General features: G+C 38.1%; 1 long non-coding RNA gene across 1 annotated transcript; it reads right to left on the bottom strand.

Moving 5' to 3' along the window:
• Positions 1-38,648: 38,648 nt before the first annotated feature.
• LOC149800545 (uncharacterized) lies at positions 38,649-67,615 on the bottom strand. Its single transcript, XR_016420409.1, has 2 exons — positions 66,104-67,615; positions 38,649-38,931 (listed from the first exon to the last, which is right to left on the bottom strand). It is a non-coding gene; the product is annotated as an uncharacterized LOC149800545 (long non-coding RNA).
• Positions 67,616-72,089: the final 4,474 nt, after the last annotated feature.

Genomic DNA, 72,089 nt, shown 5'->3' with positions numbered 1-72,089 from the left:
ACATAGAGTACTTTATTTTTCAGCTACCTTTTCAAACTAGGGTTTTATTGATGGGGTTGGTTTCAACAAAAAATAAAAACCTCCCAGGAAACGTTTATTTGTGAAAATCTGGACCTTTCTACGAGATTTTATTTTTTTTTTTGTTTTATTTGTTTGTCGGAATTCAATGGTCTGTTCGCCCTCTCTGCTGCTCATGTATCACAATGTTCGCAATTTGGCATAAGCGATGTAAAGTTTTAGAAAGCTAAAGGGAACATTATAATAAAAGTATTTACACCGACAGCTAGCTGTTCAAGGTGTCTTTTTTCTTCATACTGATCCGACTTATGGATGCATAACGTTTACGAAAAAGCGAACCCTTGTCTTGGTGCGCATTTTCGTTATGAATTTTAGTCTTCACATGTGAGAGGTAAAGAGATATGTACGTCGGTTAATAACGTAGATCTGTAATACAGCAAATAAAAGTTCAGTGAACGACACTCTGTATTGAAAAAAACTAACAAATAATTGAATAATCTAATACTTGAAGCACATTATTTTGTCATCATGCAGTTAATCAATGGATCACATTTATGTCGCAGAAACTTTCAGTCCTATCAGGTTGGACAATGATAACTGAAGTGTGCCTAAAATCGCAAAGTGCCATCTATTCCCGAAATGCCATCTATTCCCGAAATGCCATCTATTCCCGAAATGCCATATTTTCGCGACAGAGTGGGAGATGACCCAGGTTTGGCTGAGATATGGACAGATTTGTGATTTGTCAACCGGTTATTTTACATCTTAGACATTAATCATAAACAGGTATATGTCTTCAGCTTTACGCCGCAAACTGCTTTTGTTGCTTTGCTTATTTTTGTTGTTTAAAAGCGGAGGTAGGGGTGGTTGAGTAGTTGAGTTTCAACTTTCATCTTGACTCTATAAAAATAAAATTGTATTGCTTGTTTTATAGGGATGGGAAATTGACAGAAAAATATACCTTCGTGTTTCATAAATATATTTAAAAAATCATTGGTTGAACCCGTTGGAGGAAAAAAACACGAAGAAAGTTTATCAAATTGCAAATATATCCCATTTTATAAAACGCTAAATTGGGCGTTTATATAGGGCTAAGCAATCTACGAACGAAATTTTTAAAAAATTCCAGGTGTAACATGGCATTTGTTAAAACAGGATATGATTATGGTCTTTTTTGATGCATTATGTTAAGTACATATATTTGTTTGATAATATGTAACTACAACATTTTCTTCGTTTTATCGAGAAATATCAGAATAAAACGTTTTCATTTACTCAACTAAAAGGAAATAATAAATATTCAGAATGTCGCTCGACTTAGTCCTATATATGTCATCAACTAATATATGGACACGTTTACGCTATGCGCATTGATTTACAACCTATGTAAGTGAATTCTTTGTGAGATGTACTCAAGATCTCGGATATGTATTTAAATAATCCACATAAATCAGTTCTGTCAGATACCGTGTAAATTGATCTTTTCATTTAACGCAGAATGCATAGAATTATCTTCACACGTTTAACGGGTTTTGTCTGATTACTTAATCGTACAACATACCTACATACAAACAAGTCATCGTTTTTGACAAAGGCTTGGGTATCCTGAATTTCTTGTAGTACTGGCACTGAATGTTCTCAATGAAGACATCTTAAACAGCATCTATGTAAAAATATGCGATATCAGCAACAACAACAACGATTCATTGCACCAATATTGTATAAATAACCAAGATAAGTATTGATGCCTTGTCCAATATTGTTACAGTTACCAGTAAATTTATATCTTTGTCATGACAGCGGTTCTAGGTCGTTGATGGGAGTAGCAATATGCTCCTACAGGGGGTCATGTGGGGTATTTATGGGCGGCCGTAGGTTAACATGCCAACTGGGTGGTCATATGGGGTCTTTATAGGCGACCGTTGGTTAGCATGCCAACTGCGCGTCGTATGAGATCTATAAAAGCGTCCGTAGCTGAATATGCAACCGTCACGTATGGATCAGTGTTAATAGTGTCAAGGGAAAATGTATTTGTAGCTTTGTAATTGTTATAGGCCGTTTCCATGTTGAAACATTTATAGCATCTATTGGGAATAATAGCGTTATTTTTGTTATCTACAATCCAGCACGTCACACATACAATCCAGCACCAACATTTTTTTATTACTGTCCAAACATAACCACCACACAATCCAAAGTACGCATCCCTACGATCCAAACGAAAAGGATTGTGGTGTTCATACTTTCACACAAACATACTATCACACAAGAGCCGGGTAGGATGTACGAGAAGTGGAATGAAATAGACTATCACACAAAAGGGAGTTGGAGTGTTGATACACATACTTTCACACAAAGATTCAATCATATCACACACACGGGTAGGTAGTTTTGATAAAAACACTACTATACCCTTAGGTGTAAAGCAGACTATCACAAGGACGATTGAAGCGATAACGGGGGTTTTAAGTTTGTTAACAACATACACATATACAAACCCATTAAAAAATAAAACACAGATTGCGTTTGGCAATAAAGATTAAATATCTCTATTTTAGAGATCTCGGTGGCTCCGAAATGGGCCTTTGGGTTTTTGTCACCAGATTTAGTGATCGGTGCATGTCCCATGTCGGGCATAACATATCGGGTATCTTTTCTCCCATTATGATTTGATGGAGACTTCGAGCCTAAAACTGGGCTCGTTGATCTCCTTCCCCAGCCTTCATTCTTCTCCTCTTCCTCTGTTACGTGTTTAGGCTCGAATAAACAGTAACACAAGAAAGACTGAAAACAACAGGCTTTGAAAAATATAATGATTTATTTCCCTGGAAAAATACTAAAAATGAAGAAAAGTAATATGAACTTAAGGTTTTAAGACTTCAACCCAAAACTAATCCAAGAATAATGCACGAATAAAATTTCTGAAGTCCTTATAAAAAAATGTTCTAATCATTTCAAGTTCGAGTCCCGACGAAGAATCCAAGATGGAAGACGATGAGATATGCTGTAACATGTAGTGTGGTGTAGTCTACAGTTTCTTGTAGAAACAAGAAATATCACTCCAGTTATGGAAATCCGAATAAAGTTTTATAAGAGATGTCTTTTTTTTCAAGAATTTCGTATGAGCACACGTATATGTCCAGGGAGACAATTAATCCTTTGAATCCAAGTAATTTGAGATAACTCCAAACGACACAACATTTTCCAGTGTAAAAGCCCAACTGAGAATATTTCTCCAAAACAAAGATTATATCGTATTCTAAAACGCTTTTTCGAAAATCCCAAAGTTGCGAAATCGAAAGGGGGTCTCACGTATTCGTGTTTATATCACGCACGCCAAACATGACCCTGACGAAAACCAATTATTTTACTCTAAGAAATAAAAGTTTTTTAAAAATGTTTACATCTTAAACCACGTAGTCCCATCAAGACCTCGACAACAACCAATCATTTTAAAATAAAAATAGAACTTATTTACGTGGCTGCTACTAATTTGGAATAAAGGTCATGATCTATGTCAACATTTGCTGTTTATTAAAATGAAAGGTCAAGGTCAAACTATTTTCTGGAAAGAGTAGGAGTTCCTCGCAAACATTATTTTGACATATAATGAAATTTTAAAAAAATAATTAAAACTTGCAATCAATTAAATCAGATATAATTAAATCAAATATACATAATACCTCCTCTGTTATCCAGTCAGGATGACCCAATCTTCAGAATTTCCATTGGATTTCACTGTCGTCTGTGTTTATGATATACGCTTGAACGTCTTTAGGTATGAGATGAGGAAGTTCAATATATCTCACACCACATAATTCCGAGACGCTGTTTGAACTGTGCGCAAAAGGTAATGAAGTTCCCAGCTATACATTTTTTTTTACACAGGTAATAGTAACCCATTAAATCAAAAATTACTTTTTTCCTTTAAAAGTTCCCTCAAGTAAGTCTATGAACAACGGATCGCTTCTGTACTCTGCTGCAAGACAGTTTCGATACGTTTGGTCTCCAGAGAAATCAATGGAGGTATGTAAGGAACAGCACGCAAGTCTTTATGCCACTTTCGCAATATCGTCCATGTCTCTTCTAGATACTCTTCAAGGTTTTGTTCCTCAGTCATGATCTTACTTGTGTGGTGTTGTGTCTGACTAGGATGATCGACTGAACATCCATAGCAATGTCCTATGTTAGACCTGTAATTCATTTATCCGATTCCTGAGCAAAGCAGGAGACTAAATGCTGCTCTTGTTCTGGCCATCTTGAAATCATGATTGTATTTTTGTCTTTTACTTCATCTCGTTCTTGATTTTAAAAAAATCCTCATCGCCTATCTCCGTAGGTTCTTCGTGTTCCTTCTTTTCTTGTCTAATAGTCTAGGATCTTTTTTCTCAAACTGTTGATTTCCAAATGTGTGACAACTTCTGTATACAAGATGACATTCACCATGTTGACCAGAGCTATTGCAAACTGACCCGATTGTATAGGATGGAAATATCCCTCGTCATTTCATTGAAATTATATTCTCGCTTAGCATATCCTCTTGCATAATCGTCGTACCAAATAGTGTTGGTACATAACCGTCCTGTGAGTTCAAACAATGTAAAGTAAGAGCTCAAGTAATATTTCTGGGCAACGTTAGGCTCAAAGGGTCTGGACACAATGTTTGGACACTGTGAGTGACTTTAATCTTGAACACATCGAATTGTTGGATTTAGAAGTTATTTTGATCGATGACACCGTTGAGGGCTGCATTGCTGATGATGCTAATGAGAAAACGTTTGGATAGCTGTCCTTGGAAAGCATGATCTTCATTCTAGGATCATAGTCCAGAAGTAGTGGTGACATTTTTTATTTCAATTCATCGAAACGGATACGTTGTCGTCGTTCTGCTCAAAGTACGGTAAAACTTCCACACAATGCACCTAACATCGGATTTCTGCGATAATGATTTTGTACTCGTTAGCATTGGCCATAAAATGGCACACAGTGCTACTTCGATTTAGTCGCAGGCATACACCCACGCCATTCAACAAATACTTATCTTCTATTATGTCCAAATGCAAACGACCAATCAGTTCTAAACCTTGTTTTGATTTTCATGAAATCCAACATTTGTGATTTGTGCACCTTCCTTGTAAGCATCGATAAAAGACTCTTTGAAATGGTTGACTCTCAGAGCGGATCGGTTGTGTTTTGCACTAGTTCATACTCAACCACATCGGAGTAAACAAGCAATAAATTGAGTCCTTTGCTCAATTAGTCATGGTAACTAAACTAATTATAGAATCTTCCATTGGCACCAAAGCAGTGTATCCACACAAAATAGAAAAAGAAAAGAAATCGGGACAAAAATTAACGGACATTATTCTGCCGCCAGAAAAATTCATTTTAGGACGATGAACAATTTTATGGTACTCGATCAGTATTTTTTTCCGAGCTTTCTTCATAGCTTTGTCAGAGTAATCGTTACACATATCAGCAGTCGTTTTGTTCAAATGTTAAGCATCAAACTAATGCACAACATGAATTCTCATGGTATCGGTAGTCAAATGAGGACTTGCTTGTGATGCTGTTTTTTATTCGTACATGAGAGGGTCAATTTTGTCTAATTGTTCACCAGCGCTTTCGTTCAGGATATGGCGGATAAAAGTGTTTTGACCTTTGTTGATATTCAGAGCAAAATACACCACAAAGACTTTTGCAGTAAAAGACGCTCTGAGTTTTAGGCATGATGTTTACTTCATCTTTATATAGCCTATGAATTGTGAAGCGGCAACCTAAGAATCAAAACTAGGTGGATATCCTTTCCAAAGCACTTTCACTTCTTCGAGTCGACGTTTATCCATTTTACATGTTCTTAGGTCGAGAATGCGTTACGATATTGTACACGTTGTCGTATCGTTTGGACTCTCTTTGTACCTCAGACAAGTAAAATGTTCCTTTTAACACTTCTCCGTTCATGTCTACCAAATTATGGACAGAAGGATCACATCCACGTACATGTCCAGTGACCCGAAACTGTTCAGTTGTTGGGTTTTGGAAAATAACCTTTCTCGCATGTTCCTTTAGCTTTTCAAATGCAAATCCAGTCTCCTGTCTTTGCCGTCTCTTGTTTATTTGGGATGGTAAGAAACAATCAACCAAACACCATCACTTCGTCTTCGGATGTCACTTTTTCGGGTGCACATCAGATGTTACGATGGTACGACTAATTGGCAGTTTTGACCAGACTTGGTAACACGTCGATGTACTTCAAAGTGTGTTGATGTGTACAATATTTCCACATACTTAATTTACAAGTTCTTTTCATGACATTGGCTTTCATTTCAGAATATTTTGTGGTTAAAAAAATGTACCTTTGGTTTCAATTATTTTTGAAAAGCTTGTTTCAGAATTACGGTGCCATTGTCTGTTTTTGAGGATGACGACCTCCTTGTTTTAAAACCAGCTTTAAATCTTGTACTAAGCGTGAACTTATTTCAGAAGTCAAATGGACGATCCAAGCTAATTTTTAAAACACCTCGATGTCACAAAACAAATATTTGTAACCAACATTGTACGCTGCCAAATGAGAGACATATGCTAAATCTGCTTTCTATTGATAATGGGTACTAGGTTTGACTTTGGAAAGTTTCATCCAATGGGTTTGTGTAACGTGTACGTCGATTATTCGTGTAACCATTGCCGCATATCTGGTAAACGTAACTTTTGAGTTTGGTTTTAGCAGCATGATACAATTTTTGAACTCCTTCGTAACCAGCAGCATGTGCACGATTGTAGTAAATTCTAGCTAAAGGTGTCTCCATACTTGGGTTGTCTTCATTTGCTCCTCAATAAGTCACCCATTGGTCGATACTGCTCTTAGATGTGTGTGGTGTTGTTTTGGAGTAGGTTTTGACATGTCCAACGAACAGTAGGAGTAGTAGCCGATTGTTGTGAAGTGGTGATTTTTTTCTTGATGTCTTATTCACTTTTGTCTTTCATTCTTCTTTTTTTCTGCTGAAGACAATGTCGACATCATCATTGTGACCAAAGCCTTCGTTTCTTCTTCTCTGGGAAGAGTAGCTGCTAACAAGGGAGATGACTATGCGTTGGTGCATTCAGAATTTGAAACTCTTTTCGTGTGTCTTATCCTTCTTCTGTCCTTGTGGCTGTGTCTGTCATGGTGACTTTGAGTTCGCTTTTCTTGATCGTCTTGAAATATTTCGTAGTAAATTTAGCTGTTCCATCTTACGGCTTCTAGTGAAAGAGTTGAAGACGTTGCAGTACTTGACAGTAACGTTGAGATTCTTCTATTTCTGACAAATCGGTTCGATCCATCAACGATTGTAACTCTTGTTGTAACTGTGACTTCTCAGTAAAATTAGGGTTTGGGGTAAATGAGGTATCCGTTGTTTGTACCAACGATGGAGTTCCATTCGTCGTTTTTATGAAACTTACGTGAGTTTTCATATTTTCATAAGATCCAAAGGTAAAAGTGTAATGTCTTTCCAGAAAAGGGTGTCATTTTATCTTCTTTTTCTTCGTCTTTATCTAATTACTCCTCCTAAAATGGTCCAGCAATCCATCCTAACAAAAGAGCAGACACACTCAAAAACGACCCTATTAGCATGTATGAAAATCCCCCTTGCTGAATTTGTTCTGTTGACATTTTCGGTATTTTCGTTTTTACCATTTGACGATGAACGTATTCCAAATCATTGTTTCTGTATCTTGGTGAAAGGTACCTTTCCTTTCAAAATATTCAAACAACATTTACACACGGTATCAATGATTTTTCTGGGAGCATTTTGAATTATTTGTTTTCGCATTGGTTTATTTAACTAAACGAAGAGGGAATCCATACCTTTTCCCTTCTTTGGAGGAAGAATATGTCTTGAGACCACGTGGAGGGTGGTGTGCATTTATTCTTGCTGACATCTCTTGTTACAGAGCGAAATCACTGAAGTGAAGCGTATCACTCGTTTCTCGATATTGGATTTCGTCTCCACTGATTGTGGGTATGTCATATAAACTTCATTATGGGTAGCGATCTACGATGAGGTGCGTTCAATGAATTAATGTTAACAATTCTTGTCTGGATAACTCCAATATTTATTTGCCATACTCATGTCTTTTCTTGTGCTTTTCTTTTAGATGATGCCATTTCTTTTTCTTCATCAGCAGTGTCCAAAGTCAAAGTCGTCGCTGCCGCAGATTATTTAGAAATTCCTTTAGAAGTGGGTTACCATTTCTTTCTTTTTTTTAATCAAATTAGAAAACACGAGAGTAAGATAATGTTTGGCAGGCATCATCGTGAAAAGCGAAGTAGACGTGACAGAAGAGAGAAATGAACGACATAGTTTTCTGGAGTAGGCATGCGTCCTAGAAGTACATATCCTCTCTTTCTCGCAGGGGATATCCTTTTCTTGGGACATTTCTTCTTGCGACATTCCTTCTTCTTGTGTGAAATAGCGGTACTACCATTACCTCACTTCTATTGGGTCTGCTGCCGTCTTTTGGGGTTTTGACTTTTTGCTTTGTTTTAGCATCGATATTAGGATCCCATTTTAAAAGAGAACAAATAATGACACCTCCTAAAAAGCCACTTCCACCAAGATTCAGATTTTTTTTGGGGGGGGGGGCTGAGTATCAATTCTTGGATCTGCCAAATCTGACAACGTACTTTATGGTTTTCTAAAAGGCGTTTAGTTTGATAAGGTATGTGAGGAATCACTTGGAGTAATTGAAGTGCTTTGAGACTGACGTCTAACAAATCTTTTAGATTGTGCATTTTTTGCGACTGATGCCATACAATGCATAACTCGGTTTGGAAGGAGAATGAGATTGGAAGGAGGACAGGCTGAATACCTTATGAGAAAACGAAGTGCATTATTGCTTTTATGAATTATTTTTTTTAATTAAATTACCTACTTCTTGACACCAATGGCGAAACAAATTGATACGAAACATAAAATAACTGGGAGTGTAGGGTTGTACGGAATACATTTTATACATTTGATACACGTTTAATGTTTGTTCAAGCGGTGTAAGCACAACAAAACATATTTACATTTCAGTATTCAATAATTAAAACAGGAAAACACGTAAGACATAAATTACTACATATATCAGTAATGCATGATTTATAATTTCCAATGCACCATATAGACATGTTAGTGTACGAGCTATGTGTGTCCCATGACAATATATGAACTCACTCTGGTGTACGAGCTATGTGTGTCCCGTGACAATATATGAGCTCACTCTGGTGTACGAGTTATGTGTGTCCCCTGACAATATATGAGCTCACTCTAGTGTACGAGCTATGTGTGTCCCATGACAATATATGAACTCACTCTAGTGTTCTTCTAGTCCCTACGAAATGCAGTGTCTCGAGTTATTTGGTGAATGTCATTATTCCCTTTCATTTCTATTTCTACAATGTTAATCTCGTTGACTTTTAATATTTCTTCCCTTGTTTCGGGTTATTTTGTCACTGTTTGTAGTATTGTCTATCATTTTATGTTCACTCCGTTTCTTGGATCAGTGACGACAAACACTGTCTTTGGCATAGTCAGCCACTTCTTGTATCCATGTGTCGAAGCCAAGACTTTTCCTGTCACGTACATCTTTCCAGTCGTATAATTGTTGGTGTAACCAACAAGATATACATATTTCTTGGTAAGTATCAATCGTGAATAATGTTCGACAAATACCCTCTTCACTCGGAGATACATAACTTGTTTTCATCACTATTCTCAACACGTCTGATGCAATTTGTATGCAATTTGTCTTCGTGCAAAGATAAAGTTTCGGTGGTTATGTATTTGAATGTTGTTTTAAATAGTCCACAACGAATCTGCTGTTATACAAGATCCGAGAAAAGTAGTCACTAACACGTACACTACATTGTTAAAAAATTCAATGGAATTGAAGTAGATAGAATAGTTTGGTAATCTTCTAAGCCCTAAACAGTGGACTTGACTTCTTTCTACGGAATTTGTTACAACATTGAGGACAAATGTCGTGGCATCGTAAGTTTTATATCCGCGTAGCGTTTTGAGTCAGAGAGAGTTTTTCCAAGGAATGAGTCTTCGTACACTGTGGACATGTCAATAGGTTAAAGATCGAGAAACTATTCTGAATTTGCCTTTCACGAGTATCTTGACACACTCACTGTAAAAACGTTCAAGAAGCTCCAAATACAGATTCTGAATGTGATCTTCCAAACGTATCACTCACAGGAATGGTATATTTTGAGTAAATATTCATCATTCTACAATAGGAATCTACTGGAATGGTGTGGAATATTCATCATTCTATATTGGATATCTACAGGAATAGTGTGGAATATTCATCGTTCTACACTGGGTATCTACTGGTATAGTGTGGAATATTCATCATTCTACACTGGGCATCTACTGGTATAGTGTGGAGTATTCATCCTTCTACACTGGGCATCTACTGGTTTAGTGTGGAATATTCATCCTTTTACACTGGGTATCTACTGGCACAGTGTGGAATATTCATCCTTCTACACTGGGTATCTACTGGTACAGTGTGGAATATTCATCCTTCTACACTGTGTATCTACTGGTATAGTGTGGAATATTCATCCTTCTACACTGGGTATCTACTGGTATAGTGTGGAATATTCATCCTTCTACACTGGGTATCTACTGGTACAGTGTGGAATATTCATCCTTCTACACTGTGTATCTACTGGTATAGTATGGAATATTCATCGTTCTACGCTGGGTATCTACTGGTACAGTGTGGAATATTCATCATTCTACACTGGGTATCTAATGGTACAGTTTGGAATATTCATCCTTCTACACTGGGTATCTATTGGTATAGTGTGGAATATTCATCATTCTACACTGGGTATCTACTGGTATAGTGTGGAATATTCATCATTCTACACTGGGTATCTACTGGTACAGTTGTAGGATATTCATCCTTCTACACTGGGTATCTACTGATATAGTGTGGAATATTCATCCTTCTACACTGGGTATCTACTGGTATAGTGTGGAATATTCATCATTCTACACTGGGTATCTACTGCTACAGTTGTAGGATATTCATCCTTCTACACTGAGTATCTACTGGTATAGTATGGAACATTCATCCTTCTACACTGGGTATCTACTGGTATAGTGTGGAATATTCATCCTTCTACACTGGATATCTACTGCTACGGTTGTAGGATATTCATCCTTCTACACTGAGTATCTACTGGTATAGTATGGAACATTCATCCTTCTACACTGGGTATCTACTGGTATAGTGTGGAATATTCATCCTTCTACACTGGATATCTACTGGCACAGTGTGGACTATTGATCATTCTACACTGGGTATCTACTGGTATAGTTGTAGGATATTCATCCTTCTACACTGAGTATCTACTGGTATAGTGTGGAATATTCATCCTTCTACACTGGGTATCTACTGGTACAGTGCGGAATATTCATCCTTCTACACTGGGTTTCTATTGGTACAGTTGTAAGATATTCATCCTTCTACACTGGGTATCTACTGGTACAGTGTGGAATATTCATCCTTCTGCACTGGGTATCTACTTGTATAGTGTGGAATATTCATCATTCTACACTGGGTATCTACTGGTATAGTGTGGAACACTGGGTATCTACTGGTATAGTGTGGAATATTCATCCTTCTACACTGGATATCTACAGGCACAGTTTGGAATATTCAACCTTCTACACTGGGTATCTACTGGTACAGTGTTGAACATTCATCCTTCTACACTGGGTATCTACTGGTATAGTGTGGAATAATCATCATTCTACACTGGGTATCTACTGGTACAGTTGTAGGATATTCATCATTCTACACTGGGTATCTACTGGTATAGTTGTAGGATATTCATCCTTCTACACTGGGTATTTACTGGTACAGTTGTAGGATATTCATCCTTCTACACTGGGTATCAACTGGTACAGTGTGGAATATTCATCCTTCTACACTGGGTATCTACTGGTATAGTGTAAAATAATAAAATAAACTTGAGACAAACAGTCATACATATAATTATAATGTTACATAGGATATACAATATATCAATTTAAATTATACAATTTTATATAGTACATTAGCATTAAGTCCATTAGGATACAGAGTATCTAACTTATGAATCCAGTAAGTTTCTTTTATGAGTCTATTCATGTCACCATGCACAATATCTATTGGCATGAAAGAAAAATCAAGTAGAGAGTGATTATTGGTGTTAAAATGTGTTGAAACATTAGAGGAAAACTGAGGATCTCTATAATTTTTTATATGAAAGCGATGATTATTCATTCTCTTAGAAACTTCTTGTAGTGTTTGTCCAACATATTGCATGCTACATTTTTTACAGGTTATTAAATAAATCACATCAGTTGATATGCAGTTAGTGTTATCGCGTAGAGAAAATACCTCTTTTGTATTAGCACTACTGAAAGAAGTACTTTCTCTTATGTTTGCACATTGAGAACAACGGTGTCTGTTGCATTTAGATGACGAAAAGTGTATTTTTTTTATTTTCTGTCTGTTTAGTTCTGATTAAAAAATCTTGCAAATTCTTGGGTCTTCTATAAGCGAGAACTGGTTTAATTTTGAAAAGTGATTTTTTTTAAGTTTTATTGGATAAATTTAGGAGACTATAATATTTATTAATTAAACGACCTATATTAGGTAATGAAGGATTATATTGTATTGTGAAAAGAATTACATCTCTCTCTATTTTACATTCTGCTGTGTTTAAAGCCTCATGGTGAGTAAGATTAAAGGCTTTGTTCAGTGCAGAATCAATTATGTATGCAGGATAATTTCTATTTTGGAAATAAGTTTGTAATTTATTCAAAGAATTTTGTAATTGACAATCATCTGAAATAATGCGTCGGTATCTTTTGGCCTGGCTATATGGTATACCGTTTTTACATGACATGGGATGACATGAAGAATATTCTACATATTGGTGGATATTAGTTTATTTGATATGAATATTTGTAGAGATAGTGTTATCAATATTTTTTATTACATTTACATCTAAAAATGAAACATGCGTACTTGATGCAGTATAAGTAAATTTAATTGTCGGATGAAAATGATTTAGGCGATCAATAAATTTTTTCAGTTCTTCATTTGAATGGTTCCAGATCATAAATATGTCATCTAAAAATCTAAACCAAACAGATGGATTAAACTTTTCGTTTTGAAGAAAATCTTTTTTTAATTTACCCATGAAAAGGGAAGCGTATGAAGGAGCCATTGGACTACCCATTGCTGTACCCATTATTTGTATGTAATTCGTATTATTGAATTGAAAATAATTGTTTTCCAAGATAAGTTTTATTATTTTACAAATATCTTCATTAGATAGTGTGCTATTATTAAGATTGTTATCAATAAAATATTTATATGCTTCAATACCATCTGCATGCGGAATGTTGGTATATAGTGATGTTACATCTAATGATACAAGGATTGAGTTATCAGATAGCTGTGGAATAGACTTCAACTTTTTAATGAAATCAGTGGTATCTTTAATGTATGAAGGAAGTGATTTCATTAAAGGTTGTAAAACACTATCAATAAATTTGGATAGGTTTTCAGTATATGAATTATAACCTGATATAATTGGTCGTCCTGGATAATTTAAAGGTAAATTATGGTCAGGATTTTTATGCGTTTTGGGTAATATGTAGAATTGAGGTGTACGTATGTTAAGAGGGAACGTATCAAATTCCTCAATAACGGAATTATTATTTTTAGCAATCTCATTAATGCATATTGAAATATTTGATTTAATTTCTACTGACGGGTTTTTGTCAATATGTTTGTAGTATTTTTCATCATTTAATTGACGTTCAACTTCTTTAACATAATCATCTTGATTCATAATAATGATAGTGTTTGATTTATCAGCCTTTTTAATAACTATACTGTCATCATTCATTAGATTATATAAAGACTTAATTTCGTCCTTAGAAATATTACTATGATATTGCTTTTTATGATTATCAGTTAATACCTCTTTTGTGATCGCGTCAATATAAAAATCTAAATATGAATCACGTCCACTAGCTGGTGTAAAAGATGATTTAATTGTGTTGAAATAACCCATTTTTTTAGAATGAAAAGAAATCGATTTACTCTCTGAATTCTTGTATGCTTTATCATAAAATTTTTAATTTCTCTGGACGCTTAAAATTAAAAGAATTTTTTTATGATAAAGCATACAAGAATTTCGTAGTTACAACAACCGGGCAAAATCAGAGGAAATGTGTATGCACATAAAACTGTCGGTGTCTTTAAAAAAAAGTGCTTATCTCCAAAAAATTCGAAGACAGAATACAATTTTTAATCGGGCATTTGGCTGTCACATACGCTGCAATGATGTTATTTCCAAACTCTGTCGCTTCTTCGTAGTTTATGAAGATGAAATGTTCACGAACGATCAACGTGTGTTTCATGAGTTTTCCCATCTCTCCACCTGCAAAAATAAACACACACACACACAAACAAGTAAGTGCACTCTCCGATTTCACATAGTCTCCAGAAAAATCAACATATATACCATGTGCACCGTTCTCGAATCTTCTTGTAACAGGATGATCCGGATTGGGGTCAGATTAGGGTGAGGATACAGAGAGCGATCACGTGAGTATTACGTTTATTTATATTGTGATTGGAAATTCTGACACCAAACTCGTGCGCATAAATTCCAACAATGGAATTAACACAATGAGGCGCAGCGAGTTAAATACCTGATAATACCTGATAAAAAGAAAATGATATTGTTCCTAACGAATAAAAATAATAATTTAAAACCAACAACCGACAAGAATTAATGACTATACATCAAAGAATATGATTGATTGATGAATCTATCAACATGGATGACTTATGATTGGAAAGTAAACAAAAACAATGAATAATCACTCAATGGTCATGGCGACTTTCACCATAAAAATGATAATGACGATTTTCAAATAATGATAATGATGATTTTCAAATAAAAATGATAATGGTGATTTTCAACGAATAATGACGATGATTGGATTCATATATATATAAAATGATGATGACCCTCACTCGGTGACAGTGACGGTTTTCGCTTAAATAGCGATATAATGATATTCGTTCAAATAGCGATTATGATGGTTTTTCTGCTCGAATTGCGATAATGATAAGTAGCTCAATAGGTGGAAGATAATTTGTAGCGTCCAGTTGACAACTACAAGGTATCTTCACTTTCACCGCTGTCAGATGGTCAAAATGCCACCACGACCGGTCCTCCCATCTAAGCATGCCTAAGGACCTCTAGGACCCCTTTCCTTCTCGCAGGCCCCATTGGTCCTGGAGGTCTGGTTCCTCAAGACGAGATAACCACTATCTTCCTCTGAGCCAGCGTCACCAACGACAGCAGCACATCAGGTACGTAACAAGCCACGTAGAACCACTACTCAGCATCCAAACCAGCACTATGGTTAACACCATAACTCCAACACAGATAGCTCTACAGCTGATAACAGTCAGAACCTACAGTGCCCTAACACAAACATATCCAACACATGCAGTCAAACAATAGCTTCCACAACAGCTCCATCACATTACAGATACTACAGCTCAAACACGTCATGGCAACAAGACGTATAACACCAACAGCTCTACAGCTACCACACCACACAACACAGGCAGCCCAAGCAGACTGGGTAGACTCCGACATAAACCAACAGCTCTAACGCTACCACACCGCCCAACACAGAAATCCAAGCAGACTGGGTAGACTCCGACATACACATACCGTCTCTGCTCTTAGTAAAACAAAAATGGTTGCCCCACAGCTACGCGAGTCTGGAGTTGCGTTAGAAATCCATTACTAACACTTTGTCTCAACTGCAACATTCTTCACAGAATAGAAACAGTTGCTGAAATCCGTCTACAACATTAATTTTCTTGAAAATTACAACCACACATAATCTGTCTTTCATTACCATTTAACTTTGTGACCAAACTGAAGACTAGAAAGAAACAAAAACAGTATACTTGAACCCGTTGCTTAAACCGTTGCTGTTATAAATGATAATTTGTTTTCAAGACATCCAAGTTGCATTGATTTTTCTCTATTTTAAAATCGAAACACCTGTATGCTTTTCAATGCACAAACTGCTTTTCAATGAGAACTCCACCTCCTCCATCCCTTTTTCTTTGCTCCCTAAATCTATAAATTATCATCATTAGTACTGGTGTAATCTCACTACCAAACCATCAGGTGTATTTCAAAAGAAAACTTAGATGCAGCAACCACCTCCAGACATTCAAAATAAATAGAACAAACATCTTAAATGTCAGCTATGGATGGATAGCAAAATTTGATAATTTGTATATTTTTTATATCTTATAAAAGCAACAGATATTTGCATATTCGGTTAGGCATGGAAATATCCCAAATATAAAAGTTAAAATGTGTTGGAAAAAATTTGTATCACTATAATACTGAAAAGATAAAATAAATTTAGTGATCTTTTCATTGTAACAGTTTGGAAAGACAAACATCTATAACAAGCCTCATTTTCTAAGCATGACGACAACGTGCAACCTTATCCAGGTTCATGACTTTTAAGCTTGTTTCTCCCTCTCCAACTTCGTATCCTCTACTTCTTTTATCATTTCTATCCTTTTCCTCCTCTGCCTGCTTCTCTAATTCTCTCCCAATACCTTAAATGCTATGTTTCTTTCCTCAACTTGCCTTTCTAACTCTATTTCACCCATTTCTATATCTCTCTCCTTTAAATTATATTCCCTTTCCCAAGCATGCTCTTCCTGTATGAATTTCCTTAGGGGCTCTCAGTCATACCCAAACTGCTTACCCATTTCTACAATATCTTTTAGTGTTGTTATGTTTTATACAGTTAATAGAATGACCAATTTTAACTGCACTCTTATATACAATTACGGAATTTCACAAAACCAGCCATATCTTCCTTCTCAGAAGGCCACAACAATATATGTAATATGTATATCAGAAAACTAAACTTACCATCAAAGATAAATTAGATAATTAATCAACCTACCAGAGTGTTGTCGGAAAGGCCACAGCCTGAAACACACAAGTTAAACATGATGGTTGATTGATTGATTGATTTTTAACGGCGCATCAGCACTTTTAGGCTATTTAGCGCCAAACAAAGTGTTACTTGTATAATCTTTTAAAACTTATAAAAGGTTCTATATCGACCAGCGATATAAAAGAACAAATGGTTGAAATTAAAAACGGTAAGATGGTAACGGTGCAAAATAAAGCTTCCCGATCAACGGGAGATGTAAAAAAGATGAATAGGAATTAAATTGGGACGGTATATATATTGCATAAAACTGCACAAGGTGATAGCATAAAAGTCAGAGTTTAGAGTAAATATTTACGGCTTTCAAGAACTCGATAATACGAGTGATGTTTATATTATCAAAAAGTTCTTTCATGTCATGCACAACGTAATAACGATCGCGCGTAGGTTGTAGGTCAAAGCACTCTATCATAAAGTGCTTGACAGTGAATGGTTCATTGCAAGAAACGCACTCTGGTGGGTCTTCACCTTTTAGTATGTGGGTGTGGGTGATATAAGTATGACCAATTCGGATTCTTGCAATGACTACCTCCTCCCTACGAATGGTTCTGTAGGAAGGAGTCCATTCTCCTAGAGTTGGTTTGATTGCATGAAGTTTGTTATTTACAGCATCATTCCATGATGCCTGCCACTTCTGACGTAAGAACTTTCTGATACAAGGTTTAAAATCAGTATATGGTATTTTAAAATCAGATGGTTCTTGAGAAAGGGCCATTTTAGCAGCGCGATCTGCTTTTTCGTTACCTTTAATACCAATGTGGCTAGGTAACCAACAGTATATTATATTGTGGGAGACACTCAGCTCCGTATTTTTTACGAGTATGCTTTTCAATAATGGGTTCTCCAGTTTTCTATTGTGTAGTGACTGGAGTACTGATAGCGAGTCGGAGAAGATAATACTGTTTAAAATACAGTTCTTTTCTATATGTTGCAGAGCAAGGTCTATTGCTCTGATTTCGGCTGTAAAAATTGATGCTCCATTTGGTAAGCGAACTTGCGTTGTGTGATTTCCACAAACAAAGGCTGCAGCAGCCTTTTCCTCATCCTTTGATCCATCAGTGTAAATTCCGGTATAGTTTTTAAATTCGGTGAGGAGTTCATGGTAAGAGTTGTGGAAGATAGAAGGGTTTGTTTCGGACTTTTCCCATCGTGTAGCGTAAAACGTACTTTTGGTTGTTTAATTAGCCAGGGTGGTGTTTCGGAGATGGATGTTTTCTGAATTTTTGAAAGATCTATATTTGCAGTGTCAAGGCTGGATGATATTCTAATGCCAAAGGAAGGTATGGCGTTTGGTTTATTTTCGTATAAAGTTTTGTTAAACATACTAGACCTATGAAAAGTACGGTTAGTGCTCCATATAATCTGATCCCTCTTCTGACACCATTTTAAAAAGACGAACCGAGCTCACTACATCGAAATAATGTACGATATAAATAAACCGCCTTGAGGTAACGCTGTACATTTTATTTCAAATATAATACATAGACAACAAAGAACACAATTCCGTGACACTTCTACGCTTGTTTCGAACATGCTGTTTTTTAACTTGGACTACCTAGTCTATGGGAAGGAATTACGAGCCATCAGCAATATTACGGACACGACTATCTGGAAGAGACGAGTATATATACAAACGCAGTGGTGCCTGAAGATCGTATGGTGTATGGACACGCCGTGCGAAGAAATTTGATCAGAAGAATAACAGAGACGCGATGTGGTATTGTTATGTATATTTGATATAATTTATGTTTGATTTAATTTAATTGTTTGTTTGTTAGTTTTAAAAAATTTTATTCATGCTATTGTAATGTAACTTTATTTACTAGATTTGACATTTTCCAGAAATTCATTTTCCAGAAATTCAGTTCGATTTGACGTGACTGTTTTTCGTAAACACTAATAATAGAAACTTTGAATCTAATGCTGACCTAGTTCCTGACCTTGATTCAGAAATCAGTAAGAGTTAAAGTAAACAACTTTTTTATTTTATTATTCTTTCTCAGAGTAAAGATTCATAAAGTGAAATCGAGGTCATACTTGGAGTATATGACAAATAACATGTAGCAATTGTTTCAAACTATTTTTTTCCAGTGGACTGACCCACGCCTGAGAATCTGTTTCGCGCCGTAGCTAGATTTATTATTGATGTATTGCGAAAGAATAGTCCTTCTGTGCCTTAACAATGTAGAAGTCCAAGTGTATTATGTTGTGACCAGTTTTTGATGGGCTAATTACTTTGTTTTCTTCAAATTATTTGGATTCCAAGAGATTATTTTTTCCTGGAAATACTTGTGTTCTAAATTAATTCTTGGACAAGGACAGTTATCAAAATTTATACAGAATTCAAACACTGGAATATTATTTTCTGTGATTCAACTAAAAACTGTTGACACGTGAGTACGACAGTGACCACAGCATACGTCATCGCCTTCCATTTTGGATTTCATCGGGATTCGAACTCGGTTTCATTAAAACTTTTTATTACTATGACTTCTTTTTTAATTTTTGGATTTGATTCGTAAAACAGTACGTTTTTTTTCTTCTCATTTTTACCTTGTTTTTCTAGGGAAATAAACTATTTCTTAATTTTTACATAGCTTGTTGTCTTCGCTCTTTTCTTTTTACGTTTTGTAAGAGCCTAAACGTAACAGGTATATGTTAACTAACTTTGGTTAACAATTCCAACGACCCATTTTAGGGCCACCCAGATATCTAGAAAGGAGAGATACTAATTTCAATGTGAAAAAAAAATGATTTTTATGTGTGTGTATGTATGTGTTTTGTATATGTGTATGTTGTTGACGAAATAAAACTTAGAACCCTCTTTACTTCTTCTCTCTCCTGTGAAATAGTCTGTGTTTGTATGAAAGGGTAAAGTGGGGGTGTCTGTAAACACTTCCTACATGTGTGCGTGTGATAATATGTTTGCGTGAAAGTATGTGTTTATTTCATCCCCTTATTTTATATCCTACCCAGCTCGTGCGTGATCTTATTTTGTTATATTTATTGAAAGTATCTGTATATGGACACTACTACCCTCTCTGTTTGGATGGTAGGTAGGTGTGTGTGTGTGTGTGTGTGTGTGTGTGTGTGTGTGTAGCAGTACTAGTAGTACAAAAAGTGGGTGCTGGATTGTATATGTCATGTGTAGTGTAGATATAAAATAAATTAGCATTACCATTTTCTTCAGACCTGTAAGTTTTTTGACATGGAAACAGCCAATAACATTCTCAAAGTTAACATTACATTTTCAATTGACACTAAAAACACGTTTGACCAACGTGTAGCGGCTGAATGTAAGTCTACGGACCATTTTAACATAGGATTTTTAATTGTCCCTCAAGCGTAGGCTGCATGTTAACCTACAGACGCCTATATAGATCCAATATAACCCCCACTAGGCACATGTTATACTGACGGGGATGACGTTTTCAAAATCCCAGACAAGCTTATGTGTTTGATATTATTATTATTATTATTATTATTATTATTATTATTATTATACAGTATTGTTATAGCGTGCAAATTTTAACCAGAATTCCGCACAAACATTTTTCGTTGTTGAGAAATCATGATTTTGTTCCAGCAAGGAATCATGTTGCAAAGTTACTAATAAAAATCGCGTCTATATCATTAAAAAGAAAATGGCTCAAAGAACATCCTCGTTATGGACGAGGGCGGGAAAAAAATTGAAACCCAGGCACACAAATAACATTACTGATGTATGTTGTGTTTTGTTGCTGTATACTCTTTTCAGAAAAAGACAAAATACTCCCCATGCCGTTTATTTACATGACACAAATTCGTTTTGGTTCCATCCATTGAGAAAGTGTTGACATCATTGGGATTATCACATCACGATGTATATCACGTTGAAAATGCGCTAGGCTTGTATACTTATAAATTGTTCGTACAACATTCTTCTCGATTGATAAAACTTTTTGTTTGCTTTGCATTAAAAGTGTTAATCGATAATATTCCCCCCCCCCCCCCCATTAATTCATTTTAGCCAAACTTCACAAGTTCCGGTGGGCGGGGGGTGGGTAGGGGGTAGCGAGGGGGGGGGTATTTTTAACCGGTCATTTCTATTTAGAGACTATGGGATTGCCAACTACAAGCAAGAATTACTTACCTCCGAAGCTGAAGAGCTTTACATCGTTTAAATCTATGCGCATCCGAAAATGAAGATTCGACAGCGGAAGTGCTCCAATAACCATCGGGAATTTTACGGTTTTCAAAAACACATAATAACACACTTTTCTGAAAGTACTGTGCTTATTTTTAAATTAATTCCTAGAGATTTTTTGTATTGACTTCAATAAGACATGAAAGTTAACAAAGTAATGGGGCCATGTGTTTGAAACTTATTTGTTGCTCTTGACATACAGACGTGACCTCAGAGTTGGTCGGGGTAGGGATAATGTCCAAAATTGGATAGTATACAGAGAGAGTCGCTTATTTAGCGGCTATGTCGCAGAGTGCATTTACCGTAATAACCTTTACAGCGACATTTAGAACCCCAAAATATGGGGCCCATTTTTTTCAGGCCCTGTTTTGGTTATCCATTGCAAAGTGATAAAAGCTTAAGTTAACCGAATGACACAGGCAAATTATAGCCGTTAAAATATTGCGTCATTCCGCGTCTCGTACATTATCACTTCACACTTTGTACGTATACTGTGCAAAAATAATTAGTATCTTGATATCTTGGTCAAGCGCGCTGTCTGTTCCTCTTGACGGTTTTATTCCGGTCATCTTATCAATGACAGTAAATGCGGTGTTTGTGATGCCCTTACTCCAGATTTTAAAAGGAATCATTGGCGATTTGAACCATGCGTGCCTATTGAGACGATACTGAATCATTGCGGGTATAGTGAAAATCCAGTGTCATCTCCTTTACGAGAGTGATAAGATTTTCAAGTGTCTTTGAAAAAAGGTCATGGGATATTAACTACCCGTATATGGATTCCCTCTTGCTGCTGTGATCCAATAAATTTATACCATTAAATGTTAGTAAATCAAATACAGTTGCTTACCTATTATTTTTTTCAAAGCTATTATTACTCAATTCGAATATTTTCTGTGAGAGACATTCAAACACTGATGTTCTATGGTTGATACAGTCCCTGAAATACTCGACATAGAATGATGTAGGCAAAAATGGGAACAAAGTTCGGCACGATAAGGAGCGTTAACCATCTTAAACACGCCACTTCATTTTAAATTGGGACTTGGGTCAGGCTGACGTCTCAGGTGGACCAACCATGGTCCACATGAACAAGTTTTCAGGCCAGTGGAAGTGAAATAGTTTCCTAGATCTGTAATTGTATTTGCCACTTAAATGTTACAAAGCCATCTGCTGGTTAAACTTGTTTAAAACTGAAAAAGTTGAAATTTAACCGTAATGTTTCCAATCATTTTCAAATGAACAATGAACTCACATACACAATGTGCGTGTGTGCGTGTGCGCGTGTGTATGTAAAAAGCATATGCTTTGCGTCAACTATACTGTCATATAATTTCATCACGAAAGAAGGAATTACGGGAGGAGTATATAAAATAATGGAAGGATTCGTCTGCTATTTAAGTTATTATTATTTGAGAAACATATTACTACATTCTTTCTAACCCCCTTATTCCCTCCCCCACCACCACCTCCATCTCTGTCTGGAACGACAATGTCCATCTATGAAATTGTTGTTACGGTTCCCCCTTCCCCGCCTCAAATTTGCTCTCATTTATAATAGATTTGACTGAAATAGTAATGCTGACTCTGTGCAGTTTAAGGTGACATCTCGCTCCAGTTTGCCTTAGCCCATAACAGCTGCGTTTAATTCACAAGTTTTCAACATCTGTGATTTATTTTAATTTATTAATTGTCACCTGGAGGTGGGAACACACACGAAGGGGTGCACTGGTTATATTTCCATTTCCTGCACACAGGTGTTAGTTCAGGTGATGAAAGTGAATAGGACGCTAATTAATACATTTGTTTATGACACCTCCGTGTGAATGAGATTTAGGTGAACAGTTTATTGAAACATATGTGTGTATTGGTCAGTAGTGAAACATGTCTGTGTAAGGGTCAGTATTGAAAAATATATGTGACACGGTCAATAATTTAGCACGTAAAATTACTTGAAGCATATTATCCCAATGTTTTTTACATTCAGAATAACGGACCACCGTTCATACCCAAACGCATGCGCATATTTATCTTATATTAAAAGCAAAGAAAATTACATGCATATAAAATTTCCTAAACCACGGAAGACAAAGTTACGTTTGCAATCTAAAAACAGATAATCACGCTTATTGCAGAAACATAACATATATGCGTCAAGACACACAGATACACAGATAATACATACTGTCACAAAGACGCACAGATACACAAATAATACTTATTATATTCTCTTTTTTTCTCCGTTAACTCTGCACTGTCAGAATTGTTCAGTATTTTACAATACTGAACTCGCGCGCAACTTCATATTGCACTCATAAAGGAACTACTTTCTATTGTAAACAAACAATGGACGCAGATGACCAGCACTTTTTGTAAACAAATCATGTACACTCACATAGTAGGCGGTTTACGTTTTGGTTGATTACGTTTGTTTCTGAATGAACTATAGCAGATGTTTTGCGGACTGCCTACTGCTTTGCTACATTCCGCGTTAACTTTTTTGATACGATGTTTCGAATTTAGGCGGGAGATGCCAGATTTCATAAAATTGCTGGGTACCTACAAATAGCATGCAAGTGACAAGGCATAAACTGTCTTCTTTAGCTAGTAATAAGAATGGCAAAAAATATACTTACAGTTTTACATCCTGAATCGACAAAAATACCGAAATATATTCGTTCCTGATCAAATGGAAAAGTTATTGCAATGCACGTTCAATCACAATAGGAATCTAAATTTCCATTTTAAGTAGACCAAACCGACATTTTGTTTTCAAACTTTGTGTCTAGCGCGAGACTAAGTTCAAATTTATCTGTGCGGAGCTATGTGCACGTTAATAATGTTGTTGTTGTGTAATGATGAATCTGCGCTTGTGTATTTAGTTTGGAATACGGCATACATTCAGTTATTTTGTTTCTTTTAGTGTATTTTGTTTATATAATTAAGCCTTAGGTAGAATAAGAAAAATGAGCATATAATAAAAAGGTTACTGTATTTGTATGGGAAAATATGAACGATCGATGTACTGCACTCCCAAGGTCTTGCAGTATTCCATCTGAAAAACTCGTTCATATCTTCCCATACAAATGCAGTAACCTATAAATACCGTCACATAAAAAGTCACATATATACACAGATAATACATACCGTCACCTAAAGAGAAGCACTGATACAGAGAAAATACATACCGTCACACAGACACACAGATACACAGATAATAAAAAGCGTCACATAAACAGTTATACAGATACACACATAAAGCATATCATCACATTAAAGACGAAGAGATACACATATAATACATAGCGTTACACAAAAAACGCACAGATACAAAGGTAATACATACCGTCACACAGACACAAATATACACAGATAATACAGATCTTCACACAGATACACAGACGATACTTTCGTCACAGAGACGCACATATACACAGATAATACAAACCGTCACACAGACACACAGATACACAGGTAAACGTACCGTCACACAGACGCACAGATACACAGATAATACATACCATCACACAGACGCACAGATACACAGAAAATACATACCGTCACAAACACACATAGCGCATAATCCATTTAGTGCTGCTGTGATACCGAAAGAACTCGTATCGACGACAACAAGGCGGGTATTTACCCAGTTATTTATATATTACTTTATTTTTAAAATAATTTTTAATTTAATTTTGCTATAAAAGTATGCCTTTAAACACAAGTGATTTCTACAACGAACGAGGGGAGAGAGAGAGAGAGATCACAATACGAAATATAAACTTCATATGAATATGCATAAATTTCTATTATATTTTAACATCCTACAAGATCTAACAATTTATAACTATGATGATTGATTTGATGTGTGACACGGCCAAATAACGTGTTATTTTGTATCGCCAACCCGGTCGGAATGACAGTCAACCATTCTTTCTATGTAATCGGCTTATGTAATCCTTCGCTAAATATCCTACCATCAACGGTTTTTGTGTCTCTAAATAAACTTGAATTCATACAAAATTCCTGCAAGCAAATTCATTAGATTCTGAAAGCTCAGTGAATCAAACAAAATAAATTGAATCTTAATATCACGATCCACCAACGTTGGAGCCAATCTTCTGAGGGGCAAACATTAAAACGGCATTATCCTGTTTTCTTCCACTTCGTTTGAGATACTTTTGACGGCTTCACTTTCTGCTGTACTCTAATTTCTTAAAATCTTTTGTCATCCCAAAGTAATTGGATTTTAGCTTGCACTAAGACTACTCGCCATTGATCCTTAATGTGGACTTAAGCGAACCATTATGCGTCATGAATATGTATAAGGCAAATTTCGTCTCGGTGTGTTTGGTCATTTCTTGCTTGACTTCTTCTGATGTCGACAAGCGTAGACTCACCGACAGACGAATTGGTTCGAGATAAAGAGGTCGATGAAAATTCCATTTGTAGTTTACCTTTGAGACTTATATTTCTAAATTCGTTTCGATCAGTGAGTTTAGATTTGATGAAAAACAGAATTCGACCGGAATAGTAAAGTCTTCCTAATCAAAGAAATTTTTCGGTTCAATAAATATAATTTAAATTATATCTTCAGAATAAAATTCCTCGCGAAAGCTGGAACTAGATACGAACTTATCGTTCAAGATCCAAACTAAGAAACTCCGTTGTGCCTGGAGAACTATTCTAATTCATGACATGATAAGACCCGCGAAATCAGCTTCGCAATCGCACATGCTGCTCGAGTATACATTTTTCAAATGTTTTTATATGTATGTGATGTATAGTATGTAGCTCACCTGGCAGTAAGGTCAAATGAGCATATGGCAAGAGTCTGTGTCCGGCGTGCGGTAGCATTTGCTGTTTTAAACTTCTTCTCAAAAACCACTAACCAATATGGTTAGAAAGCATCCTGGTCTAACGAAACTTCAAATTTGTACAAATAATACCAATCTCCCTTCAAAATTGGCCGCCGTTGCTACAAATAAAAACATTTAACCAGCTTCTGAAAAGTCGTTAAATATAATGTCATTAAATGTGTTATATAACATATTGACTTGAAGGCTTTTAAGATATATGCAAATCATGCCGTTCTGCCATGAACTATGGCGTTCATTAGAAAACTGAAAATCTTTTAAACGACTTCTACTCAAAACCACAAAGCACAATTTCAAAATAAATTCAAATAATCCTGGCAAATAGGTATTTCAAATTTGCACAAACCATACCGATCCGCCATCAGACATGACCGTCTTACTGGAAAGATAAACACCTTCAAGCATCTTCTTTTCAAAAACCATTCAACACAATTCAACAAAATTTGGCAGAAAGAATTCTGGCATAAAGTGTCTGGAATGTTTAACTAATAATGCCGCTCAGTGATGGAATATGGTTGCTGTTACTAAAAATAGAAACACCTTTAAACAACTTGTCAAAAACCGCTGAACATAATTTATACAAATCTGAAAGAAAACTTTCTGGGAAAACTGACTTACCAATAGTGCTATTCACCATAAAGTTTGGCGTCAATAACTAAAGACACACACACACACACACACACACACACAAAGAAAACAAACGTCTGCTCAAAATCGCTTCTGATGTATAGCAACTGAATGTACTTTGGAATGATGTAAGTGAATGAAAGGTATTTTATTTGAAACTTGAAGAGAAGACATAGCTTACTATGCAAATGTCTTAAGTGAATGTTTCCAGGGTTACCCATTATACCCCCCCCCAAAAAAAAAAACAAAAAAAAAAACAACAACACACAGACAACGGATGGTACTGTAACCCCAGAAAGAAAGAAAGAAAGAAAGGAAGGAATGCCTCGATGCATTATTTCTTCTTCGAAAAATGTAAATCGTGTGCTTCTGTAGAGAAAGATCTTAGTTGCCCTGTTTCCTCTCACAATTTCCAAAACTCGAGAGTCGTCGCTACATCCGCCGTCTCCACTGTGATTGACAAAAGGTCAGATCGTCATAGTTGTGAGGCGTCGCATCTTTGCCACCATTCCTAGACCCAGCGGTTCCAGTCAAACCAACTTTGTCAACGTTTGATGGAACATAAATAACTTTTATTTCGTGGTCCTCAACAGCTCATCGTGTGAGGTTACAAAGAGTGGTAATTGGCTTCTAGTTACTGAAAGAAAATAAAGAAGATGTACATTTGGTTATAAAAGGTATTCATCACATAGACAATGGCGTCGTGTCTGACTCGAGTCAGACTAGTCAACTTAATCGATCAAAGAACTCTCAAAATCGGAAAACGTCGCATCAAAGAACTGAAAAAATGTTGAAAAAGTTATTCCTCTGAGTTTTGATTCATAGATTGCAGCTTTACAACTCATCGACTATAAAAGATGAAGAACTCATGAACATGCTGTTCAACGACGTGCCACCTTCGTCCACTTTCTTAATTCAAATGCCGCTGAAACAAAAGCAACAACAGTGTTGTATGTGTGGTGTCTCGAAAGCAAAATTGTCTTTTTCGTGCTGATATGTTATGTGATTGGAAAGACCATTGAAAACTTGAGTATTGGGCGATTGGAACGGTTATTGTAAACTAGTGTGAACCACTCAAGATACAACAATCCTTTGCAACCGCTGCATAGTCACTCTTCTATAAAAATTGGATGACTGTCAAACCATACAATTCCACCACAAAGCCCACTGCTCCCTCCCTCCCTCTCTCTCTCTCTCTCTCTCTCTCTCTCTCTCTCTCTCTCTCTCTCTCTCAATCTCTGTGGACCCATGACCATAACAGAAATGGGAAAATAGTTATCAGTGTTGTGCAGGGCCAGACGATCGTTCTTACAACAATCTGATTATTCATTCAACATTTGTGAAGGTTGACTTCACAGACAAGTTCCCCTGCTGGAGATTCTAGAAATTTCAAACAAGGAAGACTCAAAGAAAAAATAAAGCTCACAATATTTCGATATTTTACACCAAACATCCAGCCCCGCCAAACACACAGCCCCGCCAAACACACAGATACAAGAGAAATAGAATAAGTTCTATGTACAACAGTATTATCCGAATAACAAATCTGTTCATTAGTACATTTGATAGTAATAACAAACATTCAGCTTCCAACATTGCTATTAATGTAGCGGTAGCAAACATAAATATCTCCCTTATATGTTGTTCTTTTCGACGACATTGATATTCCTTGGGATTTTTAATTGTAACGGAAATCTGGAATATATCATAGAACAGTTCTTAAATGTTTGATTTCTAGAAAATGTGACTTTTAGTATTGGAAAATACGTACGACTTTCAACAAACAATTAAGATATATTCGATATGAAGTACCAATTGATGTGTCTGACTCATTCTTTTCATTCATGCATGATATTTTGACAACGTTGAGACAAGGATGGTAATCAAAGGCATTAGTCTTTGACAACATTGAGACAAGGATGGTAATCGAAATCATTATTTATTGAAAACATTGAGACATGGATGGTAATCAAAGGCATTAGTTTTTGACAACACTGAGACAAGGATGGTAATCAAAGGCATTAGTTTTTGACAACATTGAGACAAGGATGGTAATCAAAGGCATTAGTTTTTGACAACATTGAGACAAGGATGGTAATTAAAGGCATTAGTTTTTGACAACATTGAGATAAGGATGGTAATCAAAGGCATTATTTCTGACAACATTGTGATAAAGAATTCCTCTCATTAAAGTCATGATAAGTTGACATCACTGAGAGAAAGGTGGTAATTCCTCTAAATTAAAGGCAAGACACTGAGACAAGGATGGTAATTCATCGAAATTAAAGGCATGATCCTGACACAAGGAAGATAATTACTCTAAATTAAAGGCATGATATTGAGACTAGGAAGGATAGTTTTCTCAATTAAAGTCATGATATTGAGACGAGGATTGTAAATTCTCTCAATTAAAAGGCACTGCCATAAAATGAATAGGAACAAACTTGACAGTTGTAGCGAGTTTGCCGTACATACACGTGTGTATACATACGACTTTTGATAATTTGATTGTCACGAAAATACATGATTTTAAAATAAAAATCTTCATTTCAATATTTCAATGTCTTACGTGATTCTGCAACCACTTTCATGAAAATTCAGAACTATCAATTTATAGCAATGTTGCTGACATTTGCTATCCATTTATTACGAAAACGATATAAGAAACATCCATTTGTATGCTATAATTGACAAATTATAATGCTCCGACTTGTTCCATATCTGCAATGTTATCTAGTGCTTTATACGGTCAAACAAATCTCTCATTAACTTATCATTTTCTCTTGGGCTGAACAGCATGAAAATCGGAATCGACCACTCACTTATCGGGAATCTACTGGAGAGTTCATTTCAACGGAAGCAAATCGTACTGAAGCTTCCTTCGTCATCCACTTCATCCTTAAGGCAATCACAGGATTTCAACCTGAGCATTGCTGACAACGACCATAAATACAGTTATGTTTAATGGTTGGTTTTTTTTACTTTGCGTGTATTGCTTGCTTTTGTGGGGTTTAATGCCACTGTTCAGTAAATGCATGGCGGACAATATATTTGGTGGTATCACATCCAGGGAAGGACCACCCACCCACGGTAAGCTACTGCCAGGCTTTTCTCACTCACCAAAGTTGGTCGAGTCGAGACTCGAACTCACGTGGACAGATGTGATATGCGTGAGTGATCTGTAAAGGCGAGCGCCCTATACTACCACCTGGCCACCTTCACCCTCCCCCTCCTCCATCAACATCATCGTACAATGATTTCCGGTATTAAGGATAAATATCGATGTCCTTGAAATTACTTGAGTTATTTACTATTATAAAGATGTACACGAACGCTGTATGGACTTTACAAATTATATACCGTTTTTTTTTCTTCCTTTTGTTCTAGCGAATATAACTTATTCTTAGCCAAGATTGCCATTTGCTATCACATGTGCCGTGCCTATGCTTATGTACGGAGGGGTGGGGGCCTAACTGAGAATACCACCTGTTGATACATCTACCGTATATACCATTCTTCCCAATGTATACCAAACGCTACAAATGAGAATACTATTTGCAACCACCTCTGCCATATGTATATATGTCCGTTTCTGTGTGTGTGTATGTATGTATGTATGTATGTATGTATGTATGTATGTGTGTATATGTGTGTGTGTGTGTGTGTGTGTGTGTGTGTGTGTGTGTGTGTGTGTGGTCTATGCTCGTGTATATCATACGTCTAACCGGTGAACACCATTTGTCGTTGCATCTGTTCCGAGCTGGGGTGTATGTTATGCGAGAACAAAAATGGCTTACTTTGCTTGTACATAACGTACACCGAACCAAGAACAGCTTCTGCTGTCCCGTCTGCCCCACATACCATCTTTTCTTGTGTACAACGTTATTGCGCCTAAATGAGAAGAGCGTTTGCTGTCCGATTTGACCTATATATCATCTTTGCTCGTGAATAGCGCACACTTAACAGAGAACACCATTTACTGTCATATATACCGCATTTGTTCGTGTATAACGCATACCTAACAGAGAACACAATTTGCTGTCATAAATGCCGCCTTTGCTCGTGTATAATGGACACCTAACCGAGAACACCATTTGCTGTCATATATACCGCATTTGCTCGTGTATAACGCACGCCTAACCGAGAAAACTATTTGCTGTTATAAATGCCGCCTTTGCTCGTGTATAACGGACACTTAACCGAGAACACCATTTGCTATCATATATACCACCTTTGCTCATGTATAACGCACACCTAACAGAGAACACCATTTGCTGTCATATATATCGCATTTGCTCGTGTATAACGCACACCTAACAGAGAACACCATTTGCTGTCATATAAACCACCTTTGCTGGTGTATAACGCATACCTAACCGAGAACACCATTTGCTGTCATATATACCGCCTTTGCTCGTGTATAACGCACGCCTAACCGAGAATACCATTTGCTGTTATAAATGCAGTCTTTGATTGTGTATGACGCACACCTCACAGAGAATGCCATTTGCTGTCATATATGCCGTCTTTGCTTGTGTATAAGTCACACCTAACCGAGAACACCATTTAGTGTCATATATGCAGTCTTTGATTGTGTATAACGCACACCTAACCAAGAACAATATTTGCTGTCATATATGCCGTTTTTGATTGTTTATAACGCACACCTAACCGAGAACACCATTTGCTGTCATAAATACCGTATTTGCTTGTGTATCAGTCACACCTAACCGAGAACATCATTTGCTGTCATAAATACCGTCTTTGTTTGTGTATAACGCACACCTAACCGAAAACACCATTTACTGTCATATATGCCGTCATTGATTGTGTATAACGCACACCTAACCAAGAACACCATTTGCTGTCATATATGCCGTTTTTGATTGTTTATAACGCACACCTAACAAAGAACACCATTTGCTGTCATATATGCCGTCTTTGATTGTGTATAACGCACACCTAACCGAGAACATTATCAGCTGTCATAAATGCCGTCTTTGCTTAGGTATAAGTCACACCTAACCGAGAACACCATTTGATATCATAAATGCCGTCTTTGCCTGTGTATAACTCACACCTAACCGAGAACACCATTTACTGTCATAGCCGTCTTTGCTTGAGTATATGTCACACCTAAAAGAGAACACCATTTGCTGCATCCTCTATCGTATATACCATCTTTATTGGTTTATCATTTGCTGCCACATATGCCGTATATATCGTCTTTGCTATAACTGAAATACATTAGACCCAGATCCCCCCCCCCCAATATGGAGGCACAAAAGGCTACGTAAAAATTAAAATCTACTTAATTGGCAGTAGGCTGAGCATTACACATGGATAAAGATGGGTATACGTGTTTCAGGTTAGAAGAAACATGATTCAAAGCTTTGTGGCAAGCGTGCCGAGATAGCAAAACGTGACTTGGGTTCGAATCTAACACAGTCCTGCCAGAAAATTTGTAGGTAACCACCTATAAATACCTGGGATCGATGGCCAGAACACAGACGCGTAAAAGTAGAATTTCATGACTTTTTCTAGACGTGTTGTTTTCAGTTTAATACTAACTTGTCAACTTGCACCTTGAAGTAGTTGATGAATAGTACATGTTGATGGGAACAGCAAACATACTTGAATGTTTCAAACATAGAGATTTGCCAGGGAAAACTGACTATAAGCAAGCGCTTTGAAACTAGAATCGTGGGGTTATAGTAACATATTGGCAAATTTTACAATATTTACTTTCACTCAATACTTCTTACTTTTCAATGTTTATAATTTAACCCTTGACCTTGTCAATCACTTAGTCAACATGTCTCTTTTCATTCTGGCTCCCCTCTGTCTGGGCTAATTTCGTAACTCAGCTATGTCATTGTGTTACTAAACGATTGGCAAATACTGGTAATAATATAAACTAAAATCTCCATAACAAACCGGCTTAAAAATCGTAAAGGATTGTTTGTACACAAGAATTCAAGTATTATCATTTACACGCCTTTTGTGAGAGGTGAGAGCTAATTAACAATGACGTTACCCGCTTCTTTCATGTGGCGATTTCTGAGCCTATTATTTTCAAATTCCGGATCAGGCTTGGCTTAGTCCACCAGTGCACCAAAGTTTTATCCGGGCTCTGCGCTGCTGGCACCTTTCAGCTCATGCAGCATACCGGAAGCATGATTACCAGTCTAATCTTTGATTTTATAATACTAACTGGTTTCTCTGTTCATGCGTGTATTGTTTTATTCTCATATATTTGTTAATTTTTGCAGTCCAATGACCAATTTCTGATAATATATATCTTTCAAAATGCAAACCACTTAGTTAAATAATTTGGTTTTATGTTTGAGTTTTTTTTTTGGGGGGGGGGGTTGGGGGATTCAGGTCTTATATCATTGAGAATAGTAATGTTATTCCTGCCCATGCAACCAACTCATAACAAGCAATTTCATCTCAGTGAGCGAATTCTTCGTCAACATTCAAATCTATTTGTTATTATAATATTTTGGCCATTTGTATAATCAGAAAGTCTGTAATTAGTGCTAATTCTCCTGAATATCTTTTCATTGCCGCTTCGCCTTTCTGTCTATTATAAACTGTCCATGTCAATCACTTCTGTGCTAAATGTTCGACCATTTAAAGGATTGTAACATACATTACTGACTCTGACCATTAGGTATTTCTGCCTTTGCTCGTGTATAACGCACGCAAAACTGAGCAAAAATTTAGTTGTTGTTTTGTTTGGGTGGGTGGGGGAGTCTTTTTTGTTTTGATTTTTTTCCCTTGTGAGTAAGAGTATAGTTAACATTGCTGTTCATTTTCTACCTACGGTAATGGGAGTACCGCTGTCCATCCTAACAAGAGAATTGCGGATTATAGATTTCGGAGCTTTTACTGTTTCATGTTTACGAGCGTGTTGGAAAGTCTGTCTCGAGGACTATGAGCTTTCGTCGTGCAAACATAGTTTAGTGGAAACAGGTATGCACATTATTCACGACACATACAGGTAAGATAATTGAACTTTCTGCGAATTGGCTTAATGAAAATCCAAAACCAAGCAAACATACACCATTTTCTTTTGCAGCTATGCGGACAAGATGTATAAACATTTCAAAGTGTCCATATTATTATGTATGTCCCTTTCAGTTTTCATGGAAACGTGTTTATGGTTTCTAATTTGTGCAAATAATGACAAATTCAAATAAGGGTGTAAGGGACAGGTTTTATGCACAAATTTAATGTTTCATACTCATGCCTAATATAAAAATTCACAAAATAAAATAAATGAGTGAGATAAAAATAGATCCATATTTTTGGATAGGTATAATAAAGCAACACATAAAAATATGGTTCACTTGATCTGACAAGTCAGTGGAAATTCACAGAATAAAATGTGTATGCACCTCATCCCCAAATTTCATGATCGAAGACCGTTTTTGAGAACACTTGATGCTCACAGTGCGAAAACAAGCCCTCTCCATTGGTCATAATTTTGAAGAACATTATGTATTTAATAGCTTGATGCTATTCAAAATATTTGTCATCCATGCAGTTTCAGAGATATTTTACTAACCTTGAGCCAACGTATCTACTGCTATAAGTAGCTAGCTCTGCTTCCAAGCCTAATATTGGTATTTCGCTGGCTTCATATTGTGTACGTGCCTCAATTTCAAAAACACTACAAGCTAGAAAGACAAAGCTAGAATTCACAAATATATCTATATCTTTAATTAGTACACAATAACACCTCATATAGTCACACCATCGCCTGAAGTTAAGAAATTTGCCAGGGGCCAATATACGAAACTGTCCCCTGCCACCTAAACTAGTGAAAATGTTATGCACATGAATATTAGCATATTAATGGTTTACACACTGAGCCCCGGGGGGCCAAATGGTATAAGGCCCCTGGCGGCCGAGTGGCGTGAGGTCCCACGTGGCCGAGTGGTATGAGGCCCCATGTAGCCGAGTGGTATGAGGTCCGGGAGGCTTAGCGGTCCAAGGCGCTCGCCTATTACAAATCACTGACATAATTGACATCTCACATCTGTCCCTGTAGGTTCGAGTGGTAGCCTCGGCCAAAGAGTCTATGCGTGAAACTTGTCATTGGCTTTCCCTGGATCGGTTGGGGGGTTTTTTTGGGGGGTGGGGTGAGGTGTGGTGGGCTGGGGTGGAGTGGAGTGGAGCGTTGTTTTAGTTTTTTTTTTTGGTTTTGTTTTATTTTTGGTGTTGTTTTTATTTCTGGTGTTTTCCCACGTTCTTCTGAAACCTAATAGTTAGAAGCCTTCATGTATAGCAGCCTAAAAGAAAATGGGGGTTGGGTTGGGTTTGGGGGTTGGCGATATGCTTATCGCAAATAGTATTGCCATCAAGCCTGTTCGAGGCATCTCCGCAGACAGTTTCTTCCGGTATCCACTGTTCTGCAATTATGTGATCTTGAAACTAATTTGTCTCTGTTAATTTAAGCAGCCATTTCATTCAGGGTACCAATATTGTCATGTCACTGACATGACAGATATAAGATAATTTAATTTAAAAAGATATAATGCACGGATTCTCCCTGATTGCATCAATTTTGGGATCTACCACAACACCTAATAATGCATTGTTGCTTAATTAATTATCATAAAATATACGCAATAAAGTGGAATCACAGGATATATTCTATCTAATATAAAGAATTATATTATATTATATTATATTATATTATATTATATTATATTATATTATATTATATTATATTATATTATATTATATTATATTATATTATATTATATTATGTTATAAAAACAATACCAAGGTGGAGAGAATCGTTATATTGGTCCTAGTGCGGAATCGGGTAGAGTCGGAGTTAAAATGTCAAGACTGATCATAAGCCTTTTTTCAAACATTATTCTAGACGTGATCATTTTTTTTAGATAATGCCTGGCGCGGGGAATCTATTTTAAAAATGGGTATTTGATTTAGTGGTACCTATTTTCAAAATGGATACTGTGCTTAATAGTATCAATTTTAAAATGGATACTGAACTTAGTGGTATCAGTTTTTAAATGGATACTGGGCTTAGTAGCATCAATTTTAAAATGGATACTGGGTTTAGTGGTGTCTATTTTTAAAGTAGATATTAGGCTTAGTGGTTTTGATTTTAAAATGGAGACTGCGCTTAGTGGTATCTATTCTAAACTTGATACCGGGTTTAAAGGTATCTATTTTAAAATGGATAATGGACTTAGTGGTATCAGTTTTAAAATGGATACTGGGCTTAGTGATATCAGTTTTAAAATGGATTCTGGATTTAGTGGTATCAGTTTTAAACTGGATGCTGGGCATAATGGAACCATCTGATATATATTGTTACGTACATGCATCATTACCCACACAAAACTTATTCTCAGCTAGATATGTGTGACTCGTCAGCATTTTGTTTGACATATGGCAATCAATTTTTAAACAAATCTGTCATCAGTGGGGGATTAAATTCTGTTTAAAAACAGAATTTGAGGTCCTCTAAAGCATTCAGTCAGATTCAAATCACCGCTCTTTTCCAAACGAGCCTTCTTTCCACCCCATCTTTACCCATCCTTGACTCAGGCTATTTTTCATTGCGTCATTGTAATCTACCTCAAATATTTCACTTCTTGAGTCTAAATTTCTTTTCAAAACTGGGCCATATTATCCCTTTTCTTTAATTAAACAATGCATGAAATATTGAATCGAGTGAATAAGAAAGTGCCGTTTAAGTTCTACTGGTCTCCCACCGTTCTTTTATTACTGTTGTTTAGTTTTCACACCTGCACGGAAGGTAGGTAGATACGAAATAAAACCTTCAGTACATATTACACGTTCCGAATACACCTTGATGGCAGTTCTAAAGTAGAGAACAAATACCGACTTGAAAAGAATGGAAAAGGTATTAAGGTGGGATACAAAATTGTCATTGTTTGACAACATGTCGAGTGTTTATCAGAACTGAAATATGGGTATTAAAACGCTTGAGAGGCCCACACCTGGACCCTTAACAACCAGTGCTAAGGATTTTCTTTCTCAAACCTTGAATATTTTTCCTTCACCTGTTTCCTGCCAAAGTTGTATTTATTAGTGAAGGAACAAAGAAACAAAGATAGTGTGAGTCACAGAATTTCGACTTCACTACATTTGCGTGAATTTATATTTCTATTTTAATGGTGATAATAAATTTCAAGGTTTGTCTGTTACCCAACTGAGTTTTATGTTTTGCTTTTGTTGTATATTTTAGTGTTTTAAAAACAAATTCTGTTTTTCAGTCTATCGTCATAAACTTCTCTAAAATGCTATAACCGCCACCAGTTTTATTTACAAGCACTAGAATTGCGTAATAAGACATAAATACATTGAAATTTGTCATAGCGATACAATTATTTCACACCACCATTTCCACGAGTCCCTATTATAAAACTCAAAAATCATAATGTTTAAAGCGTTAAAGTTAAGCATAGTGAGATCGTATTTACAATCACTGCCATCCCCAACGTTGCAATTCTTCATCGCTAATGGACATAATTTTAAACTAATGCACGTATTACAGCAAACACAAACGGACAAATAGACATACGGACATGCTCACATAGTCCTCCACTTGTTTTTGTATCCACTTTACAGGTTGTGGACTCGGCCAGTGTGGTTTGTGAGAAAGCTTTCCAGTAACTTCCCGTCGATAGGTGGTTCTTCCCGGGGGTTTCCCATGTTCTTACCCCACCAGTTATACTGGCCGCTATATATCATTTGCTGAAAAATAGCGTTAAGCCCACAACAACAACAACAACAACAGGTTGAGGATCAGATAAAAAGAAAGATACCCAACAACCCTCACTCCGTTTAATCCATTTTTTCCAACTTTCTCCCCACCCCACCCCCACCCCGATAACCTTAATTCCCATCCACAAGTTTGAATCCGTACCCAAACTTCATGATTCTTCTCTGACGAATATGTTACCCAAAGAAGTGCTCAGCATAAAAGTATCTCTGGCACTGAAGTGAGAACGCAGTAACCCGAAGATCTTTGTAGTTTGTTTACGTTTTATATTGATTCCATGTATTCTTATGGCTCATAATTCAGTTGCAAAGCTTTCTCAAATCCCATTGAAGACGTATTTGGATAATATTTAATAACGATTTCCGCCGATTCGAAAAAACGAATGTTATTATTCCAGACCAGGTCCTGCTGGATTGACATTGTTTAATTTCCATACTGTGCTTATAATATTTTTTAAAATGGCAAATTAAAAGTATAAAGTAGTTCTAACTGTGTTGTAAAACGTGAGATACTGTTTAATCAAACATAGCTATTAGCTATTTTTTTTTCCATAATCTTTTGTACAAAGCATTTAATTATCATTGGCCTTATAAAACGAAATCAAGATCTGTCGAATTTTTGGCATGTTTAATTGAAACAGCAAAGCTGTAGTAACCGTTACACAATATCCGCAGTTTACACAGTGAACCAACGCTCAAATTCACACTGATGGGACATGAATTGTGGCCGTTGTTTAGAAGCGGCCATCATATGGAGGTTGAATTTATTAAGATAGTAATTTTGTTGAGTCTGGAGAGAAGGTCGAGTTATAAAGTGACTGGTTACAAATTATATGATTACCGAGGGGCTGGTTTATGGACGTTTAATTGATTGGAGAGAGAGAGAAGGGTTAGACAAAAAAAGATATATATCTTTGATCACACATAAAGAAAAGTAAAAATATAATACGTCACAAAGTACAGTTTAAATTTACATCACTAGGCCACTCTGGGATTATAAGTAAATTCAAACACATGCTTTAAATATAATTTTAAAGATGTTTACTTATTTTTCAGTGATTACGGTTCCTTCATTGCAGCTTGCATGCCGTTACAAACATATTTCGACATGTGGCAGTGAAGAACAATATATTTGAATGTTATAAAGATCACACATCTATAAAGATGAACCGAAGAGACCCATCACACAGGTTCTGGAATGGAAGAAATATACAAAGTTGCATAAAGATGACCTGGAGAGCAGCATCAGGCAGGAACTTGAATGGAGGATACGTATAAAGATGTTATGGAGAGACACATCATACGTGTTCTGGAATGGAAGATATGTACAAAACTGCATCACATTATATCCTGTGATTATTGACTAACTATTATCCTGGTTGCAGCGAAATGCAGATGGATACATAATTAGACCCTCTAACGAATATGACGATTAATGTACATGTATATTGATATTGTATTTCGCCTCAATCTTACCCATATTCAATTGACCAAAGAATATATCTTTATGACAGCCTAGCTTTAGTTGTAATTATGAGAATACATTAAGTCTGTCTGTCTGTCTATTCATTCATATATATATTATGTATTCCAAGTAACCTACAAGAATATGGCTCGACGTAACGATATGTGTGCACTTTCCTTGAGTTTTATCTACAATGTTTATCAATGATACAAAGTTTCAAACCATGTCCACATTATACGGTAAATTTCTCGGTTACGTGGTACACATAATGTGATGTATTTAATCTTTTGTAGTTGTTATTTCTTAAACATATTATAATGTTCTAAAACTCGATTATTATTATTAATTAAATATGAAAATGTCCAAAGGCCTCTCTCTCTCTCTCTCTCTCTCTCTGGACCATCGTAGCAAGATACGGGCTCAATTCTATGGAATGACGAACGTAGAGGATTTTCGTTTGTGTCATCCCACGATGTCTATGGACAAATGAATGATGGTAAAAGTTTTGTCAAACCGACCAAAGGATGAGAGAGAGAGAGAGAGAGAGAGAGAGAGAGAGAGAGAGAGAGAGAGAGAGAGAGAGAGAGAGAGTTTTATGGTCGGTGGTATTGTTATTAAAGTAGAATAATGACTTAGATCAATTATAAAATATATCAAAATATTTTAATTACCTCTTGTTGGTTCGTCATTTCGCTTAGTTTCTATTCCACATTAATTTCCATACGCCGGTACGTGAATGGCTAAGCGTTCATGTGAATGGCGTGGCTAACCGAGCGTTTGTAGTGTTTTACTTTCATCATTAAAACCATCTTTCATGTTTAAATCATAAGTGTGTATTATATTGATTAAATCAATGTGAAGAAAAATAGAAACTAAAAAAAGAAAACAATCAATTTATCAATATTCAAAGGTGATTGTGAATAGCATGAACGGACTTTGGGATTGGCAAGTGGGGCGACCGCCCCAGGCACCGCTCTTGAGGGGGCCCCGCGCTTCAGGCCTATGGTCGTCCTTATGAGTTTGTCAAGCTATATTCTCCGGTAAATTGGAAACGCTGATACAGGCCGCACGTAATGCATGCAAATTATTGTTCTTAATTTGTGTCTTCATGTTATTTGAAAAATGACAATAATAATCAGTTTATTAGGCCAAAGGCATTGTCGTCATGTTATTATTTCAAATAAAAAAAACCGCAGTCCACAAACAGGATTTTTTAAAGTGAGTAATGAAAAAACTAAATTCGTGCGCCAAATCGCGAAAGGTGATCTAGTCTGGGCATAATCAGTGTCTGCAGTAGCATACCAATCGAGATACCGATACTTTGCCCGCCCCCCCCCCCCCCCCCGCCCCGCGGTCATGGTCGGCCTTAGGCCCCGCGTACTCCGCGTACTCCTAGCTCGGGTGTGTGAGGAGTTCATTCATTCGTTCAATACACAGCTGCCTGTAGTAAATCTTAACTCCGTTCAAAGGACAAATATATGTATTTGTATGTGATGTAAATAAAATATATGTATAGTATGTATGCTGTATCAATGATGTACCACTCGTTGTATAAATGTTTTCATTAAAAGGAAACTTGGCAAGCCTCGTTTCATTTTAACATCAAGCCTGCAGAAGTATTTAATGTTGTATTTTAGATATAATCTGAGAAGAAAGACATTCATTTGTATTCTTCAGGAAATAGACTATAATAGTATTTTGGAACTACTGTAAATTATTCAAGGGAATTCTGGACGACGCCATTTTGAAAGGTAGCGACTGTTGACGGACCATTATATTCTTGGATTCAAAATTTATACAGAACATATCATTCTTTTGGACATTAATATAAACTTTTTGGCATTATTTGTATTCAATTCATTATATTGCAGTTATTGTGGACTTTAATAGAACTTTTTCAGGATATGATCTTTTTGTATTCAATCCTTAATATTGTAAGTTCCTCTTAAATTTTCATTACAACACTAATAATAAAATTGTTAAGTTTTACAAAACTTGTTGGTTTTTCTTCTTTCTGTTATCTAGTTTATAACTATAGAGTCGTATCAAGATATATATATATATATATATATATATATATATATATATATATATATATATATATATATATATATATATATATATATATATATATATATATATATATATATATATATATATATATATATATATATATATATATATATATATATATATATATATATATATATATATATATATATATATATATATATATATATATATATATATATATATATATATATATATATATATATATATATATATATATATATATATATATATCCGGTGGTATAGGGGAGAGAGCGTCCGCCTTCGATTCGAGAGGTCGCGGGTTCAAACCCTGGCCGAGTCATGCCAGAGACTTATCAAAATGGTAAGTAGTAAGGTGGGCCACATTAGGGACAATGGGACTTAGCATTAAAAACACCCCTGGGCCACTTTAGGGACAATGGAAATTTAACATGGAGAAAAACGCTGGGCCACTTTAGGGACAATGGGAATTTAACATAGAGTTTGGGTCTGTCTAGGGACAAGGGAAATTAACATGGGAATAGAGTTTGGGTTTGTCTAGGGACAAGGGGAATTGAATATGGGATTTTTTTTAAAAAAAAAGTTTTTTTAAATTTAAATTTAAATTTAAATTTAAAAAAGGGATAGGCAATGGAAAGGCTATCTCTTTTCGAGAAATATGGCTGGCCCTGAAAAGGGCCTTTGGGTTTTCTTCTTCTTCTTCTTCTTCTTCTTCTTCTTCTTCTTCTTCTTCTGCTTCTAATTTCTTCTTTTTCTCCACCAAGTTCTTATTTTATCTCCTACACTCTTTCTCTTCTTCTCTTTCTTTTTTTTCTCCTGCTCTTCTTTCTTCTTCTCTTCCTCCTCTTCTTTCTTCCTCTTCTCATTTTCTTCTTCTTTTTCAATTTTTTCGTTCCATTTGCTTATTCTTATTCTTTCCTCTTCATCCTCCTTCTCCTCCTTTATCTCTTTCATGACACCACTAATCTTGTCCTTTACCTTTTTTAAGTTATTAATTTCCATCTTTACACGATGGGGACTATAGGAATAATGGTCTTCAACGAGTCTTATTAACATCTGTTCCATCATTCCTAAGTTGTCTAAAACGTCTTGCAATGTTTGTATTTTGTCCATTTGGTTAGAAGCCATCTTCTTTGTAGAATGGTTTGAACGACGAATACTGTGGGTTCTTATAGTGAAAGCGCGGACGTGAAGGAAAACATCCCCCTAAAACATAAAATTGATCTTACCTAGATCATGACCAAAGAAACAGCAACGCGCGGACGTGAAGGAAAACATCCCCCTACTTTTCTCATTTCATATAATAAAACCCAAACTATACTCTCCACATACGCTAAGAAACAATAAACAAAATCCATAATCTACTATCCACATAATCGTACGTGAGCGGTTACAAAACCCAAACTATACTCTCCACATACGCTAAGAAACAATAAACAAAATCCATAATCTACTATCCACACAATCGTACGTGAGCGGTTACAAAACCCAAACTATACTCTCCACATACGCTAAGAAACAATAAACAAAATCCATAATCTACTATCCACACAATCGTACGTGAGCGGTTACAAAACCCAAACTATACTCTCCACATACGCTAAGAAACAATAAACAAAATCCATAATCTACTATCCACACAATCGTACGTGAGCAGTTACAAACACAAACACACAAACACATACCCTCGCACTATGAAAAAAGAGTTAGTGTTTATATTCACACTACTCTACCTACACACATTGGCAAATCGATCGTTATTTCTTTTCTAGAGTATTGGGTAGCCCTGAAAAGGGCTTTTATTTTGGAACTTCATGGACACCTGGTTAATGGTGACACCTTCCAGGCCTGGCGCCACATACACATCTTGTCCCCCAATTACTTTTTACCTTTTTGGGGGAGAGAGCAGAGGCAGGATATGTGGCTTCAGAATCCCAATTTTCGGTTTCTGGGATTCTGAAATTTTTTCTTCTTCTCTCCTTTTCCTCCTCCTCTTCTTTGTATCTTCTTTCATCTTCTTCTTTATATCTTCTCTCCTCTTCTTTATTTCTTCTTTCCTCCTCCTCTCTCATCCTTCCGTCTTCCACAATGGCTTCCGCGGCCAGTTCATTCAACAGGCGCCTGGCATATTCCAGATGCACATGAAGTTCCAACAGTTTAGACAGTCTCGTGTTCATTTTTGGTGTTGATCAATCAACAAGGGTAGCTAGACTGCCCAGCGAGTTTCAATTTATAGTGAAAGCGCGGACGTGAAGGAAAACATCCCCCTAAGAAACATAAAATTGATCTTACCTAGATCATGACCTAAAGAAACAACGCGCGGACCTAAAAGAAACACTCACTCACTTTTTTATGCTACCCATCACTATTTCAAATTTTTTTATAAATCACTTCAATAGACTATCCACATACGCAAAGCAATCCAATCTAACCCCAAATTTACACCTCAAACACCAAAAAAAGACATCATTTTAATCTACTATCCATACCAACTTACTTAACCACTTACAAACACAAACACACAAACACATACCCTCACATTTTTATAAAAAAGAGTTAGTATTTATTTTCACACTACTCTACCTACACACATTGGCAAATGGATTGTTATTTCTTTTCTAGAGTATTGGGTAGCCCTGAAAAGGGCTGTTTTTTTGTTTGCTATGGCATTCTTTTTTAGTTTCTAAGAATGCGATGTCCTCTGAGGATAGACTTTCTGGCGATAGGTCTGCTTCTTCGAAAAGAGAAGAAGAACTCTTTGGTGTCGATACGACAATCGACAAAGCCTCTGTCAGCGTCAGGTTGCTGCTGCTGTTGTTGTTGTTGCTGCTGTTGCTGCTGTCTCTGAAGTCTGTACTTCTCTGTCCATTCTTCTTTTTCCCTGTTCATTTCTTCTCTGAAGAGCTCTTCTATCAGGTCTTCAGTGATTTTTAACATTCTCACATTCTCTATTTCTTCTGGCTTCGGTATCAGACTGTGTCTGACCCTATGCAAATTCACGTAGGCTTCGTTGAGCTTAGCTAGTTTGGAGCACATCTTCGTAGGAGGATGAGTCGACAATGGATGGTTAGACTGAAAACAACCCCGGTTCTTAAAGTCAAAGCGCGGACGTGAAGGAAAACATCCCCCACACGGTTTTTGAGTCGCAACGTTTAGTGAGTGTCATGAGAGGGATAGTAAGAAATGAAAGAGCATCAATCCAACATTCTTATAGCTAAACAAACCACAAAGGCATTTTTTTCAAAACACAACATTTTTTATTCAAAAATCACTTAACACTAAACAACAACTCTAACATTTTTAACAATAATCCAACAATATAACATCAAACAATTTTTTCAAAACACAACATTTTTTATTCAAAAATCACTTAACACTAAACAACAACAACTCTAACATTTTTTAACAATAATCCAACACTAAAAGTTTCTCCACTAGGTAAAGAGGGATAACAGTCTTCCATGGTTTCTAGTAATCTAGGATGACTTCTCTCAAACTGTTGATTTCTATGGTATTATCGAATTCTGCATACAGGATGACGTTCACCGTTTCATCAGGGTCTCGGTCTTTAAACTGAATTTCCACACGAATCTGGCCGGATTTTATAGGGTGGAAATGTCCCTCGTCGCTGCCTTGGTCTGGAGTGAAATCGAAAGCCCACAAAGCGTAGCCTCCTGCATAATCCTCGTACGTAATACCGTGACTGGTATTGGTTCCTAACTGTCCGGTGGCTTCGTACAGGGACAAGTACGATCTCAAGTAATTCTTCTTGGTAAAGTCAGGTTCGAAAGGTCCGGTACACAAGGTCTTGCCTTCGCGACTGACTTCGATTTTGGACACGCCAAAGTGTTGAAAGTAGAAAGGATTTTTTTCGGCAGCTCCGTTGAAGGCTGTATTCTCGACGATACCAACGATCAAACGTTTGGGTAACTGTCCTTGGAACAGATGATCTTCGATCATGGATCGCTGTCCCTTGGGAATGGTGAAGGTTTTCACTTCCACGCGTCATATGGGATACTTGGCAGTCGTTCTGCTCAACGTCTGACTGATGTCGTTTCCCACTTTAGGTAACACTTCCACACGGCGTACGTAGAGTCTGGCTTCTAGGATTTTGGTTTTGTAACCGTCACTATCAGCCATCAAATGGAAAGCGGCACTACTACGATTCAGTCTCAGGCGGACATCCACCCCGTTCAGCAAATACTTTTCTTGCAACCACATGTCCAAATGCAAACGATCCATCAGTTCTAAACTTGTGTCGGCTCCCGTGATTCTCTTTCTTCGTTCTAGAAATCCATCATTGTTGTCTTTCTTTTCATCAGTTTCCAATATTTCAAACTTGGTAGGTTCGTCAGCTTCCCATACCACACAGGCATTGAAATGAGTGTTCTTGGCATCTATTCCGTACGTCAAGAGATTTTCCAGGTAGGCACGATAAGGGTAAATATCCATGCTGCTACTGACCAGTTTGTTATTCAAGTACAAGTCCACTCCACTAAACAAGGAATGCATGAAATTGTTGACGGGAGCTACTGCTTCATCGTCTATAGCACCTCCAGTCTTATCTAGAATTTTGACTTTCAGGTACAAGTAACTGCTATTCAGATCGATGTAATCTTCGGGCTGTCCTTTGATTTCAAATTCGATGGGAGCGGAATCGGTCAGTGAAGAGACGGGGTGAAATTCCACCCACTGGGATTCTTCCATCGTCATCATCGTGGGGGGCATGGCAAACAGATCCAGTTCCGTCTTGGAACAAGCGCAAGATTCTCGGTGCATCATTTTTTTTTTGTCTCTTTTCTCAATAATCGAAAACGTCTAAGTCTCGAACGGTTCTTCTTTTCTTGGCCTTTCTCGCTTGAAGTCTGGTGAAAGGGTGTTTTCTTCGTCGTCTCTTTCTGCCTTGTCCTTGCTGAATGCCTGACTCGGTAGCGTGCAGGGCATTTATAGGTGTTTCTCGTTGGCCTAAAATGTCTTTGCCCGTTTGCAGCAATACATTTTTGCCTGCCCTCATGAAGGCTTCTTTAGGGTTGTGTTTGTCGATGATGACATTTTGGAGAAATTCTTTGCCTTGCGTCAGTGCCGCATCTTTCAAGGCGTGCAATCCGCGTGTCACCATCGGTTTCAACACCGGGGCCACCGAACGAAAGGCCGATTTTAACATGTCTCCTAAGCCGTGTCCTCGCTGTCGAGCAACCCCTCGGTACACTGGATACATGACTTAAGAGTCGTGAGAGAACCGTTTTCGAAAATGGAGTTTCACCGTGACTTTTCCTTTGGTGAATGGAATATTTTGTCCCAGATCTCCTTTTATAGCAATGTTGACCGTGTCCAAATACGACTTACTGACAGGCAAATAGTGAGGATGGACAAATTCGCGGTGGACGTGGTAAGTGTTTCCACCTTCCTCGTCAGTGTTCGTGGCAGAATCCACTTTGAAAGGAATGACACGCAGTAACGGTACGGAGGTGTGTCCCACCACGTTGTACTCCACCACATCGGAATACACGAACATCAAATTCAGTCCTTGGTTCAGTTCTACCGGGGCACGAAATAACTTGCTAAAAGACTCGTTGTCGTAAACGATGGGTAATTCGTTTTTCTTGAGCATGGCCTTTCTCATGTCCATGTCTCCGCCCAACATGTCAAACAATTCAGGACAAAATAAAATGGACATGATTTTACTTCGTTCAAATTTCATCAAGAAGCGACGAGCTGCTTTGTGGTACTCCATGGTGACACTTTTGTTGACATGCTCCAAAGCTTTCAGAAACACGACATTAAACCTGGAGGTTATGGTGCTGACCAAATGTTGACCACTAAAATAATAGCCTGGGGGAATGAACAAGTGATAGGTGGTGTACTTTTGTGTACGGGTTTTCTTGTCATATTTGACATTGCTATCCATCCACTGTTGCATTTGCTCGTCATGAACTTCCACATCAAAAAAATTTTGATTGGGAAGGACATTGAGGACTTGGGTCGGGTGAATCATTTCTACTAAAGCCACTTCCCAATGGGCTTCGTGATCTAACTGGATGGCCTGAGGTAATTTGGCCGTGTAACAGCACAACGTGTTCTTGGGAAACACCTCCATGGAACTGTCACTGGGTAAAGTTAAGTAAAATTGGTTTTGGTGACTCATAATTCTAGAGTTCTGTGGCTGTCCGAGGGGTTACTGGACGTCAGAGGCGTGTTTCCGTCTAAAATGGGGTTCTGGTTGTGATTGAAGTGGTGACTGGCACTGGCACTGGACACAAGGTTCCCGGGGTTCCCGTTCGAGGTGAATTACAGGGAAGGATTAGGAAGCAGGTAACCGATGCAACTGCTCAATAAAATGGTCCACAATTGTTTGTCTCCTTGTTGCAAACTCAAATTGGCGATGGCTGCCCCGATGACACAATACACCACGAAGATTTGGCAGAAAAAGACGATTTGCGTTTTAGGCACACGTTCTCCACACCACACCCACAAGGGTTGTTTTTGTAAATCTTGCACAGAAGAACTAGGGGAAGGAGGAGTGGTCGACGTAGCTGCGTCTGCTGTGTGAAAGGGCATGATGGTCACTTCTTTTTATAGTCGATGACTTGCGAAGCGTCGATCCAAGAATCAAAACTGGGTGGATATCCTTTCCAACGTACTTTGACTTCTTTGACACGTCGTTTGCCCACTTTACGGGTTCTGCGTTCGAGAATGCTTTCGATGTCGTACACGTCGTCTTCCTTTTTGGTGACACGTTGTAACTCGGGCAAATAAAACGTTCCTTTGAGCACTTCTCCGTTCATGTCTTCCAATTTATAGACGGCAGGATGACGGCCATGCACTCGTCCAGTGACGCGAAACAATTCGGTCGTCCAGTTAGGTAAGTAACCTTTGTCGAAAGTGCGTTTGGTTTTGCCAATGCGCACCCAATCTCCTACGGCCAAGTCTCCACTTTTCTTGGGGACAGCCCTCGTCGGGGACGTACCAAACAGGCGCTCAAACACCAACACTTCGTTTTCGGGAGTCACGTCTTGCGGGGCACGTCCAATGCTTCGATGGTAAGATTGGTTGTACGCTTGCACCAGGTGCGGTAAGATGTCGATGTACTTCAGAGTGTGGTGATGCGTAAAATATTTCCACATGCGTTCTTTCAAAGTGCGTTGAAAACGTTCCACGATGCTGGCTTTGGTTTCGGGATTCTCGGTGGTAAAAAAATGAATGTCACGTTTCTTTAATTCTTTTTGGAAAGCTTGGTTCAGAAATTCGGTACCTTTGTCCGTTTGCCATCGAAGAGGGTGACGACCGCTTTGTTTCAACACCCGTTGCAGGGCTCGCACTAACTCGCTGCTCGATTTGGAAGTCAGGGGTACGACCCAAGCAAATTCAAGCAAATTTCGAAAAGACGTCGATGACACAAAAGAAATATTTGTAGCCACGATTGTAGCTGGCCAAATGAGAGACATCGGCTAAATCGGCTTGCCATTGATGATCGATGCCTTCCACTCGGGTGCGACTTCTGGCAAACTTGCGTCGAATGGGTTTGTGTAAAGTGTAGGTAGCTTGTTCTTGTAACCATCGTTGCACTTGAGGTAAACGGAGACTTTTCAGTCGCGTTTTGGCAGCACGATACAATTTTTGAACTCCTGCGTAACCTGCAGGATGGGAGGGATCGTAGTAAATGCTGGCTAAGACTTTTTCCATTTTTATTTTTTGTGTTAATAAGACACCCATTCTTGGAGGATGCTACTCTTTTTCTCTTGGGGTACTTTCTTGGATTGCAATGCTTTGCGTGTGCGGCCTGCAATAGGTGTCGAAGAGGAGGATGTCTGAGCGGGGGATATCGGTTCTTGTTTCACTTCTGTCTTCACTTTCTTTTTCTCTTGTGATGAAGAAAGGGTGGCCATCATCTTTTTAATCCATCCAATTCTGGAGGTAGGTGGTGTTGTTAACTTGCGTACTTTTTCTGGTGGAGTTTGAAACCCTTCCTCTTCTTCTTCTCCTTTTTCTGTCTTGGTCACTGGTACTGGTGGTACTGGTACTGGTACTGGTGATGGTGCTGGACTTTTCATCAAGGTCTTAAAATCTTTCAGAGTGGGTAGAGCTGTTTCGTCTAAAGCTTTCTGGTGAAAGAGTTGCAGTCGTTGCAAGAGTTGACCGTACTTTTGCGATTTTTCTGTTTCGGACAAATCTTGGCGATCCATCAAGGACTGCAATTCGTGTTGTAACTGGGACATCTCGCTCAAATTGGGATTGGGAGGTAAATGCGGGGTGCGTTGTTCTTGCCACCGATGGTATTCCATCCATCGTTTGTAAGGCACTAAAGCTAGTTTTCGTCCTTCCATGGGGTTGTCAGGGGTCGATTCTGAGATCTTGGGACTTCCGAGGGCCTTTTTATCTTGCTCCCACCAGTCCTCCCAACATGGTTCCCAAGACTCCTTTCAGTATGGGACCTAACAAGAGAGGTAAAATGCCTCCACGTTGGACCAACATCTTCTTTTTTTGACGAATGGGAATTTTCTTTCGAACCATTTGGCGAAGAACGTGACGATGTTTGCTTAAACATTGTTTCTGGTGTTTGGACAAAGGGATCGTGCCTTTCAAAACGTTCAAACAACATTCACACACGGTATCGATGACCTCTTTGGAGGCTGTTTGAATGAGTTTTTTTCGTAGGGGTGGAGAAGCTTTGGACAGGACAGATAACATGTCCCCATGTTTGGCTAAACGTGGTGGCAGTCCTTTCCTTTTCTTTCCTTGGGGTTTTCTGGAGGGTGACATCTTTGAGTCTTCAGGAGCACCAAAAAAAACACTGATACCCTACTTGGTCACAGGCCTTTTTTTATACTGGAACGCGTCGCCACTGATTGTCTTTACGTCGTATCAGTTTGAGGACAGGCATGACACGTCGTGCAGGGGTACGCAACGGACTAAATCGAGCCAGTTCTTGCTTGGACAAATCCAGTAAACTTTGTAACATGCCCGATCTTTCATGGACTTTGATTTTGGGAGAAGGTACTTTGTGAGCAGCAGCCACTGCCACTAAATTGGAGGGTCCTGCCACTGGGGAAGTTCTTTTGGGGGTCATTAACGGAGAAGTTCTTGGTGTGATCAACGTCTCCAAGTACTCTTCAGTTCCTGGTGTCATCAACGGAGAAGTGGATAAACGTGAGGATGCCGGAGACGCAGTCACTGCCGTGGCAGATCGTGGTTTGCGAGTGTAAGGTTGCGTCCTGGCTGAAGTGCCTCTCTTGCGACTAGTTTTCTTCTGTGGACTTTTCTTTTTCTGGGGACTTTTTCTCTGTTTCTTTTTCTGGGGGCTTCTTTTCTTTTTCCGGGGTGGTGGTGTCTGGTCAGAGGAGGGTCCTGCCACTGGAGAAGTTCTCCTTGGGGACCTGGTCTTTTTCTTTTTCTTCTTGGGGCTTCGTTGGACTTTTGTCTTGGGTATAACTTTGGGGGCATTAGGATCCCATCTTAAGAGTGAGCGAATGATGACCCCTCCTAGAGTACCGCTCCCTCCAGGTTTCAAAATGATTTGTTTTTTGGTTTGAGTGTCGATGCGGGGATCGGCCAGTTGGACCAAAGCGACTTTGTTTCGATCGAAAAAGCGTTTGGTTTGATGAGGAATCTGAATGATTCCTTGGAGTAATTGACGTGCCGTCACCGTGAACCATCGTAAGACTTCTTTGAGACTAGCTTCTAAGACACGAGCTCGTGTTTGTGGATCTTTTTCTCGACTGATGCCATACAAGGCACGAATCAATTTGACGGGAAGATGCGACTGAAGGTACGTCATGTTCACACTGTGTGAGACAGACGAAAAAGGGTCTGAGGTTTTTATAGATTTTTTTATGGGGAGTGAAATGAAGTCGAGGACGGAGACGTGTACAGGACAGGCCCTCCGTCTTGGTACCAGTGGTGAAACAAGTGGGTACGAAATCGCAAATCCTCGGGAGTCGTAGGTTTCAAATTGACGAGTAAATAGGCGTGTGGAGTTTGAGTGGAATCGTCGTACGCCTGAGTCAGCCAAGGCGTTCCTAACTGTTTGGCTAAGACTTGCACTTGCGATTTATCTCGAGGGCTTTTAAACAAGACCACGTAATGCGCATTGAGACTGATGGTACGATGGGCTTTACTTTGTTGAAACAAATTTTGGGTGATGTAAACGACACTGGCATTACGGTGATGCCCTTTGCGCGTGAACCACAGTTTAATTTCTTCTTCGTCTTCTCCTAACATGTCGTCGAAAATGACCAAATGGGTTTGACGGGAGTCAGAGACGATGCCGTCGTCTTCTTTAGGAATGCCTTCCACAAACACGATGGAATCGCCTTGACTTTCTCGCAAGAGGTTGTACGCCGATTGCCACTCTTTGTAACACCACACGATCCGTTGAGGTGGCCGATCGATCAAATGATGTTTATGTTCGATCAAACGTTTGACGAATTCGGTTTTGCCTGAACCGCTAGGTCCAGCAATGAGCATGTTAAAGGGATGGCGAAGATACAAAGCCTCCCAACTGGCACGATCTAAGTGTTCGTCGATGACTTTGACAGTAGAGGAAGAGGCAGCAGAGACAGCAGAGGTAGCCATGGTGTGAGAAATGTCACTTGTGACACGAAAAACAAACAAGACAAGAGTTTATATACTTTTTCAGAACACGTTTATTGAATGTTTTTTTTTCAAACATGAATACGAAAGACAAAAATACATAAAAGTTAAAGGCTTAAGTACAAGAATAAAAGGCACATGATAACCATGAACGTGGAATAAAAACAAGTGTCTGTACAACAACCACATGTTTTGGGTAAAGTTCTAACCAGTTGTATAGTAGGGGGTAAGGTCGCACAAGTGTCCTCTCGAAAGGGTCTTTCAGGCCTGTCCACGACAGTCCTGTTCTGGGTGACGGGTTCTTCTGGCACCGTCACTAACACAGGTTGAAAAGTAACTTTTTTCCTTGAATAACTCTCGTGCATACTGGGCTACCTCTTGTGTCCAAGCCTCAAAACCCTGGTCTCGGTGATGTCCAACATTTGACTCCTAACCAATCTGGTTTCTTCTTCGTCAACGACATGGTAAGTTACTTCAATGAACAATGAACTATCGATCTTGCCTAGGGTTCCTTTTTATATACAGACCAATACCGACGTGACCGTACGGCAACGTAAAGTGATTGGGAAGTCGCACTCGCTTCTGGTATACAATTTGATAGACTTTTTCCAAGGGTCGACTGACGATGTGGTGAGTGGGTAAACGTACAATCTTGTTCGGTTGATAGGTGGTCACTTTAAAGTTTCCATCCTCTCCCGATTGCAAGGCTTCTTTCAATACCTCAAAGTTGACCACTCGACTGGTACGATGATTCAGAGTCAGTCCTTTCACTTTGCACGTCGTGTGCACTTCTCCTTGTTTGTCCCGGTATTCGTAGCCGTAATTTTTGGGGCCGCCACTGACGAAACTTAGAATCTTGTCGTCGGGATGCTCGTCTGTCCAGGCTCCTAAACGGTCTCCTTCGATGTCAGGGTGATGTTGACTCGGGTAAAGGATGTAAATGCAACTGTCCGTGTCAAAGTACAGGACGCGTTCTTCTAACAGTTCTAAAGCTTCGTACAATTTTAAGCGAGCATGAGCTGTCACGTAAGCCGCAATGATGACATTTCCAAAAGGGTCGTCTTGTACAAAGTCCAGATCTTCTTCGTAATTGACCAAGATCAAATCCTCTCGAACGACGTCCACGTGTTTCATGTATTTGGTTTTGTCGTGAATCATCTGGAAGTAGCGGGAAGGTTCTGTCAAATATTTCGTCTTGGGTAAACACGGTCGTTGTGCCATTTTACCCCACAAGCAATTTAACATCACTTTGGCAAACGATCGCCTGCCTTCGTTTTTTTCGATGTGGTCTAAAGAGATGCCTTCTTGTGCGTAGTATTTCTCTTTGAATTGTATTTGGTCTTCGGGAGTGTGACACCAGGAAGGATAGCCGCTGGCTTCTTGTTTCAGTTTCAAAAAGGCATCCACGTAGTCGGCGAAAATGCCTTTCTGAGTAGGGTCACCCTTGTGGTACTGTTGTGTCTTGGGAAAGTGGCAAATTTCGTACACTTCTAACAGTTGGTATCCCATGTCCAGAGCTTTGAACAATTCCACGCTGACCCAGGTTCCCGTCAAGGCACGTTCTTCCTGGCTGTGATGGCAAGGTTGGTCCTGGTTGCACGTTTCGGCACAAGTACGGCACAAGGGAAACATCAGTTTGCCTTGACAATGGTGAGGTAAGACGGGATGGTATAGGTTCGTGGGAGGCAAAACTTTGCACTTGATCAAGCCTTCGTATTGTCGAATGTTTTTCAGGTCGATGTGTTCCGTCAGCAATTGCGGGTGCCTTACGGGAAAGCGACAATATTTGCACACGTAGGGATACAGCGAACACACGTCCAAGTCTTTGATTTCTTCTCCTTTCTCTTCGTCGGCTTGGTACAGCAAACAGGTGGCATTGGTCCTTCCTCCGTACAAACTATCCCTCGGGTTCAACGGGTCCATGAACTGGTAACTTTCCACGAGGCGTTTAAACTCGGGATCGGTTTTCATACGGTGATCGTACTCGTGTTCCCACATTTCCACCACTTGGTATCCTTGCTGTTCTAACTTTAGGCGTCGCTGACAAGTGGCCTGGTACAAGTCTTCCATGGTTCGTTGTAAAAACTGATGTTTAGTGCCACGGTCAGGGTAACAGACGGGACATCCGTGAAATAAGCAACCGTTAAACTCGTACACGATCTTGGGGTTTTCTAAGTCCCAGCCATCGACCGAATACGTTCCGATGGTCTTTTCGCCTCCTCCGTTGCGGGCATGCTGAATCCACTTGTCTTCCTTGTCGCACAAGTAATGTAACCAACGTAGGGCTTTGACCGAGTATTGACGCTTGACAAAGTGGGTCGTTTGAGGACTGATGACAGCCACGGTGTTTTCAGGCATGAATCGTTGGCGGTACACTAAGGAACACGCTTTGGCAATGGTGCAAGCTTCTTTCAAAGGATCGACCCCTCCGTGTTCCATGAACAGTTCTCGAAATTTTCCACAGCAACGTCGTAAAATGTCCACGTCGGAACGACAATACTTTAACATTTCTTCCTGAAAGTCGAAAGGGTCCGAGGCGTGAGCTTGGTACCAAGCGTAGAAAGCTTCTCGTTGTTCGGTACGCATGTTGTCGGGGTCGTAATAGTGAGCCTCAGGCAAATGGGGTAGAACGGCATGTTGATTGGCTTCCGTACTGAAAAAGTGTGGAAAGTACCCTTTAGCCATTTCTGTCATTCCAAACGTTTTAGGCATTCGACTCAAAGGCATGGCCAAGTAACTCATCGAATCTTTAAACTGCACTTGTCCCACTTGCATGAAAATGATTTTGGCTCCGTTCAAAGTCACTTTAGGACGCTCGGTGCCTTGTTCCGTATAGCATCTGAGAAGAAACTGTCCATCGTATCCGGAGAAATTGTGAGCCATCACCGTGGCATGACGATGACAATCTCCGTAACGTTCGATGTCCTCTTGGCTCCATGTCTTGTCGATGGGGTCTAAGACCCATCGAGCGAAATCGGCTAACGTGTTCTGTCCCCGAAAGATTTTTTCACGTCCTCCAGGAATCTTGCTGCAGTGAGGGCAATGACTGAAGATAGGTTCTTGAATGCACTTCTCGCACGCTCGATGAGCCACGCAGAAATTAGGAATGTGAATGCCGGTCTCTTGCATGCATTCGAAATCGAAAAAGATGAAATTGCTTTTCTTCTTGTGACCGTCCTCTTTCTCTGGTGGGGGTTGGTATTTTTGCACGTAGCATTGGTGTTCCAAGTCGACGATGTGGTGACAAATGTGACATTTTTTCTTTCCTCGACATACGTGTGCCTTGGCATTATTGGTAAGTATGCCTTGTCTACACGTGGGGCACAATCTCAGGAGTTGACAAGCACATTTCTTCTGTGAACCTTGTGTTTTCAAATGTTGTTGGTAACAGGTAGGGCTGACAAACGTGCGCAGACAAGTCGAACAAGGCACTGGTTCTTCGCTCAGACAGGGTGGAGAGGCCAAACATCCTGAGCATTTCCGTCCACAATGCTTATGTTGCTCTCGATTGTTATAACCATAATCACATTTCTCACAGTAATATCTGTATCCCAGGAATCCAGTGATAGTGGTAATGGTATCGAAATGGTCATCGTGATAATAAACATGAATGTATTTTCCGTCCTTAAAGTCTTGGCCTCGAAACAACAGAGGTCCGCGCATTTCTTGAGGGTGCACTTTCAAGGTGTAGCGTGGAGCTAGGGCATCTTGCAATTTTTGCATCTCAGGAATGCCACAGGGTGTGTCTTTGGACAGGCCAGCTTGTTGCAACAGGAGTTCTGCTTCGTTTCGTTGTTTGGTTCAGTTCGATTTTCGAATGTTCTCCCAGGTTCTTTTCCATTCTACCGTGTCGTTCTTGTTGGCATAGGTTCGTCCCACCACGATGGCACGGGCTAAGCACATCTGGTCTTGAGGGTTGTTAATTCGGACGAGACTTGTTTTGGTGTTGCGAAGGTCGTCCACCAATAACATCTTTTTGCGTCCTGTCCCTTGAGGAAGAGAAACGTGAGCCATTTTCAGTGTGGCTTTACCATCGGTGATGTCAAACTGGTCATTAGATTGTTGTACGTGTTGAATCTTGTCCATGACTTTGGAAGGGGTTAGTTCTGCGGGTCTGCTAAACTCGATCCAAACAGGGGATTTCAAACCGTCGTGATCTATGGATAGTGTCAAGCGATCGTCTTCTTTGGGTTGACATTGTCGCTTGAGTGAGGTGAGCAAAGAATCCCACATCTCGGTGATAAACCCTTCTGCTTTCTCCAAGGGTACGTCGGCCTTGAAATCTTTAAACTTCACCGTGTAGGTGTAAGCCGTGGTTCTAAATTTTCTAGAGGAGCGCTTTTCCGTCTCTCGAATGGAATAGTACTTTTCAGGGTTGACTAAGGGTGGTGAACTTGGTTTAGAGGGTTCGGATTCTGGTTCACTCATGTCCTCTTCAAAATCACTGGCATGAATTTGTGCCAAGATTTCAGCCCTGGTACGAGGCGATAGATCACGTTTCTGCCTCTTACTTTCTTTTTCTTCTTCTTTCTTCTCGAATGAATAGGATCGTTTCATCTTGAGTGCAAAACGTCAAATGACTCAAGTTTAAACACCATAGACTAATTTATAGTCATGACAAACCAGCGTATATAAAAGGGTGTGTGTCTTGTCCTTTCACTATTAATTTCACTCTCAAACCGAGCACAACGATGGAAGAGACTACCCAGATGGAACGTTTCGTCAGAGCTTTGCGAGGGGTCATTAGAAAATTCTCTTCAGACCAGCCTACGGACTACTCTCCTTCCTTTCGAGATAAAAGTCAGGATACTTGCTATATCTGTCAGAAGAAAGGGCATTGGTCTTCAGAGTGTCCAGACCGTCAAAAAAGAAAAAAACAGGGGCTAAAAAAGACAAAAGTCAAGATACCTGTTATTATTGTCAAGAAAAAGGACATTGGTCTCCAGATTGCCCAAAAAAAGAAACAAGAGGAGTCAGAAGAAAAGAAGGATTCTTCAGAAGAAGAGAGGGATTCTTCGGAAGAAGAGAGGGATTCTTCGAAAGAAGAGAGGGATTCTTCAGAGGAAGAAGAGGAAGAAAGAAGACAATTCTATTTAAAAGAGGCAAAGAAACAGGAGAAGAAAAGAAGAAGGGAAGAAAATGAGGAAAAAAAGGTGAAGAAATTCAAAAAACAGAGAGACTAAACAAGGAGAAAGAAGAAGTCAATGAACTTTTAATTAAAGTGTTCTGTGGTGAATTGTGAATTGGATTGTAAAAAATGGATAAAAGAATACATGAATGATATAAGGTAAGTGTCTTTGAGTTTTGATTTTAAAATAAGAAGCTACACTCACGCACTCATACACAGACACGTACTATAAGGGTAAAATGGGTGGGGTTTATTTTTGAGTTATTGGCAAATTGAAAGGCTATCTCTTTTCGAGAGAAGTGGGTGGCCCTGAAAAGGGCCTTTTTATTTTGGTGTAGGGGTGAGTTTAACCAATCAACTTTAACTGCCTTAAGCCTTTGCCACGGCCGAGGCCTACTTCTGATGATTGGGTTGAAATCACTAAGGGTGGTACGATAGGCTTAGTCACTGGGTTGGCGTGTTTAGCTCGGGAAGGTCGTATTCTCTTCGGTCGTGATAAAGAAGTCTGATACATTTGTTTCAGACTTCTTAACTCCGCTAAAATGTCCAACAGTACCATAGCCGTTTGATTTTCACCCTCTTGTTTCTTTGCTGCTACTTCTTCTTGCTGTTGTTGCTGTTGTTTTTTTCGTACCGCTTCTTGTTGCTGTTGCTGTTGCTGTAGGAGAAAAGCTTGTTCCGCTTCCTTTTGTCGTTGCATAAATTTCTCCAATTCTTCTTTCTGTCTCTGTCTAAAATTCTCCACTTGCGGTAATGAAGAAGGTAACGAAGGTTCCGGAACAAATTCTTGCGAGGTAAGAAAATCCACAAAATCCCAATTCACCTCTTCTGAAAGTAAGTCCGGGTTCCCTTGGGCAGTCTCCCCTGCTGGTGCACCCCAATGGATCGTTTTCTGAGTTTCCGTCATGTTGAATCACTGTCGCATAGATTGACTGCACACAAGTGCTAACGAATCTATATAGACCACGTGACGTCACAGACTGCTCTCTTCGGATTGGATGCGAGCTGACTGAATTTTGTAACGCGTGTTTGGATTGGTGAATTAATTCAATCCGTTTCAATCCTTCCTGTACCTATAAATAAGCGCAGTTCACTGCATTGATTCACCTATTCTCGTCGCTTCAAGATGTGGACCACAGTTGAGTCATCCACCCTTGTGTCTTCCATGATGTTTAGGACGGACATGCTCATGTATGTCAGGTCAAAGTGGACTGTTGTTGATAGGACAGATACTAGTCAATGGATGAGGAGAGTTTACATAGAAAGACAAGGATGTCTCAAGAGGGTACTTGTGTATGGACCGGTAGTTAGAAGGAGTTTAAGAAGAAGAAGAAGAAGATGTGACAGATGCCATCTATGTTAATATTAATATTAACATAAACCCAAAGGCCCTTTTCAGGGCCAGCCATATTTCTCGAAAAGAGATAGCCTTTCCATTGCCTACCCCTTTTTTAAATTTAAATTTAAATTTAAAAAAACTTTTTTTTAAAAAAAAAAGTCCCATATTCAATTCTCCTTGTCCCTAGACAAACCCAAACTCTATTCCCATGTTAATTTCCCTTGTCCCTAGACAGACCCAAACTCTATGTTAAATTCCCATTGTCCCTAAAGTGGCCCAGCGTTTTTCTCCATGTTAAATTTCCATTGTCCCTAAAGTGGCCCAGGGGTGTTTTTAATGCTAAGTCCCATTGTCCCTAATGTGGCCCACCTTACTACTATGGTAGTAACAGCTGCCTCGCTTGGCGTTCAGCATTAAGAGGTGAGAGTTAGGTCTGGTCGGCCTGGTGTCAGGATAATGTGACTGGGTGGGACATGATGTTACGTGTCTGCGGCATGATGCCCCAGTGCTAGACATCACTATAAATTACCACACTGCAGATATCTTAGCGATATGACTGAAACATTGTTAAAGCTACGTTAAAATCCAAATCACACACACACTCTACTAAAAGATATTTATGCAGAAGGCTACTCTGTACTTCTTGTATTCACTTCAATCCATCTGAGGCGCAAGTCATGACACTTTTTCCCTCCCTACTCTGATACCTTCAAGTCCAGTGGCGATGTGCGGGCGGCAAAATAGCAGGTGTGGATACACTGGCAACTCTAGCTACAGACTTGTACATAGAAGGCTCAGATCATTGGCTAACTTTTCACTAGACCAAATCAGTAGTGGAATTCGTCAGCGCCCAGGATGACTGCGCTGTCCTTCTAGGATCACAATGCTTCCCTACGTAGCACAAGGAAGGGGCTAGAAAATGTTCCCTAATAATTGCGTGCTTCACAATTAATCCTGGCCAGCATGCCGCGGCTGACTGGGATCCTGCCTTAGCCGTCGAAAACCTAACAAGAAGACAAATGTGACGCAACTCACCATTGGAGCCTGGAACGTACGCACACTTCTGCTCAGTTCATCAGCAGATAGATAAGAGAGAGAAAGAGCTCTAGCCGGTAGAGAACTGGCCAGGTTCAACATCCAAATAGCAGCCCCGAGTGAAACTTCCCTTGCTGAGGAAGGACAACTCGATAAAATAGGATCCAGTTGCACCTTCTTTTTGAGTGACCGAAGTAAGTAAAGTTAGTGTTGGATTTGCCGTAAAATCACAGCTAATCATTAAACACACAAAACTCCCAAAGGACGTGAATGACAAATTAATTATAATGAGATCCTCAGTACCTGAAGAAAGGTATGCCACTCTCTTCAGTGCATATGCACCCAAAATGACCACCCCAGATGAGATCAAGGACATATTTTATGAAGACCTGGAGTCACTTATCGCAGAAGTACCGAAGGCAGATAAACTCATCATCCTTGGTGACTTCAGTGCTAGAGTTGGCACAGATCATCAAATATGGCCAGGTGTCAATGGCGAAAATGCGTTGTCAAATGCAAGAATAGCGGATCCATCCTTCTGAGGAAATGCGCTGAACACGACCTCTAAATCACCAACAGTCTTCCGCCTGCCAAATTATATCAACATGTCATAGATATACCCACGCTAAAAGCACTGGAATCTTACCCACTACATCTTCATCCAGAAATGAGACAGGCAGGATGTCAGAGTGACAGGTCATAAAAAGTGTAGAATGTTGGACCGATCATTGGCTCAGTCTCCAAATTTAGGTTCAGGCTAGCGGATGACCACAAGGTAAAATAAAGTGCCCAAAACAACTCAGTGCCTCCAACATTAAAACAAGAGAATGCATTTGTCGAGGAACTGTGCAGCCAGCAATGAACAATCGACATAAAGTTTGAGAATACTGAGGAAAACTTGGCATGCTTCAGAGACTGTATGCACTCAGCTACATTCTAAAATGTCGTCCAACCAAACAAGATTGGTTTAAGGAGAACGATGCTTCCACAAGAGACTTCTGAAGAAGAAACATCAGCTACAGAAAGCCTGTTCAGAAGACAAGATATTATTATCTATGAAGACAAACTTCAAAACATCAAGATGACTGTTCAATGCAAATTGGAAGAGTTGAAATATTCTTGCCTAATGAAACAAGGCAGACGAAACTCAGTCATGCGCGGACAGGAATAACATGATGAACTTATATGACGCTTTGGAAACAATCTACTTAGCTACAAGTATCAGTGACATCACCGATACTGAATGATGACTATCATATATACACTGTTTACTGACAAAGCAACGACACTTCTTCAACGATGGGTAGAGCAGATTAAGAGCATCCTCAATCGTCAGTCATCGATCAGTGAGGAGGCAAGTGATCGTCTGCCCCATGTGGAAATCAGCATATCACTTGCTGATCCGCCAACGCTAACTGAAACTGATAATGCAAATGGCCTGCTGTCAATAGCCGGCAAAATCCGTACCTTAATTCTGTTGAATCGCCTTGTACAGTCAGATCAATCAAGCACTGTTGCCTGAGAGTCATTGTGGCTTCAAGACAGGACGAGGGATCACAGACATAGTGTTTGCAGCTTGTCAGATACGGGCGAAATGTGAGGAATAGAACTCCAACCTGTTTATTACATTACTTGACCTCACAAAAATCTTTAACACAATCTTTAACCTTTGTAAAATCGAGACAAAATATGGTTACGTAGAGAAATTCGTCGGGATGGCGAGTCTTCTGAACCGTTCCCAATCACCAATGGTGTGCTTTCAACAGTCTCTGCAAAATCATGCTTGCTTGGTACTATGGGCTATCATTTCACAACTCATTTGAATGTTAAACGAACTTGTTGAGGCCACATCAGTATTCCAAAGTTGGTTGAAATCCAACCATTCCTAGGAACGTTATCGTGCGAAAATCATATTAGTATGTGGAGCAAAAGCGCTTCCAAACAAGGAATAAGAATTCTCAAACTTAAATGCATTCAAGGTTTTATAAACCGAAAGCTGCAAAGCAAATTTGGCTGAAATCCAACAATGTTCAGTAAAGTTTGACGGACAGACAGACTAACAGACTGACAGACTGGCTGACGGATGAAAAATTAGAGTAACTAGAGGGTCTGTAACTATAACCATAAGGGGAATTCTATTAATTTGAATATTCGTTGGCCCTTTACATCATGCATAATATTGAAATTTTGCACATGTGGTTAGATTTACGTCCCAATGGGCACAGTGCCCAGATGATAGATTTAAAGCCTTGATATTTCAGTAACTCAGACTTGAGAGAAAGACAATAGGAAAACCTTTTGTTGTCTCTGATATAATTAGCTCCTGAGAAGACCATTAGCCCAATATGAATCTTTGCAGATTGCCACTCTTCAGGATACAAAAGAAATAAGGTCTACTTATATACCAGAAGGCTGGCTCTAAGTATGTATATCATACCGTGTATGAATGCAATGTATAAATGATATTGACCTTCAGTGAGAAAAAGTAAACTTGTTGCCTCGAGTTTAACAGTTTTAGCACACTATATAAAATCGTGACAATCTCTTGAAGGCAAAGACGTCGACTGTTAATTTTAAAAACCTTTATGACAATGTGAAAAATGTTCTGTCATTGCAAACACCGACCAAGAAAGTTATCTTACAAAATAAACATAGCAGTTGTTATAGGCACACCATTCGTATTTATACATTACAACATTTTTATCGAATAGATTCACACATCAAAATATACTGGTCATATCATTCTAACAATAGACACTGATCCTACCTTACAAGCACGCCATCTAGTAGTAATCAGGTAAAGAGAGATAACTTTTCACAGCTGATTGCGTTAACTGCAAAGAAGCATATTGGCCTGTTGCATTGACCAGCATAATTTAAGCTTTAGTGTAAATGATTGAGATATGACAGAAAGAACAAAAAAAAAAACAATGTATCATTGAATGGGAATAAAAAAAGAAGGAAATGTTCACGTTGTCACTGAAACGAACAGATGAACACTATTTAAGGAAAATGACTAAAAACAAGATCATAAGAGTCCCCCCCCCCCATTTCTGGAATATAATTCATGCATAACTTTGTTTTATACAAAAGTTATAAATTTTATTATTATCTTCAGCATCGCACATTTACGCTCTGTAAGCACGTGCATTTCGTCGCAACACATCTGCTTCAACAATCCATTCGCCTCAATATTCAGTATGCTTTATCTATATATCTCTAAATAATAGGGGTAATGAAATTAAATTTGGATGTTATCGTTTTGTAACTTGATTCTTAAATAATCGTCAACATCTTTAAAGTGCGGTAACCACGGCCATAAAGTATTCTTATCTCCAGTTTTCGACTATCACGAAGCTCGCGTAATGGGCCGTAAAGCAATATGCGAGGTGATGGGAGATATTACTTTGCTACGTACGACCTGAAGTAACTAGATCACAATGTGAAAAAAGAAAACAACACTTTATAGGCAAACTGGCTTGTGAGAAATATCTTCTTAACATTTATTGAATATAAGACAAAATTGAAAATTTATTACAGTTGTTATCGTTGTATGACTTTTTATTCGATTCGCTACTAAAACCATTAATTCACGTCATATTTATTCTTCACTAACACATACAAGTGTGATCATAACACAGTCAGGTTAAACTAATTTACTTCAGTTTTTTTTTTTTTTTGCTCCTTGATTATGTGATGGTTGCATTATCTTCACACGGCGCATTCTAGTTACAGTGAGATAATATAGTAATAGCTGCCCGCGAGAAGGTCTAGTTAACATTACATATATACAACTACATTTATGTCTTTCGTAAGTGCGTTTCCTTCGCGATACATATCTCACATTGTTGAATAGGTTTTCTTTGCCAAACGTTTTAGCAAGAGCAAATCAACTTTTGTTCGTCTATTGTTACCTGCCTTAACGCTTGTGCTTTTTTGGCAATGCAGATATAAGAATCAAAATAAATCAAATCATCCAGATGATGTGAGAAGATCTACAGATGGGAAGGTCGAAAAATATGCAACTATTTATATATCCTAAAAACGAATTTCCTAAATTGGCAAAAGAAAGAGATTATTTAGTTTATGAAAAGATGTGCAATGTAAATCACGTGGCAACTAAAAGCTTAAACAAAAAATAAGAAGGAAAAAGAAAGTTGTATCCAGTATTGTAATTCTTTTTTACATGATAAATAGACCTAAATGGCATCCTTCTTTTTTACTTTGGCCATAATTAGTACTTTAATTACTATCCCCTTATGTTTTTATTTTTTATTTCGGTATTTTCGATAACCCGATTTCTTGAAATAGTGCAAAATAATTGGAAAACTGTTTTATTTCAAGAGATCTCTCAGAGCACGGGAAATAAAGATTTTTTCAATCGGCAAGCAATAATGTTAGACTGGTTTACGAATCTGGTAGAATTACTTCAAGAGAAAAGTAGGAGTCATGAAAACGATAAAATCGTGATACCCTGGTGTTTTTGCAAGAAAGCTGCGTTGCGCCCGTGCACCCTTTTGTACTCATGGCTGCTATCAAAGCATGAACACAGGCTTTTATCTATGTGCATCTGTTGTAGCCATTGGTCCGTGAAGATAGTGTTCTGCGCAATCTTATGACCCATATTATACCTTCCTCAACTCCTCAAACAATGTGTGCACCAAGTAGCTCTTTTGAAAGGCCCACGCACCATTACGTCTAGGTGAGAAGGGTATATTGTGTACGTATATCCTTGTTGTGATAGCATATTGGAGCATACTGTTTTGATGCTGTCCGACCGTACATCAGAAAATCCACACGTCCATCCTGAATCCTCTTTAGCTCGGTAGAACCAAAAACTATTAAGTGAAGAGTTACGAAATTGTACGCACTTTATTATTGTCCTAAGATGATCACCCAGTTAGATTTTCAGGCCATAACATCAATTCTTTATTTTCTTTGTAAATATTGTTAGTTCGACTAAGCAAACCCCACACGAGGTAGACAAATGAAACTTGGCATGCATGTCTGTAATCATATATAGATTACCATATTCGGTATAATAGCCGCTTCATCATTATTGTTTTTTTAAAGCTGTTTTTAATTTAATTATTTTTTACTTGGGAAGAAAGATTTGTATGCAATGTGAAGAAAGGGTTGAATTAACACAACATTAGTTCAACAAAAAGGTTTGTCCCTTTATTTTCAATGATAAAAATTGCTATAACCTGTTATAATTCCTCTGATGTCTATACATTTGACAAAATCTTTTAGTATACAATGCTACATGTTAGTAGTGCCCGAGGAGCCGAATTCTCATATTGCCGGGATCAAATGGTCACTCCCCACCACCTGTAAAACCTATGGAAATAGACGAAATATAATAAAATAACAAATACATGCAATACTTTATGAGCGTTCTTCTCAATGACTCAATGACTCAGAGAGACAGGAGGAATATATACTGAGGAAGAAGGGTGGCTTCTGCTGTAGCTATGTATCTTGACAACCTACAGAGCTTCTGGTCTTCCAAATAGCAATCCGCACAAATGGATTAATATCGAATGAGAAATACTACTGCTTGTAATTCATTGACAAGTTCCTAATTAAAGACCATCAACCATCAAGACGAGCTCTCATATATATATATATATATATATATATATATATATATATATATATATATATATATATATATATATATATATATATATATATATATATATATATATATATATATATATATATATTCGGGCCCCATCTTTGGAGCTACAAAATAGGATCGCAAACAAGGAAAGTGTGGATACATTCTGGAGTTTGTTGATTTTTGTTTATGAGTTTAATAGTGTTATCAACAGATGTAAAAAAAATAATTAAGATTTTCGTTTTATATTTAGTTCTTGTTGCAGATAAATCATTGATATTCATCAACTAGACCCTGTACGGAGAAACGCGCGTCTCACTTCTTCCCGGTCATTGTTCTGTGTATCCTTCTATTCATTAATGTTTCAATTTTATTTACTAAACTCATAGCTAACTTGTTTGTCTGAAAATCTCGTGTTCGTAAGATCTGACGATTTGAAGAAGAAAAAAAACTCATTCTCTCATGCACTATAAAATAAACATTTCTTTTAAATAGTAATTTACTCTTGACAGATGACTTCTTCAATCGTTTGCTTTACTCTTGATTTAAACGAATACCGCTTACTCCGGAGAACAATCAAATTTTTGATAACTGCACTGGTACATTACTCTAAAACTTTCCAATCACTTTCCTGTTCACCAAAGATAGATTGTAATTGGTGTCCTTTGGAAGGCGGTAGATATCGAGATGATTTATCAACTATTTCATATCCTCATAAAAATATTATTTTCGCACGCAAAAGCAAACCGCATCGATGTTATATACCGGTTTTATAAGTACAAGTACAGTTTTGAAATTGATTTATGATAACAGATTGTTTTCTCTGACAAGTTTCACGATCTCGATAAAACATTATTTGTAACTAATCTCTCAAACGAATTATTATTTATAACTGTTATAATTTTCGCAACATTTTCCATTATCATACTAAATACTGCATTGTTCAATCTTCAGTTTATACAGTGTTTTCAAAGCCATTAGTCTCCTTTTTGTCTCAGATTAGTATTCAGTGTTATGTTGTTTGTCCAGGCCAAGCTATGTAGTTTGTCCATCCAAAGTAATGTTATTGGTCCATCCAGAGTTATATAGTTTTGTCCATCCAAAGTAATGTTATTTGTCTATCCAAAGTTTACAAAGAAATACGATTCATCTGCTAATTCGTTTTGAGCATTACAACTAAACCCATAGTATTTGGGATAATGTCGTGAATATCATCATTTGTCTTGTTATACAACATAAACTTGTTTACCTTTTATATCTTTCCTTTTTTCGCTCCGACATGACTTTCATATCAAGTCCTGTTTTTTTTTTTTTTCTTCTCTCCTGTTCTGTGTGCTGTATGGCCGGCAAGGTCGAAAACGCCCGCATAACATTAGACCATGGACGACCTTTGGGGATTTGATGGTTTTCTTCCAATGTGCCATCAGCATTCGCCAGCGCCCATGGTAGAGGACCAAATGGGTGACAAAAACCCTCCCGCATATCCTGCGTGTGTGTCCTCAGCAATGTGAATCATGATCCCAAACACTCCTTGGCTAGATTTCACGTTATTCTCTTTGTTTGTCATCTTCAATGTTGTTTATTTAATGACACTGAAAGGTTTCAGTGTGAACTTCATCATGTTGTCATATAAACCTTCACCCTTTTGTAGCCTCTACTTAATGAAATCCTGGTAAGATTCTGCTTCCTTTTGAATGCAGTTAGTAGGTCAACACACGTATCATATGGTGCAACGGCCTCCGGTAGATATGCTCACGTGATCGAAAGAATCTCGATCAAATAGCTTTGTCCAGTTGTTCTCCTGCAGATCAACCAAAAAAGCAACGTCAATTATTACTACCTTTTGCTTATCAATTTTGTCAAAAGCGGGCACAGCAGAGATGGAAGGATGCATGTTTTAATGAAGGGTGTGTGTGTCAGTGTTGATATTCCCTTGCTTTTTAAAGCACAATGCAGGGACGATCTCCTCTAACCTTGAATATAAATAGGAATGTCAGAGTCAGTTTATTGTTTTGATCATTTCAACATTTCCTGTCAGAGTTTTGATAAAACAAAGGAAGCAAGATGGTGCTTTTGAGTGAACGCTGCCGAGTGTCACAGTATTGATAATAAATTGCATACTGAACCATGACAGTCTGCTAATGTGAGCTGAGAACTCATACTTACAACTAGAGAAGACATTCAAAAATTGCAGGTTACAATTTGGTTAAGAAATAGATGTCGAGTTGCGTACGTGAGGGTGCAGTGGTGAATAGTGTTAGTCTATTCCACTTTTCATTTTGGTCACGCAAGAAATGGAATGCCCGATTAGTAGTAAGTTCGCATTCTTGTTGCTCGGTTTATCCTCCAGTATCCTCTTCAAGCGTACACAATCGATAACCACTGATTGAAATGACAAACCGTCTGGTCTGACACACACTTAACACCGTGAAAAAATGCAAAGAGTCTCCAAACCCCACCTCAAGATTTCGACGCAAATTATCCTTGAATGAGTCTGTGATTTCATCTATTGTATTCATGAATGACAATATTTGAGAAGTGAGGTCAATCACAGGAACGTTCCGTAGCTTTGAAGAAAAACATCACTTAGATTTAAAAATAGTATGTAGAGCGCATCCTTGTTCACAGTTTAGTAAGTCTTCCTCTTTGCGACAGTTAGAATAGGCGACTCCTTATTCAATTCAATGCTGAGTCCATAATCTACCGTTTTAATCCGCTTGGGCTTCACGTCACTGTCTGACGTTTTGATGACTTGCGGGTTCAGATTAGAAGGATTGTGCGAAGGAACTGTAGAGTGTCACTCACCTTCGCCACTTCCCTCTATTCTGTCTGTATATATTCTCCTGGGCACCGTCATTTGATAAAGTACTGCACAACAACGTCAAAACTACAGTAAAGGAGTTTTGGAAACACCAAATCAACACCTTGACATATAGTAATTCCTTCTAAGATACTTTATGCTGTTAAACTCTAAACATGTATGAACAATGAGGATGCAAGGTATATTACTTTTCTAGACATGTCAGTCTCAAAATGCCACCTCTACATTTATTCAAACATTTTCACAAAATAAGTTTACTTTCAACGTTAACCAACGGCTCGGGAGTGGAAGAGGGTAACAAACATGTCGTGATCAGCTATTACATTTTACGGATGTGAACTACGACATGTTTAGAGGTGAAATCACTTGCCCCTCCCCCCCCCTCCCCGGCGCCTATGTCGTTAGCATACATATTCTATCGATATAACATCGAGTGAAGGGAATAGGTGTGTTTAATTTCAGTTTTATTACATAGTGCATGTTCTACCTGAACCTAAGAATATGATTGAATTTTTTCCCAGTAATTTAGGCCACCGACCCACATTACAAAATACAGTACAAGTAAATACGGTGTGGATCTTGTTGTACCGAAAAATTAAATGTGGTTTTCAACATGCGTACACGATTACCCACAAAGAATCAATATTGACATTATAAAGTTGTTAATAGCACTACGTGTATCATTCACCATTCGTATGAGGTATTAAAGATGGTCTCAGACAAAAAGCTGAATTGATACAGTAAGAAAGATTTCTAATAATTAATATAAGTATTATGTCCCATAGGGATTTATATTTTTCTGCAGAGGGATAAATATAATAAACTTAATTAAAGCATTTTTTTTCTTACACCATTGTCACCTCCACAAACACAAACGAAATGGAATTCATCTTCAAGCAAATAAACATTATTTTTTCTTGCATAAGTCACAGTACCTATTATATCTCACAATCGTGCTATGCCTACTTGTCTCCACTTTCAGCATGTGCAATATATATATATATATATATATATATATATATATATATATATATATATATATATATATATATATATATATATATATATATATATATATATATATATTGTTACGTATATTTGACTTAATTTATATCTGATTTAATTGTTTGTAAGTTGTAAAATCTTTTTTTTTAAAATTATTATATGTCAAAATAATATAGTTCTGTTTATTAGGAATTCAATACTTTTCTAGAAAATAGTTTGACCTTGACTGTTCATTTTGTAAACACTTAACGGTGACATGGTTCCCGACCTTAATTTAAAATTAGTAAGAGTCACGTCAACAAGGTCTTTTTTATTTGCTTTTATTGTGGAAATAATACGATTGAGATCGAGGTTGTATTGAATATGCGACCCTAGGCTTGTAAATAGCTTTACTGAAGTAAACAACATTTTTTTATTTTATTCTTTGAGTAAAATGATTGGTTCCTTTCAGGGCCATGAGGAGAGTACGTGAACTAAACGCGATCACGTGACCCTTATCCGGGCATTTGTTTTCCGCGACATTCAAGTTTTAAACCATTGGTTAGAGAGAGATCTCAGCTGGGCTTCTGAACACGGGGATGTAAAGGCATTTCTTTTGTTGTGTTATTTTGGGAATTACATTTTGATGTTTATTCAAATTATTTGGATTCAAAATGATTAATTCGTTTCTCTGGAAATATTTTTGAGTGCTCATACAGAATTCTTGAACAAAGACATTGATTTGGAATTCCAAAACCGGAGGATTATTTCTTGTGTTTCTACAAGGAACTGTAGACAACAACATTGAACAGGCTTCAGCTTACGTCATCGCCTTCCATCTTGGATTCTTCGTCGAGACTCGGACTTGAAAACCATTAGAAAATTTAATTATTAGGACTTCTAAAATGTTATTCGTGGATTATTCTTAGATTATTTTTGAATTTGATTCTTAAAACAGGAAGTCCTTATTTTTTCATTTTTAGGGAATTTTCCAGGGAAATAAATAATTTGTTAAATTTCTCAAAGCCTGTTGTTTTCACTCTTTCTGGTGTTACTGTTTGTGTGTGCCTAAACAAGTAACATAAGAATATATATATATATATATATATATATATATATATATATATATATATATATATATATATATATATATATATATATATATATATATATATATATATATATATATATATATATATATATATATATATATATATATATATATCACATTTAGTCATACAGCGCCCGTTGGGTGTTATCTCACACATACCGGGCGACAACCTGCTAGCACCCAACATAGGAACCGCATCTGGGGAATGCAAGCATATGAAATTGGGCGGAATGAACGAACTGTCCCAAATGCCCTCGCCCATTACATGTAGCCCAATATTGACATATCGGGTGGCACTAACAAATGCAACATCGCCAACAGCTCTGCCTGCCCCGACCGGCCTGGAAGTGTTAAGCATAACACCAACCCCCCAAAAAATCCATTAAGATTGGATTTGAATATAACATCATGGCAACATTGACAGGATCGCCAAACAAAACAGAAGAGGTCGCGGCGCTCCCGGACCTGTTGGGGTTGCCGGACTTGTCGGACTTGTTGTTGGACTTTCCTGCAACAAACCTGACCCCAGAACGCCCATCTCACGCAATTGAACCTCCCACACTTACCCCTTACTCCACAAATAACCCACAACTGCCACAATTTCCGCAATTACCATCACCCACCATCCCAACTCCAATAAATTATCCACCTAAGTGTTTGTCACCGTTAGCACCCTCACCAACCCAAAGCCATTCCCCTAACCACAAATGTCAACAGGATAACTCAATGACATATGCTCCGAAACTCACTACCACTAACAACAAGAGTAAGAACACGAAACAGGATAAATTGGCTCAGACAGCACTATTACCACAAGGCAAGAATAAAAAGGGACTGACTCAATCAATCAAATCAAAGAACCCGAATCACCAAAAGGCAAAAGAGGTCGTACTCTCCAGCCAAACCCCAGGTCCTTCCAAGGAAAATAATACATAAGACCTAGCAGACCCAAACATCTACGACTCACTACCGACAGAAGAAGAATATAGGCACATGTTATCGCCAGAAAAGAGAAGAGCAAGATCACCAGAGGAAATACTGAATTCTAAAAAGGGTAAAACTCCGATAAATGGAATACCCAAGACCACAAACACAGCTAAGGAAATCATTAAGACAACAACAACAAAGAAAACAATCAAGACCCCCTACCAAAGCAACAAAAAAGAAAGCAACGGCAACCAAACAGCCAACAGGAGGTAACACAAAGGAAGGGACAAAGCAACAAAAAAGAATGAAAAATCAAACAACAACGGGAGATAAACAGGTAAAAAATCAATACCATAGTATAGAACTTACCTTATTCATCACCAACAACAGCTCCAAACAACTGAATATAAGCACTAATAGTTTAACATCCATTCTAACTAAAACTTATGCTGGAGCCTTCGAAATCATCCGACCAAAACAAAATATATCATAGTCAGATGCAGCACCTAAAGGCAAGTGGCCAAACATATGGAGATTCAACATATAGGCCCAACCAAAGTGAGCGTAACAAGGCATAAAGCGCTCTCCAAAAACACTCCAAGCATTATACTGCAGGACCAGACAAGGAATGAGAAAAAGGAGGAAAATCCTAATGCTATCCAAAATACCAATACTTCACAAACATTAATGATTGGTCATAAGTCAAATACAACATACAAAAAGGTCATTAAATTAAATAAAAAATTTAATCACCTAAGTAACAACGCCATAGCCTTAGAACTGATAAACTAGGGAGCCGATATATCAAGAGATTCCAGGTTTATGTCAAGCCAAGGGCACCTGACCAACATAATTCTACTCGATTTCTTTTCAACCCCACCACTTCTAGTCTACTTTGATGGCCACTCATACCCGCTACTAGAATACAATATCAAACCTCGATTCTGTAGCCACTGCAAATTATGGGGACACCAAGCCAGCAGCTGCAAAAAAATGTGACACCTGCGGCGGAAACCACAGCAGCAAATGCACATACTCAGGACAAAAATGTGTCAACTGCAACGGACCCCACCATTCTATCTCCAAAGACTGTCATCACACCAGAAGAGAAGAGGCAATCATAAAAATGATGAAAGAAAAAAAATGCCCATATGCAATTGCCAAATCAACACCCCTATCGAAACGCCCCAAGCAGGACAAGGAAAAGGAACCAAAACCACAAATAGCTGCTATAACTGAGCCATACCCTAAACAGAACTCCAAACCTGCCCCTACCCAAGCCCATTCAAATCCGAAAAATCAGCTGACAACAGAAACCACTCTCTTGCCCTCTAGCACTAACAAAAAAACGGGTGGATTTTAAACCAAAACAGTTATAGATAATATTACTAA

Source organism: Sinohyriopsis cumingii, chromosome 4 (genome assembly GCF_028554795.1).
Source record: "Sinohyriopsis cumingii isolate HCF-2022 chromosome 4, ASM2855479v2, whole genome shotgun sequence".
In the NCBI taxonomy this organism is placed as follows: domain Eukaryota; kingdom Metazoa; phylum Mollusca; class Bivalvia; order Unionida; family Unionidae; genus Sinohyriopsis; species Sinohyriopsis cumingii.
Note: the sequence above shows the minus strand (reverse complement) of the source record. Positions and strands in the feature narration are given on the sequence as shown.